Source organism: Ovis canadensis, chromosome X (genome assembly GCF_042477335.2).
Source record: "Ovis canadensis isolate MfBH-ARS-UI-01 breed Bighorn chromosome X, ARS-UI_OviCan_v2, whole genome shotgun sequence".
Classification (NCBI taxonomy): domain Eukaryota; kingdom Metazoa; phylum Chordata; class Mammalia; order Artiodactyla; family Bovidae; genus Ovis; species Ovis canadensis.
This window is the reverse complement of record NC_091727.1, coordinates 30,673,158-30,745,246: the sequence shown is the minus strand read 5'-3', so window position 1 is coordinate 30,745,246 and position 72,089 is coordinate 30,673,158. Positions and strand designations below refer to the sequence as shown.

Sequence of the window (72,089 nt, the reverse complement as noted above, 5' to 3'; positions counted from 1 at the left end):
GCTGCTATCCAAAAATCTACAAATCTCCAGCATTTAGCTGGAGAGGGTGTGGGGAAAAGGGAACCTTCTTACACTGTTGGTGGGAATGCAAGCTAGTACAGCTACTATGGAGAAAAGTGTAGAGATTCCTTAAAAATCTGGAAATAAAACTGCCATATGACCCAGTAATCCTATTGCTGGGCATACACACTAGGAAACCAGAATTGAAAGAGACATGTGTACCCCAATGTTCATCACAGCACTGTTTATAATAGCCAGGACATGGAGGCAACCTAGATGTCCATCAGCAGACGAATGGATAAGAAAGCTGTGGTACATATACCCAATGGAGTATTACTCAGCCATTAAAAAGGATACATTTGAATCAGTTCTAATGAGGTGGATGAAACTGGAGCCTATTATACTGAGTGAAGCAGGCCAGAAAGAAAAACACCAATACAGTATACTAATGCATATATATGGAATTTAGAAAGATGATAATGATAACCCTATATGCAAGATAGCAAATAAGACACAGATGTATCGAATAGTCTTTTGGACTCTGGGAGAGGGAGAGGGTGGGATGGTTTGGGAGAATGGCATTAAAATATGTATATTATCATATGTGAAATGAATCGCCAGTCCAGGTTTGATTCATGATACACGGTGCTCAGGGCTGGTGCACTGGGATGACCCAGAGGGATGGTATGGGGAGGGAGGTGGGAGGGGAGTTCAGGATGGGGAACACGTGTACAGTCGTGGCAGATTTATGCCCATGCATGGCAAAACCAATACAATATTGTAAAGTAATTAACCTCTAATTAAAATAAATAAATTAAAAAATAAATAAATAAAAGTATTACTAGAATCCATATAAAATATCTTTGACATCTTAGAAATAGCAGAGATAAAACATTAATGGATTTGTCCTTAATCCTAACCAATGTAAAAATTGTCTTTACAGTATCGTTCACAAATGGCCAGACACTTTCTTCTTGGACAGGTGTTGTATCTCACTGTTTCCCTTAGAAGTCTATTTTGTACAGCTGTAATTCATGGGAAGCTTTGCCTTCTGTTTTAACTAAAATTTACCTCCCTGTGACTTTCATTTTTAATCCAAGTTTTATTCTCTGAAGCTTCAAAGGCACAGTTTAATGCAAATCAGTTTAATTAATAAATATCATAGGATAGCTCTGCCAGGAACTGAGGTAGGTGTTGGCATACAACAATGAATAAAACGCATTTTTTTTTTACCTCTCTCTTCTGACTTGACAGCTATTCAAATTCCAGAAGATAAATTTTACTCTTCTTTGATTCTGCTCTATAAATCAAAGATCTCCAGGTCCCTGAACCATATTAAGATTCTTTACAACACCAATCACTTAGTTTCTAAATTTGCAAAATTAAATTGCTAGTCTAATTAAAAATTTAATGTAAAACTTTTAAGTGGCAAGTTTCCTGCTGTAATACTTTGCATGTGAGAGAAGACTATCTATATTAGACTTGCAACAGAAGTGGGAGCAAAATATGGTTGAATGGTCCTATAGCTGATAGCTCACCTCAAGGACGTCTGAGAAGTGGGAGGGACAAGAGAGAAAAATGATCAGTGGTGATTTCTTTGGAGAGGGTTGATAGGGTACTAGGCATTTCTCTACTGCCACTGGCATTTCTGCTATTTTCATCTCCACAACTGAAGCCAGGGAAGGGGGAGAGTTGTTAGGGACCACACAGAGAAGCTTGAAATGTTTTCCTTGGGGTCAGAACAAAAACTTTTATCTGAGAAAATACAGAAATAAGAGACTGAACGTATCTGTTTCTGGTTGGGGAGAGAGGACTCCAGGGAGTAAAACTATATTTCCACTGATGGTGACGCAAAAAGGCAAAGTGTCCCATGGACCAGAAGAGACGCACAACACTGAGCTGAACTTGAGATATTCTGACAGTGTGTGCCTCAGGGGTCTGGCTGCTATGGCTAAGTACAAGATACTACTAGAAGCAAGAGTTGAGGAGACAGCGGTAAACTGCCAGCTGGAAGGGACGTCTCCCATACTAAGAAATACGGCAGTGGATTGGGGAGAGTTGTCTACAAAGAAGGAGCAAAAGCAATAGTAGTAGATTGATTGCAATCATGTCCCCAGTTCCTTATCCTCCAAGTATCCAAGCCATTTGCAAATGGTATTGCTGCAATAGAGAAGCATTGACTTCCTCAACCCTTGAATACAGCTGGCTTAATTATTCGCCAAGAGAATGCAGTGTAAGTGACAGTGTGTCAGTGTCAAGCCTAGGCATCAAGACCCCTGGCGTGCTGCTACTGGGGGTTCTGATACTGTTACTTTGCCTCCCTCCCCCTCCCCACTCCCCCCTCCTTCCCCCCTATCTCCCCCTGCTTCTCTCTTCAGCCCAACCTGGAGAACAAAAGAACCTATAAACTGAGAGTCTCAGGTTTTTATTTTAGATTGGAGCAGACTTTTAACACCTGAACTTGAGACTGTTCATAACTACGAGTAACTGAAAAAATACTTTCAGATGTGCTCAAGTGGGAAAACCCCTGAAATTCAAGCAAGAATGATCTAATACAGGGCATGTGAACGACTCATACACAGGAAAAATGAAGTTATTTCATAATTTCACCCCATTAAATCCAACTCATTCAAGAAACTGCCTGATTTATTTTTTAGTTATAAACATCTGTCTTAATAGAGTATTTTCTCAACATGTTCTAGCTAATCCATTTCTTATTAGCAATATAATATTATTTCAAAAAATATCAGTTTTTGTAGGGCTAAAATTCGATTATATTATCACATTTTTATTAATAATTTTTTCGTGATAATCAGTCTATTCAACCACATTCCACATGAAATAACTAAATAGGTATCTTCAATCAAAAACCACAGTACCATACTTCCACATCTTCTATTTTTTTTTCCTTGAAATCACACAAGACAATAACAGAAACATTTGTGGTAAAACCAGGAAACAAATGGAATTCGTCAACTCCAAAATTAAAGGCTCACAAAAGTGGCTGAGATTAGGCAGAAGGTATGGGGGAAGAGCCATGAGGGGGGATGAAGGGGCCATGTGACAGGAGACCTCAGAAAGTGGGAGAAGAACATTCTGAAGGTGCGAGGCTCATGTCAAAAGGCAAAAGCTAAATTTCTGTGTATAGCAATCCAAGCAGAAGCCAGGTTGAAACTGGCTAGAAGCCATGAGAGGTGATGAACAGAGAGGAATGTGTTGATGGGGCATAGGGGCCATATATCTCACAGAAATTCCAAAGAATGTATACCCTAAAGTTCAAGGATGAGACACTAGATTTTTGTAGTTTTTACCTAACCTACTTTGGTGACAGAAGCTGGATTTTTAAAGCTAACATTTCTTTTGTGTGTGTGTGTGTGTGTGTAATAAAGTTTTATTAAAGTATAAAGGAGATAGAGAAAGCTTCTGACATAGGCATCAGAAGGGGGTTGAAAGAGTACCCGCTTGTTAGTGTTAGCATTGAAGTTATATACTCTCCAGTAAATCCAAAGAATGTCTGGATGTTGTAAAGACCTCACCAGACCTACTCCCATAATTTACATTTTAAGATAACAGAATTAGCCAGAAAGTTTAATCCAGAGACTGTCCTCAGACAGAATACATTGTTGTTATATAATCCTTGTAAAGAGCAGGTCTACTCCCATAATTTACAGAATTAGCCAGAAGGTTTAATCCAGAGACTGTCCTCAGGCAGAATACATTGTTGTTATATAATCCTAAGGAATGTAGAGAAGAAAAAACTTTGTCCTTTAAAGCTAACATTTCTAAGAGAAATTTAAACTTCTAAATAAAAAGCCAGAGCCTGACCTCAAAAATAAAGTACATTTTTAATTGTAACCATCTTCAGCATAAATGGCTAAAATTAATTCCATCACTTCAATATTTCTATGTGAACTAAATGTAACTGACAAAAAGGAATTCAGCTACTGAAGCACATTATTTCATTGCCACATTGGATTCCATAATACTGCTTATCATAAGGACATAGATTTATTTTTTTGCAAATTGCTCCAGTGTGTAGTTATTTTTTCCCTCTTTTAGTATCAGATATATTAACGGTGGAGAAGGCAATGGCACCCCACTCCAGTACTCTTGCCTGGGAAATCCCATGGACGGAGGAGCCTGGTGGGCTGCAGTCCATGGGGTCGCCGGGAGTCGGACACGACTGAGCAACTTCACTTTCACTTTTCACTTTCATGCATTGGAGAAGGAAATGGCAACCCAATCCAGTGTTCTTCCCTGGAGAATCCAAGGGACCGGGAAGCCTGGTGGGCCACCGTCTATGGGGTCGCACAGAGTCGGACACGACTGACATGACTTAGCAGTAGCATACTTAAAGATAGAATAGAATGACTTCAAATCATCAATTACTTTACATTATCATCTCTCCACAAGTGGTCAGTAGAGAGAAAAATTTTTTAATGTATATTAACATGTCATTAATAATTAATTAATATGTCATAATCCAAAGTATGGCCTACTTTTAAATATCTAACTTCCTTAAGCTAATGTCACTATAGGGAAAAATAATTTAAGCCTCATTATGATTATCACATTTATTTGAAACTTCTTCATATCTTACCGTACCATTGTGAAATTAAACAGCATCCTTTTAGAAAAGTTTTTTCTCTCTTTGAAATGGAATCAAAGTTCCTTTTCCAGGAAGACAAATGTTTGAATTAATATTTGAACTGAATTACATTCCTTTTTTCTTTGTCATGTTTTATAACTATCATAGCCCCTAAATATGGCCAACTTCTTGATTCTGTGGGTTATCACTAACACTCAGGAAAAGACACACTGGTCTCTTGATCAAAGATAGAGAATCATAAAATTATATCCTAAATATTCTATAATTTTTTAAACTAGGAAAATCATCTCTTCTTTGGTTTTAGATAGAGAAGTTCAGAGAACTGGGGAGAGCACAGTAGTGTACTATCCATTGCAAATGGTAGGCAGTGGCTGGTAGTGACCCTGCCAGAGGCTCATGTGGGGGGCAGTTTTAAGATATTGATCCTAAACTCCAATTCATGTTGCCACCAATTGCCACAGGACTGTGCTTGGCTCAAGAAATTTAAAAACTGCTAAATTGTTATTATTTTAGAAGTAAATATGTTGAGGAATGCCTATGATTTAAGCAAGCATAATAGGAAAATGCAGATATTAGATGAGAGAATAAATGTGGACATTTATATAGAAACAAGGGCATTTCCTGAAATGAACAGAGTTCATATCCTATCCCTGCGTCATATTATCTGTATAAGCTTTAGCAGTTCCCTTAAACTCTACAATCCTTCTCTTTTTCAACATAAAAATTGAGGTAATAGTTGTACTGCTGTGTAGACTTGTAAGGAGCATGAAAAGTGAGGATGTATGTTAAGGGTTTAGCTTAGTACTTGGTATACAGTAAGCACTCAACAAATATTTGCTATTATCATTGCTATTCTTACAAAGAATCCTTAGATGTATGCAAATTCTACATCAAGATACACATGGAGTCAAAACTTTGATGTTTAATTCCCCATAAAATGGTCCTCTGCCAACTGGGTTTCCTGTTATTTTACATCTTTTTGTCTAGTGTGACTGGTTAATAATTTCCTCTATACATTGTCAGTCTTACACCTATTCTGATGGGAATAATTCATTTTCTGCCTATAAATACTACCCAATCTGCAGGGAAGTGAAAACTTTCCTTATAGACAGAATACATTATGCAAAATGCCAGGATGGGGGAATTACAAGCTGGAATCAAGGTTTCTGGGAGAAATATCAATAACTTCAGATATGCAGATGATACCATTCTTATGGCAGAAAGTGAAGAGGAACTGAAGAACCACTTGATGAGGGTTAAAGAGGAGAGTAAAAAAGTTGACTTATAATGCAATATTAAAAAAAACAAAGATCACGGCATCTTGTCCCATCACTTCATGGCAAATAGATGGGGAAATGTGGAAACAGTGACAGATTTTATTTTCTTGGGCTCCAAAATCACTGTGCATAGTGACTGCAGCCATGAAATTAAAGATGTTTGCTCTTTGGAAGGAAAGCTATGACAAACCTAGACAGTATATTAAAAAGCAGAGACATTACTTTGCTGACAAAGGTCCAAATAGCCAAAGCTATGGCTTTTCCAGTAGTCATGTATGGATGCGAGTGTTGGACCATGAAGGCTGAACACGGAAAAACTAACGCATTTGAACTGTGGTGCTTGAGAGTCCCTTGGACAGAAAGGAGATCCAACCAGTCAATCATAAAGGAAATCAACCCTGAATATTCATTGGGAAGACTGATGCTGAAGGTGAAGCTCCAATACTTTGGACACCTGATGCAAACAGCCAATTCACTGGAAAAGACCCTGATGCTGGGGAAGATTGAGGGCAGGGAGAGAAGGGAATGACAGATGAGATAGTTGGATGGCATCACTGACTCAATGGACATGAATTTTAGCAAACTCTAGGAGATAGTAAAGGACAGGGAAGCCTGATGTGCTGCAGTCCATGGGATCGCAAAGAGTCAGACAGGACTTAGCAACTGAGAAACAACCACAACAGTGGTAAAGATTTCACCTGCCAATGCAGGAGATGCAGGTTTGATCCTTGGGTCGAGAAGATCCTCTGGAGAAGGGAATGGCTACCTACTCCAGTATTTTTGCCCAGAGAATTCCATGAACAGAAGGGTCTGGCAGGCTAAAATCCTTGGGGTCACCAAGAGTTGGACATGACTGAGCAACTAACGCTTTCACTACTTTTCTTTCACTTTAAATAGAGGCATAGGTGCATAAGAAAATACAAAGACTTGAAAGTGAAAATGTCTTAGTTCAAATCCAAGCCCTGAAATTTACAAGTATGTAAACATGAGCAACTGATTAAAAATCTTCAAACCTCAGTTTTCCCTATCTGCAAAATGGGATAATCCCAACTTCAAAAGTTCTTGTAGCAATTAATCAAAATTTTATATATTTTAATAAGTTTATACATAATATATATGTACAATACAAATATATAATATTTTATTATGATTAGCACTTCATTTAGCACTTCTCTTCATACTTCTTCATTCTTTTTTCCCTTTTAATACCATAGATTGATGCAAAACTTCATGGACAGAGAAGCTTGGTGGGCTACAGTCCATGGGGTTACAAAGAGCTGGATATGACTGAGTGACTAATACATTATTGTTTTGAAAGCCTATCCATATATGAGTAACTCCTTGAAGCAAGCTACTGTCCAGTTTTATGAATGAAAATAAAGGATCCCAGGACATCCAGTAACTTCTCTCAGATCAAGCCAAAATGTTCTGATTCATAGTCTAGTGCCTTTTAATTTTATTATCTCTCTGTAGCTTTTTTTCTCCTCACATGTATGACATTGTCTTCACTCCTATGAGGCCAAGGCCTTTGATGGCAGAACAATCCATTGAGCATCAGTGTGGTTAAATTGATGTTTGAGTTTGGCAGTATGCTTAATAGTCTCTGCTATAAATTGCCAGAGTAATTTCTGGTCCACTTATCTTGTGGATAAATTATGAGGATGCATAGAGAATATAAACATGCATGTGTTTTTTTGTAACCTCTTAAATGCTACACAAATACAGAGCGTCTCCCACATGACTGGCATTCAATCATTTCTCCCTGACTGTATTATATGGTTTATAGTTAGGATTGGAGCGATGAGAGTGGAGTCACATTATCTTTATATCTTTGTTTTAGTGTTAAGAAATAGATAACAATTTTCAACTTTTATCCGTCCTCTTTTGAAATATTAAATTCTAACCTCAGAACAATGCCCATGTGACCCAAATCACAAAATAAACATTAAGGAAAAAAAGGCAAAGAACAGTCTCTTGTATTGCTGGGCTCAAGCACATCTCTGTTCTTTCATCAGACATTTCACACCTGCAGTGTGTCACTTCAGACAGTTAGGTGTGGTTTTATACAAACACATGTGTTATCCTTCAAGGTAAATTCTAAACTTCTTGAGGATACAACAGCGTTTTTTTTTTTCCCCCATTTCTATTGCTCGAGTCACCCAGTATAATGCCTTGCAATTCCTAAGGAATACATTTTATTATTATTGCTATTGCTTTTGATTTTTTTCTACTTGGTAATTCCTCATGGGGAAGTTGAACTTAACTTTGTTTGTCTCAAAGCCTAGAAATTTGCTTTCTGTCTCTGTTATTTCTTTTGCCCAATGTCTCAGCCATTCATTTGGTCTAGCATCCTCATGCTGCCCTATAAGGACTATATTATCTACTGGGGCTTTCCTGGTGCTTCAGTGGCTATGACTTCACACTCCCAATGAAGGGGGCCTGGGTTCGATTCTTGGTCATGCCAGAACTGAGATCTGGTGCAGTCAAATAAATGGGTAAAAATTTTTGACTTCCCTGGTGGCTCAGACAATAAAGCGTCTGTCTACAATGCGGGAGACCCGGGTTCGATCCCTGGGTTGGGAAGATCCCCTGGAGAAGGAAATGGCAATCCACTCCAGGACTGTTGCCTGGAAAAATACCATGGACAGAGGAGCCTGGTAGGCTACAGCCCACGGGGTCACAAAGAGTCGGACACAACTGAGTGATTTCACTTTCACTTAAAAAAAAAAAAAGGACTATACCATCTACCTTTAGTTCTGTCGATGCAGTCCCTCTTGGGAAAATTACAATGGTAGGGACAGAGATCTATTTGAATCAGAGAAGGACAAAAAGCCATCTGACTGCTTCCTGAATCTTGCCACATAGGTAGACACCGACTTCCCTCATGCTTAAGGCTCTCTTCTCGTCACAGTTCTGAGAACTTCACCCAGACAAAAATGTGCTCATATCATTCACGAAGCTGATGATCTGCCCAATAATATGGGCATGGAATGTCCCACTCCCCCCACGCAAAACTAGAGAGAGGATTTCGCAGCTGCAGCTTGGGTATAGGTAACTGATGACTCCCAGAGCATCACTAATGAAAGAATTCTTGTCTTTCCTGTGGGTAACTACATTCCAATCCCACATTTCACATTTTGGAGCTTCAAGTTCATCACCTATGAAAAATTGAGAGTGAGAACTATTCTTCCTGCTTAAGACAGGATTTATTTTTTATGAGGGTCAGATAAGATGATGTGTGATGAAGCCCTAGAGTAACACAGAGCAACTCCTCCACCTCTGATGATGGATATCAGATTGGACCTGGAGTTTCCTAAAATATTCCCTTCTCTAATGCTGCCTTTCAATCTTTAGTCCACGGGGGGCATGAAACGGAATCAGTTAGGAAAGATACAATATATTTACAGTTGTAAAGATCTCTTGTCCATAAGATGCAGCATCTGTCTAGATTATGGGTTTTTCTACAATCCCAGGAGCAGTCTTCCACATTATAGTCGGATCCACTTCATTACCCAGTTATTTTGTACCTTCCCAGGCTGTTAGTCAAATCACACTGTTGCCTAGCAAGTTTCTGATTAATCTGGATTTCATTAATTGCCCTGCAGTCATGTGGAATGGACTGAAATGTTTTAAGTATCTTGTGCTGTAGTTTTCGCAGAATCTTCTGTAATGACACTGCAATTGTTTCCCTGAAAATGAGCCTTTCCATAGGAAGAACAGCCAGGAACTATATTTTAATTCTTCCTCCTACAATCTTTCTTTCAGAGAAATATTTTTCATTGAGGCTATCAGAGGTGTTAAACAAAATAAAGCTATTTGAAAAGTTAAGGAATCAGGCTCGTGTTGCTGCTCCAGTGACATGACTGGGAAGGAATAAGGAGCCAGTAGATCGGATTCAACAGAAAAAGAAAATAAATGCTAAGGCTCAAGCCCTAAATCTACAGACCTATAAACCTCTGATGACTATCTTCCAAGAAGCAACACTGCCACCTGGCTGTGTAAGACTGAGAAATGATGCTGCTGTTTTCCTTCTCTACCCAAATCCTCCAGACATTGAATCTACTTTAGGATTCTCTAAGTAGGACTGTGGAAGATTCTTACACTAACCCCAAGAATCCAAAGTGCTAGAACAAAAATCAGAATGGGATCATTGGAAAATGTCTCAAGGACTATGTAATTTTCAGTTTTTCAGTTCAGTCGCTCAGTTGTGTCACACTTTGCAACCTCATGGACTGTAGCACGTCAGGCTTCCCTGTCCATCACGAACTCCTGAAACTTGCTCAAATTCATGTCCATCAAGTTGATGATGCCATCTAACCATCTCATCCTCTGTCCCATTTAAAATTCATGAAATCAAAACTCAAAATTGAATCAAAATGTCAGTGCTGTAATACAAGCCTCAAGAGTTGAGAAAGGGGCTTCCCTGGTGTTCTAGTGGTTGAGAATCCGCCTGACAATGTAGAGGACAGGGGTTCAATCCCTGGTCTGGGAGGATCCCATATGCCACAGGACAACTAAGCCTGTGCGCCACTACTGACCTGAACTCTAGAAACCACATACCACAACTACTGAAGCTGCACACCTGGAACCTGTGCCCTGCAACAAGAGAAGCCACTGCAATAAGAAGCTTGTGCACTGCCACAAAGAGTAGCCCTCGTTCACCACAACTAGAGAAAAGCCCATGCTCAGCAGTGAAGACCAAGTGTAGTCATAAATAAATCAATACATAAATATTTTTTAAAACTGAGGAAGAAAAGATTGGAAAGGGTGCATAAAAGCAAATACAGGGAAATCATCAACCATAAGACTAATGAAGAAATCAAAGAGATGATGGTGAGGACAGTTTAGTGAAATTTAAGAGAACTGGGAAGATTTTAAATAATATTTAACAAAAGAATCAACAGATCAGAGACAGCAAAAGAGACACAGATGTATAGAACGGACTTTTGGACCCTGAGGGAGAGGGAGAGGGTGGGATGATTTGGGAGAATGGCACTGAAACATGTATACTATCATGTAAGAAACGAATCGCCAGTTTATGTTCAATACAGGATACAGGATGCTTGGGGCTGGTGCATGGGGATGATCCAGAGAGATGATATGGGGTGGGAGGTGGGAGAGGGGGTTCATGATTGGGAACTCATGTACACCCGTGGTGGATTCATGTCAATGTATGATTTAATAAAGAAAAAAAAAGAATAAACAGATCTTGATTCTTGGTTATAGTTTGGGGAATAATGAGGAAGAGGAATGATGAGGGGAATAATGAGGAAGAGGAATGATGATTATGTTAGTGACATTAGCAATAGGATAGACAGTAGGGCTACTTACTGAAATGAACCTGAAGGACACTCTGGTTTGGGGGGGAGCCCATAAGTTGTTTTGACATATTGGGTTTCAAGAGCCTGCAGTGATTCAAGGAGACTATTCTTTGAAAGTCTGTCTAAAAGATCTTGAAAATGATCAGTTTAAAATTAGTTAAGGTCAGTTTTCAGCAATGGGTAGAAGTGAATTATTTTCCTGTAGCTCACTGAAAAGACAATGCATCATCTTCTGACCCAAGGCTAAGGGTGGCCCCTGTAAGAGATTGAGAAGGATGGACAGACATCTAGGAACTGTCTGGGAAATGCCAAAGAAATAGTTAGTTTGTCAGAAACCAATTAGGAGATTACGAGAAAAAGAAACTAGTATTTATTAAGTTGTTTCTATCACCAACTCTATGGACATGAGTTTGAGTAAGCTCTGGGAGTTGGTGATGGATAGGGAAGCCTGGTGTGTTGCAGTCCATGGGGTCACAAAGAGCTGGACACGACTGAGTGACTGAACTGACTGACTTTCTGTATCTGTCAGGTTAGTATTTGCTAGTGTTGTAACAAACATTCCCCAAATAGTAGAGGTTTTAAACTGATTTTTTTCCCTTTCACTATATGTATTCAAAGCAGAGTAGCAAGAAGGTACTGCTCATGGGAATTACTGATGGATTCCTGCTGACAGCAGTTCCAATACTGTTGCTTTCTCAATCAATATGTATTTCTAGGATTGCTACACTGAGGGAAGTTATGGCTTGAGACTTGAGCACTGACAACTAAATGCCTCTCCATGTAGGTGACACATAGCCATATTTCATCTGAACAAAGCAAGTCACAGGGCAAAATCTAACTTTAAAAGGAGAAGGAAAGTGAACTTTTTCTATTTGCATAAGGTAGAGAAAATGAACAGGAAACATAAGAGATGCCAATTTGATCCTGGTTGGGAAGATCCCCTGGAGGAGGGGATCACAACCCACTCCAGTATTCTTGCCTTGAGAATCCCCATGGACAGAGGAGCCTGGTGGGCTACAGTCCATGGGATCACAAAGAGTCAGACACGACTGAAGCAACTGAGCACACAGCACAGAGAAAATGAATACTGGCAAATCTATCATATTCAATTTTCCCATTGGATTATAAGAGTATGTATGTTTTGTTCACCTTGGTATCCACTAGTATATTGACTGGCATTTAGGAGGTACCTCCACACTATTTATTAGATGAATGAAAGTGCCAAAGCTGGTACACAGATTCCAGACTGTCTCCAGAGATGATGTGCTTTCCATTCTACCATGTAGAGCCACAGATAAACACTGTAGTGTTTTATTTCCATAAATTCCCTAATGGATAGTTGGGTCCCAATGTTACTTTGGGGTTTTTAAACACTTATTCCTCCAAAGTATGTATGCTCATTACTATGTGATGATGGAAACATCCATTTTCATTCCCTTTGAATTTGTTCTAATTTAACAGGTCATGTGAGATGAGATTTTCAGGATAATAAGCTGAATATAAATATGCAAGATATTAGAATTGAGATAACTAAATGAGAAGAGATGTGACATACAGACAGCAAAGGCTGCAAAAGAAAAAATGCTATTTTGTTAGGGTTTCAGAAAGAGCTCAGAGGCCAAGTTAGTCAGTTTGTTACTTAATTAATTAGGCTATCAAAGTCTAGTAAGTGAGAAAATGACGTTGTCAGGACGTTGCCTTTTACAATTATTATTTTATCAAACATTTATTTTTAGCATCAATTTTATGTCAGACATTTTGGGCCACTGGCAGTATGGTCTTCCAAGTGCAGAATTCTCTCTCAAATTTTTTTTAGTGAATGGTAAGTAGTTCATTATAACCAGATGGTGTGTGGGTTCAGAGTTGTGGAAAGGAGCCTAGCTTAGGGTCAGGAGAACAATGGTCTTACATGACATGCAAAGTAACATACACATTGTCCTGATTCACAGTGATTTTAAGCATTAGAGTCACAATCTAACTTGTGCTGTATAAAGATGATTCTGATGTGTGTCTGAAATATGCATTGAATGGAGGCAAAGATGGAATCACAGATAATAGTTAAAGGTATTCACTAATGTGGGGGAGAAATAAAGAGATACAAATTAAGGCATTAGCAGTGGAATGTGGAGGATGGGATGAATTTGGCCAATATTATCAGGTTGTGGTAGGTTGACTAATTGATCTCAAATCTTCTGTTGTTGTTTCGTCACTAAGTTGTGTCCAACTCTTTGGCAACCCCATGGACTGTAGCCCGCCAGGCTCCTCTGTCCATGGAATTCTCCAAGCAAGAATACTGAAGTAGATTGCTATTTCCATCTCCAGGGGATCTTCCCGACCCAGGGATCAAACTTGCATCTTCTGCTTGGCAGGCATATTGTTTACCACTGAGCCATCTGGGAAGCCCTTAATTCTCTACTTCCCCCCAATAACTACATATATACATCCATCCTATGGCTTTGTGTTGGGCACTGTGTACTTAGGTGCCACTTTGACATTAGGGTTGGCATGCGACTTGCTTTGGTCAATATAATATTAGTGGATATTATGTGAGCAGAGCCTTCATATAGATTGGACTGGCCAAAAAGTTTGTTCAGGTTTTCTGTAAGATGTTATGAAAAACCCAAATGAACTTTTTTGCCAATGCAATACTTGCTGTTTTTGGCTTGGAGCCTCCCGGGCTCCAGTGATCTGCCATGAGAAAAACTACCTGTGGGGTGTTGTTGTCCCTTCATCCTGGACCTCAGAATGAACACACTGGGGAAGACCTCAATCAAATCTGCAGACCCCAGACTGAAGCAGAGTTGTCCCCAAACCCCACAGACCTGTGCTTCCGAGAATATGTTTATTGTTGGATGCCAATACATTTTGGGGTGGTTTACTGTGTAGCATTAGTTTGTTGGTAGATTACTAAGACATCTATATTTACAGATATGTTAGATCTCAGTGAAAGACTAAAAGTCTGAAGGAGATGGACTTACTGGTGATTGCCAGCTTTCTGGAATGGGTAACATAGTGTGGTAGTGGGATTCTCATAGGTAAAAGAAAAGAGAAGAGGAAGAACTGGTTGGTGAAGATAAGACTGTGAGTCTAGACTTGGGGACAGATTCCATTTTAAGTATCTGACAGACACCTAAGTCAATATGTCTTATAGGATTCTACCTAGAACATCTCAGTCGAGGAGGTAATTATGCGAGGCATTTAAGCAGCCAAGGTCCCAGTATTACAGGGATAGTTGACAGGACATGAAGTCTAGAAAGTCTGGAAATTTTGAGTTAAGAGATATTAGCATCCAGACAGTGGCTGAAGCCATAGGAAAAGAATGAGATCTTCCAGGAGTGTTTATATGATGAAAACAGAGGAGAGATAAAGACATTAATGCTTAAGGATGAGACTCCAAAATGGAAGACCACAAGAATAATGAGAAGAAAGATCCAAAAAGATGAGGATAAAACTGATGATGAATAGAATTCCAAAAGGAACCTGGAAGAATATTTCAGGCACAGACGAGTAGCCAACCATGTCAAATGCTCTAAAGTAGGATAAATCTCAAAATGTGCTTGGAGTTAAAAACACTTTTAAATAGCATAAAGAAGCTATTTTTTAAGTATGTAGGATTAACTTAAACCCACTCTAAATCCAACTGAATTTTCACTTGGAATTTGACAAAGCAATTTTAAAAGCCACCTGAAAGAATAAATTTAGCAAATAGCTGAAAAACATTGAAAAGAATGGCATTTAGAAGGAACTTTACCTACTACATTTTGAAATGTATTTTAAATATTTAATCATTAAAACAGCACTTTATTAGTGTAATAATAGACACATAAATAAAATGGTTCTCATAGATGTAAAAGTTTTGAGTAAGGTAGAGAAATAGCTGCACTCATAAAGTTATCTATAAAATGCATAATTCAATGTACAGAGTATTCATTGATATTAGAAAAATAATACATGGTAATATATGTATTATTATGATTTTAAAGTATTACTTTTAAAAAAGAAAGATACCTATCTGCTTTATGGCACTTTATTGGAATTCTGTAATATATATTATTATCATAAATATATGTATTTCTGAAAGAAAATGCATCATATTATTAACAATGATTCAATTGAACTGTTCATTGTTATCTTTAGGGGATGGAATTATAGGTGATAGTTCAGTATCTGTACCAAACTTTTAAAAAATGTCGACTGTACTGTAGTGGACACATAACACTTGTGTTAAAAATAGGAAATGGTAACTATGTGAGGTGATAGATATGTTAATTAGATTTATTGTGATTATTATTTTAGTCTATACTATATCAAAACATCATTGTACATCTTAAATATATACAATTCCTATGTGTCAATTATACCTTAATAAAGCTGAAAAAATAAACACTATATTTTAAAGTGTCTGATGAATTTATTACCCAGGAGATACCTAGTGATGATAGTGAAAGGTGTTTTCAGTAGAGAAGTAAGAAAGATCGACAGATGTGTTGAGAAGTAAAAATGAAGGAGTTGTAGACTACTGATTTAAGGTAACTCAGCTTGCCGGTCAAAGACAAACTTTAAAAATTTGGTGGTGTGATCAAGAGTAAACATAACAGCATCCCGAACATTCCAGCTGGAATGTCTCAGTAGAGCAGGAAATTAGGCATGGCTTTTGAGCAGCCAGTGACCCTGTACTGAAACACATGCACTCAACTCACAGGACAACCATTCAGATCATTCACAAGAAAACTCTTGATTTTAACTCAATATGCTTCTTAAAAAAACTAGATATTTAAAAAATATTTGCTGATCACTTAGAAGCAGCAAACAGGAAGGAATGGATATAACTGTGAGAAACATAAAGCTAAACAATCAATGAGGGGACAAAGAAACTATGACTACCATGAAAATAATGAATAATTTCAAGATACTGTTGCTGGTTAATATCAGAGTTGTTAGCTCAGGTAATTAGGATGGAAATAGCAAGAGCTCCAAATAAAAGCATTGGCAATAGGGATGGACAGGATGAAGAAATATTTAGGAAGTATATTTGGTGGGACTTTTCCATTTGTGTATGGTGGTACATTGGAAAAGACCCTGATGCTGGGAAAGACTGAAGGCGGGAGGAGAAGGGGATGACAGAGGATGAGATGGTTGGGTGGCATCACTAACGTGATGGACATGAGTTTGAGTAGGCTCCAGGAGTTGGTGATGGACAGGGAAGCCTGGCGTGCTGCAGTCCATGGGGTCGCAAAAAGTCAGAAATGATTGAGTGACTGAACTGAACTGAACTGATGGTGGTACATTAGTTAGGGTTCTCCAAAGAAATAGACCAATAGACTATACACACACACACACGTGTGTGTGCATAGTCAATTATACATACATACATATATATATACATTCAGAAAACGAAGATCATGGCATCTGGTCCCATCGCTTCATGGGAAATAGATGGGGAAACAGTGGAAACAGTGGCAGAATTTATTTTTTTCGGCTCCAAAATCACTGCAGATGGTGACTGCAGCCATGAAATTAAGAGACGCTTACTCCTTGGAAGAAAAGTTATGACCAACCTAGATAGTATATTCAAAAGCAGAGACATTACTTTGCCAACTAAGGTCCGTCTAGTCAAGGCTATGGTTTTTCCTGTGGTCATGTATGGATGTGAGAGTTGGACTGTGAAGAAGGCTGAGTGCCGAAGAATTGATGCTTTTGAACTGTGGTGTTGGAGAAGACTCTTGAGAGTCCCTTGGACTGCAAGGAGATCCAACCAGTCCATTCTGAAGGAGATCGACCCTGGGATTTCTTTGGAAGGAATGATGCTAAAGCTGAAACTCCAGTACTTTGGCCACCTCATGCGAAAAGTTGACTCATTGGAAAAGACTCTGATGCTGGGAGGGATTGGGGGCAGGAGGAGAAGGGGACGACAGAGGATGAGATGGCTGGATGGCATCACGGACTCGATGGACGTGAGTCTGAGTGAACTCCGGGAGATGGTGATGGACAGGGAGGCCTGGCGTGCTGCAATTCATGGGGTCGCAAAGAGTCGGACACGACTGAGCGAATGAAATGAACTGATATATATACTCACAATTATATATAAACACAATTATACATGTATATATATATATATATATATATATACATGTATAATTTTTATAAATTCCTTCAGGAAACTCAGTTCTTGTTCTTGGAGCCAACTGATTGCATGGGGCTGAGTCACTATGGATGGTAATCTGCCTACAGATTTAACTACTAATAAGTCACATCTATGAAAGATCTTCACAGTGGATATCTAGACTGATACTTGACTAACAACTGAGCACCCTAGCCTAGCTAAATGGCATACATACAAAATTAAAAGGTGGGAATGATAGGGAGGAATCTAGACTTGGAAATATGATGCTGCCACTAACTGGGACAAAGGAAACAGGAAGAGGAATGAGGTTTGGAAAACAATCATATGTTTATACTTTTGCACACTGAGTTGGAAATACCCTTGAATCAATCAGAGTTGCATTTCTGTTTCAGGCTTTGTGGGTAGGTCAGAACTTGGGATAATAGATCTGGAAGTTAGCAGCAGATAGTTCATAGAACTGGAGGAATGGAGGAAGTTACCTGGGGATAGTTGTAGGGAGAAAATAAAATAGTGGACTAGATATGGTAACTTGGAGAACACTAGTTTCCCAAGAGGTGACATGGAAAAGGATAAGTCCATTGAGGAGTTGGAGAAAACAATAGATTGAGAGGTAGAAGAACCAGGATAGGTCAGTGTCTTAAAAACTGTACAGAGACAGTGCTATGCTCACCAAACCCAATCCTATACTCTTTCTTCTTAGGTACATGGAAAGCCACAATTTTCAGACCCCTTGCTAACCAAGGATATATGGCTAGCTTTAGCCAGTGAAATGGGAGAAGTGATGGATTTTGCTGAGTCAGAGAAAAGCCCTTTAAAGACTCCCTGGCCACTCTCCTCTGCCTTAATGAACAGGGAAATCTCAGGGAAAATCTCCAAATGCCCCTCCCTACCCCATGCCCATTGAACATGTAGTGTTGTTGGGAAAGAAAGCTTTGTTGTAAAAAACTGAGATTTCAGGACTAATTTGACACTCCAACATAACCTTTTAATACTGTCCATGGGGTTCTTGAGGCAAGAATACTGAAGTGGTTTGCCTTTCGCTTCTCCAATAAAAGCTGAAGCTCCAATACTTTGGATAACTAATGCAAAGAGCCGACTCATTGGAAAAGATCCTGATTCTGGGAAAGATCGAGAGGAGGAGGAGCAGCGGGTAACAGATGGCAAAATGACTAGACAGGCTCACTGACTCAATGGACACAAGTGTGAGCAAACTCCAGGAGATAGTGAAGGACAGGGAAGCCTGGCATGCTGCAGTCCATGGGGTTATAAAGAGTCAGACATCACTTATGACTGAACAACAACATAATCTAGCTTATCTTGACTAATGCAGAAGCCAAGGCTGTAGAATATTTTACAAAGGAGAGAATAGTCACAACAGTTTCATATGCATCAGTGTTCTAAAAAGAGATCTTCCCACAGTTTCCCAAATGTGCAATTATTAAACCAGTAAATACAAACAATTTAGGGGGTATCTCAATCATAACTGTCGAACAGAAAATCTGCATTTTCTTTGGCTTAAGCTAACAAATGCACTCATCAGATCAATAAAATGTACAATTAACTTAAATTGGAATTGGCATCACAACACATATATACATTACAGTGTACTATTCTTGTAGTCTGGCTTGATATCTTGAGGTGATGTTATAAATTCTGATTGAATTATCCTTGCCTTAGTTCTCTATATTTTTCAAAAAGGGTGATCTTAATATCTCCCCTTAGTACAAGAGACCACAATTTACAAACAATTTTTATTTTGTTTTTATGTATATAGTTATGGAGTTGATTTTAGAGTTCTGGGTGCCCTTTCTCAAGTGAAAAGAAATGATAGAGGATATTTACCTTTCTAGGCTAGTTCTCATTGTCTATTTAACCTACAATATGGGCAGACTAGAAATACATATGATTCCAGGGCATAATTATGACTTATGTCATTGATTCTAATCAATGGGAAGCAAACTAAATGTCATTTTACATAATATACAACAATAGAGTCAAGCACTGGGTTGGCCAAAAATATTCATTCGGGTTTTTCCACACAGTTACAATATAATTATACAATTATGGAAAAACCCGAATGAAATTTTTGGCCAGCCCAATACTTGAAAAAAGATACTGCATATCCAAAAGTACCAAATTCCAAAACTATTTATTGATGTCAAATAGAGTAAGTCCATCTGGTTCAAGTGCACACATCTAATCATAAATTCTAAATATTTCTATAAATAAACATTTAATTTGTTATGAAGCTAGTTATTATGACATAAAATGTTCCAGCTAGAAAAAAAATGAGTTAAAAAACCACTTAAAGGAATGTCTCTCGTGGTCCAGTGGCTAAGACTCAGTGCTCCCAATGCAGAGGGCCCAGGTTCAATTCCTGATCAGGAAACTAGATCCTGCATGCTACAACTAAGAAGTGCAGTTAAATAAATAAATAAAGTATATAAATAATTATTTTTAAAAATCATTTAAAAACTATAAAGTATACATGAAAACAATGCTATGATTATGCAGCATTTCCAATGTATTCCAGTCCTTCTTCCACATGTTACTCTCAAAAGGTCATCACAATCTCTTTTCTTCTCAAATTTATAAAAATTATATTAAGAGGTATCTTTTGATACCAAAGGCTACCCTGATAGCTCAGTTGGCAAAGAATCTGTCCGCAGCGCAGGAGACCCCAGTTCGATTCCCGGGTTGGGAAGATCTGCTGGAGAAGGGATAGGCTACCCACTGCAGTGTTCTTGGGCTTCCCTTGTAGCTCAGCTGGTAAAGAATTCACCTGCAATGCAGGAGACCTGGGTTCAATCCCTGGGTTAGGAAGATCCACTGGAGAAGGGAAAGGCTACCCATTCCAGTATTCTGGCCTGGAGAATTTCATGGACTGTACAGTCCATGGGGTCACAAAGAGTGGGACACAACTGAGTGACTTTCACTTTTAAATACCAAACAATCCTTAAATTTCACTTAGTCCAAGATGTAGTCAAAGCTGAGTTCCTCAGTCCATCAGAGCTTAGTTATTTACTAATGACACAAAATAAAATCTGTTTAATTACCTCATATATCCTATACAAGGTGCTTCTCAGGTGGCACCAGTGGTAAAGAATCCACCTGTCGGTGCAGGAGACATAAGAGACATGGATCTGTTTGATCCCTGGGTCAGGAAGATTTCCTGGAGGAGGAAACGGCACTCCACTCCAGTATTCTTGTCTGGGGAATCCCATAGACAGAGGAGCCTGGAGGGCTACAATTCATGGGGTTGCAAAGAGTTGGATACGACTGAGCATTTGAGCACATCCTATACAAATGGGGAATGAAGTGTTAAGGCTAATAAAGTTGTCTGATAACCATGGCTAATATTTAAACATTAACACTTTTTATTGACTTAATTAATATTAATCATCCTATAGTGCTTTAGGGACTACCAATGTGACATAGTCCCTCTCAGAAGGTTATTATTTCTACATTTTAATTTTTAAGTGTTAAGGTTATCTATAGGGCCCACATTATTGCTGTATTAAATGCCAATTAATTCTTCAACATGCAAAATGAAATCTCAACAGAATGCTTTGATAATAAAATAATACTTAACACATACATAAAATGTTTATGAATTCACGGGCACTACACTGAATACCTTACATGCAATTCTCAAAATATCTTATAGTTAGGTATTATTCATGGACATTTTACAGGTAAGAGGCACAAAGGGGTTAAGGAAGTTACCCAGGATCACACCACTAGTAAATGTTAGAGTTAGTCACTCACTTATGTCTGACTCTTTGCGACCCCATGGACTGGATCACGCCAGGCTCCTCTGTCCATGGAATTTTCCAGGCAGGGATACTGCAGTGGGTTGCCATTTCCTTCTCCAGGGAATCTTCCCAACCCAGGGATCAAACCAGGCTCTCCTGCATTGCAGGTGGATTCTTTACTATCTGAGCCACCCGGGTCTAAAAAAAAAATAGTGATGTAATAATAGATGCACTTTCAGCTGGGCCACTGGGGAAGCACAACGACCAGTAGTTTCTGTGCTAAATCAGACCCTAGTCACCAGCAGATTGGAAAATACCGAGAACGTGGTGGGGGCAGCCAGTGGGGATGAGGTGTCCGAACCTCCCTGCCGGAAGTGACCCCTCATGGGGAAAGGGCAGCTGTGGTCCCAGTGTCTTGGATGAGGAACCTTCAGAGAGGAACCTGCAGGGATGCTCTGAGTCAGGCAGGGCAGGGTATCTGACTGGTCCATTCCTCTGCAAGCAGAGCCCACCATCCAGAGGAGGATGCAGAGAACAGCTGGCCGGAAGTCAGGTTTCAGTCTGGAGACAAGGGCACAGGACTCACAGGGGAAGACCCAGGGAAGGGTGCTGTCACTGGGAACAGGCTGGGACTGGACACCCGTGCTGGGACCCAGGTGGTCAGCTCTCCAATATCCCTGGGGTGAGGGGCGGGAGGATCCCAGGGAAACAAGCCCCCAGACAACCCCTAAATGGGGTTTCATTCTCAGTTTCATCTTCAGGCTGCTTTTAGTACTCTGGCTACAAGTTCCTCTTTCCTTTGCCTGAGACACAATGGAGCAGTGTGAAGAGAAATGAATAGACACAAAGTCAGCCTCAGACTGGGAGCACTGAAACAGTATGGACTCTAGAGCAATTCAGACCAGACTCTACACTCAGTTCTGTCACTTTATCAGCCTTGAGAATACTGCAAGTTCTTTGTGTCCTAAGTGAGTTTGATAAGCCTTGTCTTACAAAAGTATCGGAACATATGTAACATATAAAGCACGCGGCACTGCAGCTGGAAATGTTTAGGTATTTCATGCCTGGTAGTTATGATGATGATGCTTTTCATTGCATAAGAAACTACCCTCATCTATGGAAATTTTTCTTTATCCAGCAGAAGCTAGAGACTATGCAGTCTTCTAAAAAAAGAAAGCTGAGTCAATCAAACTGCTGCTTAGCAATTAATCACTGGGCTTCCCCGGGTGGGGAATCTGGCTGCCAAGCAGGAGATGCGGGTTCAATCCCTGTGTTGCAAAGATCCCCTGGAGAAGGAAATGGCAACCCACTCTAGGATTCTTGCCTGGAAAGTTCCATGGACACAGGAGCTTGGTGGACTACAGAACATGGGGTGGCAGAGTCAGACACAACTTAGCAACTAAACAAGTAACCCTAAGTAAATTTTCTCTATCAGAGAATATGTTATTGAATTTAGAGGCAAGTGTTTTACCAGGATGCAATGCAAAACCTTATAGAATTTGTGTTAAGGACCACTAATTCCCCTGCCTCCCAAAGCCCTCCCGACAAAACAGCCCGATTTTCATGTATTTCACCACCACTAAAATCTAGCCCCGCTCAGCAGGTCTACTAGATTACACTCTAGATATCCTCATGTTTGGAGTGTGCTGGGGCTCCTTCTGTTCAGGGCCCAGAGTGCCAGCACAGTGACGTCTCAACATCCTATCACAAAGGTGACAATAATACACATCAAACACCTGGTTTGTGGACTGTGTCCACCTGCACTGGGGCAGGAGCACTGGACACCTTCTGTTCTTTCCCACAGGCGGAGATTCCCTCTGGTTGACTCACAATCTCAGGGTAACTGTTCAGGGCAGCTTCTCATTTCAGTCTCAGCCTCCCAAATCTGAGGCCCACCATCTAGGGGTCTGGGCCCAGCTCACCATTATCACAGATTCATCCAGCCCACCACGCAGCCAACTTAAAATGACCTCCCAAGAAGGAACAAGAACGCAAAGATGGGATATTATGATTAGCTTTCCAGCCCCACCTTAGCCTCTCACAACTTAAAAGGTTTGGAGGTGGAACACAGTGAAAGTTGCCTCAGACCTCACTAGGGGCTGGAGGGACTGCTAGACGTGACTTTGGAGCACACACTGGCCTTGGCAGGACTACAAACCCTGACTGCAGCTCGGGCTTTCTCGTCATCATCTCTCAGAGCCTCTTCATAACGGGGTGGGAAGGCACTGGGGATGTTACCACTGACCTTGGCCAAAATACCAAACCTCAAAGTTTTGGTTTAAGAGAATAAAGGCTGAGAGAACTTATACCTCACTGCTCTCATCCCAACTCCCTCCCCAGCATCCTCCCTGCTTTTCGTCACCTTCCTTATAGAATCACTGCTCATATACTCAAGACATCTACAGGCAGGTGCAGGGTCTCCTTTATCTTTGCATCACCCTCACCAGCACAGAACCTTCTGAAGAGCAGATGCTCAAGTAAAGATGGGCATAAAGGAGCCACCAAGCAAGGAATGTAGTTTCTTATTGTTTATTTTTATTGGCATTCTTGAATAAGCTAACATCTAAGTGTATCGCTAAAGGTACTACTGAATGTTATAAAGAGAAAGACAAAGGTGAATAACATAAATCAAAACTTGACTACAGCTTACTTGATTTTCATCTGTTTTAAAATAACAACATTCTTTCACATTTCCAAGAAAATTCCTATTCCAAAGCTATGTTATCTTGTTCTGGATCCAAAAAAGATGAAGAATTTTCTGAATTCTACTACACAGTGCCAAAACTCTTACTCTTAGATCTGACAGATAACAACAAAACTGTCATTTGTAAACTTGGATTCTGAATCTAAACAAACATTCTAGGAAACGAAACAACATTTGAAAGGTAACAGGGTAAAACAGGAGCACAAAAAAGAGGTATATTATGACCTTTCCAGCCACACTTTATCCTCTCACTACTAAAAAGGTTGGCAGTATTGGTCAAAGTGAAGAAGCTGCCTGAGATCTCATTTGGGGCTGGATGGATCGCTGGGTGGGACCTTGGGGTGGGCAGTGGCCTTGGCAGCAGCATGAGCCTTGCCTGCAGATCTGGCTTTGGCTCTCTCTTCTTCATCTCTCAAAGCCTCCTCATAATGGAATGGGAAAGCACTGGGGTCGGTACTATTGATCTTGGCCACAAACTCCAGCACCTCCATCTTGCTGGTTTCAGCGTGGGCTCTTGGGCCCCACACAAACTCATAGCTCAGGGGATTGCTGTCAGGAATCTGACGATACACCAGGTACTTCTCCTGCACCAACTCTTCAGTGATGAACTTCCTGGGCTCCCCAAAGATTATGTGTGTCTTTCCATCATAGATGCCCAGAACATTCAGGAACTCCCAGATCTCTGCCTCAGAGGCGCAATTGCCATTCAGGAAGATCACACCCAGCAGAGGCATCAGAAGCCCATTCTTCGGCACCTCCAAGGTACTGCCCAGCACCCCATCTTTGGCAAGGCCCTCTTTGCTGACCAGGGTATAGGAGTAACCATTCGGCTTGACTTCCTTCAATTCAAGGCCAAACACCAGCTCTATGCGATCAGTGGCTTTCTTGAGGATTTCAGGGAACTGTGCCTTGAACATTTTGCGGACAATCTTCAGCATATCTATCTTCCTAATGGGCTCTTTCATCTTAAACTTCTCTAGCATGAAGTGCATCAACACTCCTGCCTTCTTGGCCAGAAGATCTGGAGGAGTGGTCTTAGCAGAGGTTGAGGCCTGGGAAGAATTTTTATGTTCCTTAACTTGGCGCCTGCCACGTGCTTTAGATCTTGGGCGTGAAGCCCCTGCAACAGGAGAGCTAGTGGCTTCAGCTCCCTGAGGCTTCTGGCCTGCATCAGCAGTCGGGGGGCCCGGGGGCACACTCCCAGAAGTAGGGGCGGGGGAGGCAGCAGCCTGAGCATCCCCGAGATCCTTGGTCTCCATGCGTGCCTGGTGGCGTTTCTCACGCGCACGGCGCTTGCTCTTCTGCCCCCGAGGCATGACTATCAGCAGGCACAGCAGGCAGGGGAGCAGGCAGGCAAGTAGGTGATGCTGGCACCTGGAGAAGGGAAGATGAGTGGATGAGCTCCTTCAGCACGGAGGGAAGGCTGCTCTGCCCGTTTCCTGGAGAGCCCTGCTCCAGGAACTGCTGGCCTCTTGTTCTTGGTCAGCCTATCCCCTGAGAACCCGGTGTAAGAAGTGAGCGTGCGCCAGCCTCAGCCTGCCTGTGGCTGCCTCCAGTGACAGCAGATCCTGGGAGTGGGGCCCTCTCTGGGTCCCTTCATTCACACACACAACTGTCACATCAGCTCTTAGTGGGGCCGGGACCCCTGCCATGTGCCACTTGAAAGGTGATGCCTCAAAGCTCCCTGGGACCCATGAGAAGGAACTGAGTCATGGACACTAGGGGTGGATGGCACTGGCAGTTCTGGGGCCTGCTCTGTCCTGAACTCGGTTCTCCACCATTCAGGGTCCTCATCTTGTCAACACCAAGGGTGTGGGCCCCTCCCTCCTGCCTCTGGTGCAGCCCCTTCAGGTGAAGAACCTCAGCTCCCTTAGAAATGACACAAAGAAATGAGGAGGATCAGGCAAGACTCTAGCGTTCGTTTGATTAGCTGGACGGGGGAGCGTGCTACCTTCAGTCCTCATTCGCAGTCCCCACTTTGACTCCTGGGAGGATCTGGGGGCTCCTTTTTCTCCTGGCTTGAGGACCTTTCCTCACAGCAAGGCCAACAGCTCCCTGAGATCATTGGGGGAAGCCAGGGTGGCCCTACCTGGCCCTCCCGCCCATGGTCTCTGGGGCCTGAAGAGCTGCAGCAGGAGGTTGAGGCCCTGTAATGCGTCCCCAGATTTTACTCAAAGAGTCTAAGATTCCTTCCTCTGCTGACCCATTAGACTAAGGCGCTCACTCCCCTGTTAGCTGTGAGTGAGGCACACTTCTGCCTGCCATGTATGCCTGGGGGCACCAAGGAGTGACAGTGAGAGGAATTCTGGGAGTTTCCCACAGTCCTCAGCATCTTCTCCATGAGTCCTGGCAAATGTTAGAAATTCTCCCTCTGCTAGCCTGAGCACACTGAGGTTCCCAAGGTGAAAGAAAGTGTGAGCCACCTCCTGTCACCCCTGTCCCTGACCTCCCTGGGATGGCAGCAGGGGCTGGACTCTCTGGGACTCCACTGTTCCATCATTGCTGGCCCCTTTCGTCCTCACCTGGATGGGATCTATGCTCCTCTCTTAGTCCACCCTGAGTCTTCTGGCCTCAGATCAAGGCCCACATCTCCCTGAGTTCCTGGGGCTGGAAGTGAGGGGTGACATCTGGCGACCTCTGCCTGGGGTGCCCCAGGGCTGACAGGGGCTGGGACTTTGCGGGCCCCCACTGCTCTGGGTAGGTGCTCATCTAAGTCATCTCTCTGGGTCCTTACTGTGACTCTGTGACTCCTGGCAAGACCAGGAAATCTCTATCTCGACTTGAGATCTCTCCCCTCCTACTAAGGCCCCCATCTCCCTGAGACCCACTAGAAAGCAGCAACATTTTCCCAATCTCTAGCTACAGCTGTGTGTGGACTCCTGATGTGGACAGTCAGGAAGAGATTCTGCACTGCCCTCTGTTGTCACAGGGTAGCTGGATGGTCCCCTCAATTCTTAGGTCCTCTTCTGGGCTCCTGGTACTAGCTGCAAATGCTCCAGTGGTGGACCTGAACCCATACCCCCATCAACGAGGTTCCTCACCTCCCTGCAAGGCTCTGGGCAGAAGCAAGTGGGGGTCATCTGGTCCCCATGCCTGGGTCTCCCAGGTCTGAGAGGAGTCATGTGACTATGTGGTTCACTTCCTTCTGGGTGGGGTTCTCGCATGTTCATTCAGTGTTACCAGTGTGACTCCTTTTAGGAACCGGGCTTCCTCCCTATGTTGAATGAGGCCTCACCCATCACATTGAAACCCCAATGTCCCTGAGACCATCCTTGGAGGAAATGAGAGGGTATCTCAGCCTGAGAGCTCTAACCCGGCTTCCCAGGGTGACGGCAGAGGTGGCACTCTGTGTGGGCTCCTCTGTTCTGGGGGAGTCAGTTGTCTCCTTCCTCACATAGAATTGGTGCCTCAACATCTGTCATGGCCTGGGACTCCTTGTTTTCTGCTGACTTGGGCAGCCAGGTCTGAAACCAAGGCCCTCATCTCCCTTGGACCCCACAGGCAGAAGTCAGGGGCACCAGAACTGGCCAGCTCTGCCCTGGGACCCCCAGGGGCTGACAGCAGAGGCGGCATCAGTTGTAGCTCTCTCTACCGTGTATGGATCTTCCCCTCGACTCCGCATCCTTCCTGGGACTCTGCCCTCTGTCAATCTGAGCCCAAAACCCTGCAAAAAGGTCTTCACCTTTCTGGGACCAGAGGTGACAGAGTGAGTCACATCCTGCCAAAACTGATTTGGGGCTATGCTGCTAACCACAAGGGCAGGACTCTTGACCTCTGCCCCCTGCCCCAGTTCTGGAGTCAGGGGCTCCCTCAGTCCTCACTCAGGATTCTGGCCTCCAGTTTGGGAGTCTTCCCTCTGCTGACCCGAGTCTACATGCCCCAGAGCAAAGCTCTCACCTCCCTGAGTGGCTAGAGGAGATGCTGGGGGCTCCATATTCAGCTACCTTGTTTGGGGATGCCCAGATCTGAGAGCGGGGCTGCTCCTTAGTGCAGCAATCCGCTTGGATGCCAGGCCTGCTGACTAGCACTGAAGGTCCTGGCTTGACTCCTTCTAAGGCTGAGACTCCTTCCTATGCCTAATGGGGTTACCTTACCTATTTTCTCTTTATTTACCTTTCACACCCATTGATTTTAGTACGTAACTGGCAGTCTGCACATCTTAACCTTCCTCATCTATCTCTTCTCCCCCCCCCAATCCCCATCAACCACCTGTTTTCTCTCTCTTGCTTCTACAATTGTTTCTGTGTTTCAGATTCCTCACAGAAGTGAAATCCCATAGCATTTTGTTTTCTCTGACTCATTTCATTTATACATAATACTCTCTAGGTCCATATCCTTTTACATAAAGGCCTTCCTCTACCTGAACGTCCCTTATCCCCAATGCCCACCCCCCCCCACCCCGCACACCATGCAAAAATGACGGGTTCTCTCAGCCTGAATTACTCTATGGTAATTTGGACCCCTATGGTAGGGGTCCAAACCTTCCCATTCTAATGCGTAATGATCTGAGCTGGAGGGAATGTAATAATAACAGAAATAAAGAAACAATATAATGCACTTGAAGCATCCTGAAACCATCCCCTCAGCCTACCCCACCCTACCCTCACGCCACCCCACCCTCCTTTGTCCACCGCATCACACCCCTTCCCACACTGCACCCCACCCCATGTCAAAATTGTCTTCCAAGAAACCGGTCCCGCGGTTCCAAAAAGATTGGAGGCCACTACTCCAGGGCACTGCAGCACTGGCGGCAGGAACGGCTTCTGTGCAGCCACCACTTTGGAAGGAGATAGCCCTGTGAGCACTGAAAGCCCCATCATTTCAGCTGTTGAGGGCAAATACAACTTCCAACGCATAGAGTCCGTCCTCTTTAAACAAAGCCGCCCGAGCCGCCACCGACCCTCCACGTGGCAACTACAAGATGGTTCCTTGGCCCGCAACTCGGGACAGGGCGTGTTACACTGCAGATTGCAGGGGTGGGATGCAGTTGGGTCACTTTTCTTACAGGGAGGGGTTGGGAAATTCACTTCAGCTACATTCAGGGCCTCACCTTGGCTCCGGACAAGTCCGGTACACAACCTCCGCTGAACAGACGCTGCTGCTACCAACCGCGCTCCTTGCCTTGGAAGCGGAAAAGGAGGAGCACTGCATACGTTCATACGTGGGGTCTCTTAGGGGTGGGGCAGGGGCAGGGGGCAGGGACAGCATGTTACGGGAAGCCGGTAGCTCAATATTCATCCGTCCCTGGTTCCTCCTTGTGCAGTGTATCAAAGCCCAGGAGGCCTCCTTCTGTGAATCCGAGTCCCCCAGCTCCCAAACGAAGACCTCGCCTTTCCAAGTCCCTAGTGTCGGGAGTCAGGGCGCTGCTCTGAGCATCTCTGCTTGTCAGGAGGGGACGCCACTCTGTGAGCCTCCCTCGTAGGGGAAGAGACCCTCTCACTAGTTTTGATGGTCCTCACCTGAAGTCTGGTTATGGTCAAGATGCCCCCCTCTGCAGATCTGGGGTCTGATTCTGCTAGAGGAGGCCCTGTCCTCCTTAAGATCACACAGGTTGAATGAGGGGACCACTAAGAAGTAGCTCTTCTGGGTCTCTCAGGGCTAAGAATTTACAGAATTCTGGCTCCCTCTCCAGGGGTCCCGTCTAACACTCAGCATCGCATGTGAGGTCCTCCTTGGGTTTAGGTCCGTCCCTCTGGGAAATAGGCTGATCCTATTAGACAAAGACCTCACCTGGCTGAAACTTTCCAGCCTGAAATCAACCTGACATCTCTGCTCAGAGCTTCCTGGGGACCACAGCATCAGTGATTTTCCAGGGCCTCCTTTTATAGTGTGTGTATAGTGTGTATAGTGTGTATAGTGTATAGTGTGAGCTACTGTGAGCCCACTTTCAGGTCCTCACATTGACACATGATGAATCCTGTATCTCCACTCTCTGCTTTATGAAGCTGCTTGTCTTATGTTAAGGTCCTAGTCTCCTGAGAATTCCAAGTGGGAAGTCAGGGTGATCCTCATGTGATCGTAGTCCATCAGGGCCTCTGAGAATAGACAGTGGGGATGCAACTCTAGTCCTTTCGGATTCCTTTTGCTCAACATACTCACTGCATCTACTACAACCTGGGTCTCTGCCTTCTACTGATGTAACATTCCTCTTCTTAGTCTTTGGATGACCAGTATATTCAGCGGTGATTGTCTCCTCAGCCCTCCTTCATGGAGGTTCCCATATCAGCATCTGTCACTTGATTATAGGCTTCCTGGGAAATGCATATTCCTACAGACATTGAACAGTTAACCTCTAGTAAATGTTGGAGAAAACAGGTCTTGGTCTCAAAAGTAATCTAAGATTAGGAACACACAGCAGAAATCAAAGAACTCAGGAAAGATATTATGCTGTAAGAGAAAAAGAGCTGATATATTCCTTCTCTTCAGCCAGATTTAGTGTGCTTATTTGCTCAGTCATATCTGACACTTTACAACACCATGGACTGTAGCCTGCCAGGCTCCTGTGTCTATGGGGATTCTCCAAGCAAGAATACTGGAGTGGGTTGCCCTCCTCCAGGGGATCTCCCCAACCCAGTGATTGAACTCAGGTCTCCTGCATTGCAGGCAGATTCTTTACCATCTGAGCCACCAGATTTAGGGTAGTTTAAAAATCTTTACTGTCAGTACCCTCCTGTTGTTGGTCGAGTGGTTAAGACTCTGTGCTCCCAATGCAGGGGGCCTGGGTTCGATCCCTGGTCAGGTAACTGGATCCCACATGTTACAACTAAGAGTTCATGTGCCACAACTAAAAATCTCACATGCCACAGCCAAAGAGCCTGCAGACATGGCAACAAAGATACTGAGTGTCACAACTAAGACCCAGCACAGCCAAAAAATAAATTGAAAAAAATACTTTTAGTACAAATAATAAAATATTTACTTTCTACATAGAAGGATAGCACCAGATAATCTTGTAAGCCTTTGATCACTTGAGGGTGTCTGATTTTGCACATGCAGATGATCATATGGTTACTGAGCAGTATCCATTTGTCTCCTTTATTTATCACTCTTAATTATTTTGGTTATGTGTTATGTGGCAGTATTGATGGGAGGGGAGTTTGGGGGAGAGTGGATATGTGTATATGTACGGCTGAGTCCCTTCACTGTCCACCTGAAACTGTCACGATATTGTTAATTTGCTATTCCTCAACACACACACACACACACACACACACACACACAAACTGTGCTTCCAGTGCAAGGGGTGTCAGTTCAAACCCTGGTTGGGTAATTAAGATCCCATGTGCCGCATGGCAAATCAATCTATCAATAAAAGATCATCAAAGAAAAAAGTGATGGGGATCCATGAAAGAAATAATTGATAAGCTAGATTTCATTCCCTTTAAACTTCTGCTCTGTAAAAACACACCATCAAGAGAACAAGATGGGCCATAGTCAGGGAGAAAATATTTGCAAAAGATATATCTGATGAAAGCTGTAATTTGAAATATACAAAGAATTCTTAAAATTCATAAGAAGAAAACTAACATCTAATAAAAAATGTACAAAAGATATGAATAGATACCTCACCAAGGAAGAAACACAGATATCAAACAAGCATATGAAAAGATGCTCCACATCATATACCATTATGGAACTGCAAATTAAAAAAACAAGCAGATACCACAACATGCCTTTCAGAATGGCCAACATCCAAAGGACTGAAAACACCAAATGCTGGTAAGGATGTGAATCAACAAGAACTCTCATTCCTTGGTGGTGGTGATGCAAAATGGTAGAGCCACTTTGGAAGACAGTCTGCAAGTTTCTTAGTAAACTATACATATTCAACACTGCTGGTAGGAATGTAAATTGGTACAGCCAGTATGGAAAACAGTATAGAGGTTCCTCAAAAAATCAAAAATAACACATAATACTTTCCGCAATTCCACTACTATCCAAAGGAATTGAAATCAGGACTTCGAAGACAGCGCTGCACTCCCATGTTCATTGCAGCACTACTCACAATAATCATGACAGGGAAGTTGCCTACCTGTCCAGTAACAGATGAATGGATAAATAAGTAAAATATACATACAATGGAATATCATTCAGCCTTAAAAAGAAGCTAACCTCTGTAGTCATGACAGTGTGATTAAATCTAGAGGACATTATGCTACAGTGAAATAAGCCAGACACAAAAGGACAAATACTGCATGTCCTTTACATGAGGAATCTAAAATGGTCTAAGTCAAAGAAGCAGAGAGTAGAGTGGTGGTTGCCAGGGGCTATGGGAGGGTGAATGAGAAGGAATTGTAGACTTAAAAAACATTCACAACCTAAAAGCTGACAGTTATGCCCAGCGAGGACAGACTGCGCCATTCTATTGGCTGCTGAGCATCATCCCACCTCAGGGGAATGTCACCCTGATTTCCTTTTTTTTTTTTTAATACATCAGGGTACGTATTATTCTGTTTTGCTTCAATTACATACATCTCAGTACATATATGAGGGTGGGGAACAAACTGTCGGTCGTGACCAAAAGTTTTGCAAAATTCTGTGTAAGGCATGAACATCAGCAGTGAATACATGTTGAAGGAAGCACCCTTCAGACTGAGGCCTTCCACCCAGAGTGAAGAGACAGCCGGGGTGTGTTTACCTGTGTCAGTCAGCCCTGCAGATCCACCCTATCCTCTTTCAGGAGTTTCAGCTCCCTCTCCCACCTCACATACAAGGACAGACTCTGGCTGGGCCTGGCTTTGTCCTCCAGAAAGCGAAAGTTGAGGTCCAGCATGGACTCGCCAAGTTGCACGGGCCACAGTGGCCCGCTCCCCTGTCCTGTAGTGGGGTGGACAACACAGGCGTCTTCCTGGTGGACCCTCCCCACTCCCCCTCAGCCCAGGGTCCCATGCTGGCCCCTGTCTGTCTAGCCATTCCTGACCTTCTGAAGACCAGACTTCCCAAGTCCTAGCTCCATCCTGGGGGTGGTCAATTTGTCAGTTGTTTGTTTTTCCTCTTCCTCCAGGAAGTAGTTACATCTTAAAGGTTTTCCGCAGTTGTCATCAAGAAGTGGGTATTAGTTCTTAAAAGGTCCCTGCCAATCAATCTCCCTGGGCCCTCTGTTACAGACTAATTGAGTGCATGAGCGGCCTGTGCTTGGAAGGCCTCTTCTTTATTCGAGGCTTAGGCAATCGCCTCCTGAGGCAGAGACTCTCCTAATAGTTTGCTATTCCAGCATCCAAAGAATGCTCAGCTGTTGAGTGAGGCAGAGTTACCCCAAGGGTGGTGCTGGACACGATGCTGCACCCACCACAGGTGCGTGTGTGAGGGTGGGGAGCTCTGGGCTCTGCCTCCAGTGTGCCAAGGTATTCCTGACGAACAGCGTCCTGTCTCCCCAGCGGCAGAGCTGAAGGGGCCCTGGACCCTTGCTCTCTGAAGGAATACCTGTGAAGAACAGGTGGGATCTGAACCGGAGCTGAGTGTGCCCTCAAATGACATGGCCAAGCGTGGAGGATAAGCTGTCCAGTTAAGGTGGTCGTCCGCCTACCAGTCCAGGGACCCACCCTCTCCTTGCAGGTGAAAAGTAGCTCTTCAGGATCACAGAAAGGCATCCCCAGGGAAGAAAGGCACAGAAGGAATGGATTTTATGTATTTATTTTTAAAAAACAAAAAAGGTTTAAAAAGTCCTTCATTTCCAACCCTGCCTGGGGGGTGTGAGTGGGGAATAGAACGAACTGAGAAGGGCACCCACCTTCCCCTGGGGAGAGTCCAACTCTTCCCCGGGAGCCTGCAGTGTGCAGGGCAGGTCAGAGGCCGGCTCTCGCCCTTCCTGCCCCGGCTCCTCCATGGGCAGCTCACACTGCTGCCAGCAAGTTCCAGAGACAAAGAAGTGTGGGAGCCGAGGCCAAAGGCTGCCTTCTTCACCTCAGCGGTCACTCCAGCTCTTCTGCCCTTGGATGTTCTCTGGGCCCCACCACTGGGCTCTCAGGGTGGGTGGACAGGCAAGACCAGGAGGCACAGCTTGGCCCAGCCCACTGGGCAGCTTCCTTAATGCTGTCTGTGACACAGCAGGGCAGTCAAGGCGAGGGGCATCATAGTGCAGGATAGGGCTACAGAGACACCACAACAATCTGGAAAGGAAAATCTCCTGCTAAGCTGCATCGCTTTCTGATCCTGCCTCTGCACCGAGGCAGCCCTTTTTCCTATTCCCCATCCCGAGGCTGAGTGGAGTCCAGGACAAAGCACTAAGTGGCTGTTTGCTACAAAACACTTGGAGATGCCAGGGGGGGCTCTCCGCCCATCAGTCAGTCGAGGCTTACACATAGTCAGAGTCACACACACAGCGTTAAGGCATCTGTACCAGCAGGTGTGGCCAAACCAGGCCCAGCTTCTCTCCCTCCACCTGCAGGGGTGAGGGGGGAGAACCCTTCTGGCGGCTTCAGTAACAGGCTGAAGTGGGAGAATCTGGCAACGGAAGAGCGAGCTGGGCCCCGAGAAAGAAGAGGAGGAAGACAGGCGAGGGCCCGATGGCTGCCCTGGGAAGTGACTTACCCAACTCAGGCTGGGAGCCCTGACCACATACCCCCTGGAAAATGGGGGACAGAAAGGGGGGAAGAGAAGTGGGGCTAGAGTCATGGGACTTTGGAGGAAGCCAGTGCTATCAATATTTACAAGCATAAAGCCCCATCTTCTGTGCCACCTACCTCTCTGCCCCTCCCACAGAAAGAAAGGCCCCTGAGAGCCACCAAGGAGGTCCCGAGACCTCCTCCCCAGCCATGCCCCACAGCGGGGGCCCTTCCCTTGACCGGCCCTGCTCTGTGCCCCCAGGAGTGTCTGCCAGCTCTGCTCGGTCAGGAGGAGGAGCCCTGGCGCCCGGCCACCCCTAGGAGTCCTTGAGCATGCTGATACGTGCGTAGATCTTGAGGGCGGGCCCCAGCTTGATGTTCATGGCACTCATCAGGTGGTCCTCCTTGAGCAGCAGCAGAGCTTGCCCGTCAATCTCCTGGGCACGGAACTCTTCTGCGATTTCCTGGCAGCCTGGCAGAGAGCGGATGAATTCGTAGACATCGTCCACGTTCCACTTGGTGGGCTCACTTGGCAGGAAGTAGTGTCCCATGCCCACCAGGTCCTGCATGTGCGTGTCAGGGAGCTCCAGGTCCCGCGGGGCCTTGTCGCCGGCGGGAGGTGGACAAGCTGGCTGAGATGGGGGACAAGGGGTCCTCATAGCTTGAGTTATCTGAGCAACAGCTGGAGTCTTCCTGGCTGTGTGTTAGCTGCAGGGCAGCGGTAACTGAAAGGGGTATGGTGCCTGCTGGCTGCTTCTTGGTATCCTTGGTAAGTGTCGGCAGACTGGCTTTGCTGGCCGGACGGCGGTTGTGGATCGTGGCTTCCGCCTTCTGCAGCTTGCTCTGGTCTGAGTGGAAAAGCCCCACTCATTTGCTGCATCCCACGTTGTACCTTTTTGCACAAGCCATGGAACAGAAGCGCTTGTAATGCTTGAATTTGTAGGCGAAGTCCACAGGGCCACAGAGCTCACACTTGAGTTTGAGGGGAGTACCCTCCTCTTTGGATTCTTGCAGATAGGGCTCCTCCTTCCCTGAGTCAGTGGTGGTGGTATGGTCCTGAGGCGGAAGTTTCTCAGGCAAGAACCTCTGTGTGTACTTCTTGAGATTCCCCCACAGCAGGGACGAGCGTCCCACCATTCTGGGGGGGGGGGGGCAGTGCCGGTGATGCTGGAGGCAGAGTTTGCGTTCTCTGAGGTCATGCCGGGGCTGCTGAGGTTGGTCAGTGCATGAACAATGCCCTGGCCGGGCAGGGCCTACGCAACCTCTCAGCCGGCCGTCGCCTTGCGCGGGGTCTCGGCCCGGGCGTACCGCTTCCTCTCCGCCTGGAGCCTCCAAGCCCGGGCCCGGGGCTACCGCGGCGCATCCGACCGCACCGGCCGAGTCGGCGTCCACAAAGGGCGGCAGGGGTGCGAGGCCGGGGTGCGGGCAGCGGCAGGCACTTTAGGGCTGCCGCGGAGACCTCACCCTGATTTCTCAGAAACTCTGGATAGAAGGCAACGTGAATAAAACATCTAATCTGCACATTGCTTGCCTGCACCGGAACAAGAGCTACAGGATACATCCCATGCCAGGTTCACGCAATTTCTGTCTGATTTACTCACAATCCCAAAGGACAGGCAGACTCAGAACATACTGCAAGTTTGGTTCCCAACCCCTGAAGGACAGTCAATATCACAATTGAGTCACAAGAAATTTTTGGTTTCCCAATGCTTTCATAAAATTTATGTCTACACTATACTGTAGGCTATTAAGTGGGCGATAGCATTATGCCTCAGAACAATATAGATATCTTAAATAAAAACACCTCTTTGCTAAAAAAATTGCTAACCATTATCTGAGCCTTCACTGAGGCCATCATTTTTGCTGCCGAGGGTGTGAACATTGCAAGAGTTATCAAAATGGACACACAGACATGAAGTGAGCAAACGGTGTTGGAAAGATGGAGCCAAAACACTTGCTGGAAGCAAGGTTGACTAACACAAACCTTCAATTTGGTAAAGAAAAAGGAAAAAGAAAAAAGAAACGAAAAGCAGTACCTGTGAATGCAATAAAGCAAAGTGCAACAGAGTGAAATGTGCCTCTAACTGTTAAGGGCAGTTCCCCATCCCAGGCTTTGTCTTTAAACTATGCAGCCCACCACGTGAGAACCTGGTCCCTGGTCACGATTACTGCAGCCTCATCCAGCCTGCCATGCACGCAACTTATAATCCTTCCCACTGAAGGACTTCCATTTTCCCAAGGCCCGCCACTACCTTGCATCAGGGAATTCACATTTGACTGCTGTCATGTCACCATTTCCTCTACATGACAGATGGCTCTCGACTCTGTAACTTTATGGTCAGTGGCTAGATCTTTTTCTCAGCTCTCCAAGTACTAGCACGGAGCCTACTATGAGCAGAGGCTCAGTTCATGTATGGGGAATAAATGAGCCTGTGAGCATGAGGTTGAAATTATTAGAATTTAATTCTACATTTTGAATTAACCAAGTATATACTGTTGTTTATAATTTTGTAAAACACAGAGTACAAGGCATGAGGAATCCAAATACTGACCATCTTACTTTTCCTATGTTTCTTGATCCCACATATTTTACTGCTTAACTTTTTCATATTTTCAAGGAAATAACATATTACAATGCCATTTTGTCTTGAACTGGCTTACTAGATAAGATGGAAGCTTCCCCATTTGCTTTACACAACAGAAAAACTCTCATCCTTAAGACCAATAAAAGTGTGATTGATGTCATTCATACACTTACATTATAAGCTAGATAAGCTTTCGTTTAGGAGCAACATTAGAAAAGTAGAGAACTTAAAAACACAGGTTTATCTCTCTATTCCCCATACAGAACAGCAGCACCAAGGTATTTTACACTGTGAACCCTTGGTGACGTCCAGTCCTATACTACTTGGAACACTGACTACTCTCTTGAGCCACAAAGTGCAGAATTTGCCTCAGCTTCACTAGGTGTGGAAGGAACTGCTGGAGGAACACTGGGACATCCGTTGGCTTGGGCCCTCTCTTCCTCATCTGTCAAGGCCTCTTCATACCAAAAGTGGAAGGCACTGGGATCCAAACGGTTAATCCTGGCCAGGAACTCCAGGACTCTCATCTTGCTTGTTTCAGCGTGTGCTCTCGGACCCCACAGGAACTCATAGCATGCTGGATCGCTGCCCGGCATTTGCCGATATTCCAAATACTTCAGCTGCACCAAATCTTGGGTGATGAGCTTCTTGGGCTCCCCAAATATGAAGTGCCTCTTCCCAGCATAGATATTCATCTTACTCAGGAAATCCCAGATGTATTCCTCTGTGGCGCAGTTGCCCTTCATGAAGATCACACCCAGGAGATTCATCAGGAGACCGGTCTTGGGAAAACCCCTGCCACGGTGCACGATCCCATTGCGGGGGAGACTCATCTTGCTGACAAGGACATAAGAATGCTTGGCAGTGTGGTCTTCACGTCAATACCAAATACCACCTCCATGCTGTCAGAAGCTCTTTTGAGGATCCTGAGGAATCGATTGTGGTACTTTTTATCGATAATCTTCAGCATATTCGCATTCCTAATGGGCTTTCTCGTCTTATACATGTGTAACAGGAACTGCACCAACAGACTCGTCAGCCTGGTTAGTGAGTGTTTTCCAGACCACACATTGGAGACAGGGGCCTGAGAGGAATTGTGTGTTTTCCCAATTTCCCCAAGGGGTCTTTTGGATGATCTTGTGGGAGAAACACTTGCAGGCACAGGGGTGGTGGTGGTCAGGGCCCCCTGAGGACACTTAAGATGGTTATCAGACCTAGCACCAGACCTTCCCTTAGCATCAACCTTGGGACCAGGATTGGAGGAAGATGAGAGTGCTTCCATCGTGGTGGCAGTGACCTGAGCGCCCCTCAGATCCTGGGTGCCATGCTGAGCCTGGCGGTGTTTGTCACAGGTGTGGAGCTTACCCTTCTTACCCTGAGGCATGGTGACTGTCGTCAGGGACAACAGGCAGGAGTGCAGGTAGAACAGCACGTGATCTGGGCAGAAAGGAGAGAGGGTGAAAGGGTGTGAGCGGCTGTGGCAGGGAGGCACCAATTTACTTTTAAGAAGGCCCACTCTGCAGGTTTCCATGTGGGCACTGCTCAACAAACCCAGAGGACTCCTGATCTGATCACCCTGTCCTGTTAAGAACTCTGTCGAAATAATTGAGACTCAGGCTGCAGCCTGCCATCCATGCCACCTGCTTCCTGGCGCTGAATGGAGCAGTGGGCCAGTCCATTCCTTGAGGACAACCCCCTCCATTCTTGAGGGTGGGGGTCCTCTTGGTTCATATTCAGGACAATTGTATCAACTTTTGAAATGGCCTGGGCCCTATCCTCTTTGCAGTTCTAAGGTTCTACCCCAAAGCCTGGTCCTCATCTTCCTGTGATACCTGAAGAAGTGAAGAGGTACCTCAGCCCAGTGTCCCTGGCAGGGGGAACCACAGCAGTCAGCTCTAGGGAACTCTGTCCTGGGCTCACTGGGGTTTTCTGTCCCCTTTCAGGGTGTTTCCTTGGCTCTAGGTAGAGCCTGGGACACCCGTGTCTGCTGCCCTGGGTTCCCCTACACCTGACTTCCATGCCTGGGCTTCTCAGTGCTGTGCGGCAGGTGGGGAATGTGAGGTGGTGCTGTCTATTGTTTTCCCTGTTGGAGGGTGAGTACAATCAACATTGTTCTTTCAGGGTCCTCTTGCTGACTCCTCTGAAGCCCTGGGCCTCTTCCCTTGGCAGAATTGAGGCCATTGACATATTCCAACATCCTCACATCTCTGAACTCTCCAGACAAAAGTGAGAAGACTCACCAGCTTCACAGATACACTAGGTTTCCACTTGGACAAGAGCCAAAATTAATGACAACTTACATTTAGAGTTGGTGTTCACCTTAGACCTCGTTCCGGTCTGGGTAGAACTCAGGACTCCTCCGACCAATAACCTGGGTAATTCAGCCTCAGAGCAAAGTCCTGAATTCCCCAAGTCCCTGGAGGGGCAAAGTCAGGATACTACATACGTGACTACCCTTCACTTGAGCCCCCTAGATATGTAGGCGCTCTGCTTTGTGATACCACCCCTAAATGGGAAAGGCCTCCCAATCAGTACTTAGGGCACTCACTTCACTGCAGTTAGGACAGAGGTATCCTCCATCTGCAAGCAGGGGCTACTCCTGACCAAAGCTATACCATCCGTGAGACTTCCCCAGGCAGAACTCAGTTTGATGGCTCTGCCGGAGCTTTCCAGGGCTTACAGCAGCAGTGAAACTTAGTGCGGCCCTCTTTGTTATGGGCTGAGTGGCCCCTGCCTCAGTCCAAATTCAGTTTTCACCTCAACTCCAGACTGGCGCTGGGAATCCACCCTCCGCCAGCCAGAGGCCTGACTGCTGGATCGAAGTCCTTACTTACAGGAAACTGTAAAATGGAAGTCAGGATGACTCATTTCTGGCCATGATGCTCAGGGTGTCAGATAGCTTACGGGGGCACGTGGGGGGTGGGGCGAGGGAAAACCACGGGAGGGTGTCCTATGGTCCTCATTCAGAGTCTCCATCTTCATGTCTATTAGAGAGTCTGACACTCCTCCCTTACCTGAACTCTGTCCACAAGCCTCCAAACAGAGCTTCTCCTCCTAGAGTTCAGCAGGGGGGAAGTCAGGAAATTTAGCGCATGGGTGCCGCTTTGTGTTGCCATCTTTACTGCCAGTGCTGCGTTAGCACTCGGGCCTCTCCCTGTGGCTGGAGTTTGGGCCTAGGTTTCTTTCTATTATAGAATCAAGTAATCTCTTCGATCTTACACAATCTCTTAGATCAAGATTTACCGATAATTCAGCCTAACAGTGTTGTAGGAACCATCCCCTGCTGACCATAGAGGTGAGACTTTGTGGGTTTCACTTTGTTACAGGAGGGGCAATGGTCCCATGAGTCCACATTCAGGTCCTCACCTTGCCTTCAGGTCAGTCCTGGGAATCCACTCTCATTTAAACGAACACACTGAATGGCAGTCAGAGCTCATTGCCACCAGCACGGGAGTTGGGGGGAGCTAATTCCAGTGACGGCTACCCTGTGTGGGGTCTCTGAGGGATGATGGCAGGGGCAGGGCTCTGTGGGGACTCCATCGTTCAGTGTTCAGCAGTCCCTGGGTCATCCCATAGGGTCCTCCCTGCACCGTCTGTCAGAGCCTGAGTCCCTTTACTCTATGGACTTGAGTCCTCCTGCCCCCCTAAAAGCCCTAGCCTCCCCAAATCCCTAGTGGGGAGTCAGGGCGCTTCTCTGAGCATCTCTCCCTGACAGGAGGGGTGCCACTCTGTGAGCCTTCCTCCTTGGTGGGAGAGACCCTCTCATTAGCACCAATGGTCCTCATCTTCCCAGTGGTGATGGCCAAGATGCTCCCCTCCTCAGAACTAAGGTTTGATCCTGATAGAAAAAGCCCTTCCCTCACTGAGACCAGACCGAAATGAAGAGGCTTCTCATCCTTATAACTCTGCCTGGAGCCTCTGGGGTTAGGAATAGGGGCAGGGGTTTGTAAAGCCTCCTCATTTCTGGGTCTAGTGATACTTCTTTCTTCACTCAGGGACCTCACCATGGTCCTGGTCAGTCCTAGGACCTGACCCTCCAACCTGAGATTCTCCCTCTACTGAACTGAGGCCATTCTTTTTAGAGTAAGACTGACCTCACAGAGAACTCTAAGGCTTGTAATAGGGAATGCCCTGTCTGCGCGTTCTAGGTTTGAGAGCAAGTTTGGGCAGGTCTCTGAATGACCTATATTTTAGGGTGGTTGTCCCTCCAGTCCTCACTCATGTGGGCCCTCAGTTTGTCTATCTCTTGGAATAATAGGTTCCTGGGGGTACACCACATCCCTGCATAATCTTGACAAGTGTCCCTAAAGCAAACCTTACAGTTTCATGTCTCAGACTTCATGTGAGATGGGGAAAATGCCACATAAGGCAGGGGGCAGGATGGGGTATGCTCCCAGAGAAATATGTTGATCTCTCTGTTTCTGGAGGGGGAGGGGATTTAGGCTGGGGGGACTCATGTACACCCGTGGCTGATTCATGTCAATGTATGGCAAAAACCACAATATTGTAAAGTAATTAATCTCCAATTAAATTAATTTAAAAGAAAAAAAAAAACCTTAGCCAGAGTCAGTCTCTTATGTGAATTGTTTTAATTGATTTATAGACATACCTTTAAAAAATTGTACTTCACTTAACCATGCTTCACATATATTGTGTTTCATTACAAACTGAAAGTTTGCAGTAACGGTGCATTGAACATAACTATGGCATCATTTCACCCAAACCGTGTGTTCACTTGGGGTCCCTGTGCCACATTTTGTAAATTTGTGAAATATTTTAAACTCTTCCCATATTTTATTCCTTATGGTGCTCTGATCAGGTCTCTGTTACTATTGTAGCTGTATTCTAATTTTAAATTAAGCTATGTACGTTTTTTAGACATCTTCTAGTAAGTGTACAATAGGATTAACAACTTTTATAAGCGCTGGGAATCCCCCAAATTCCTGTGATTTACTTTATGGCAATATTCACTTTATTGCAGTGATCTAGAACCCAAGTCACCATATCTGAGATATGCATACATTTCTAAAGGAAAGGAGCAGTCCAATATGGTTTTCTGCTATTTTGATTGAAGTTCTCTGACACTGCATAGAGAGACGATCTTATTGTCACTATCATCTATTTCTCCTCCTTATCGCTGTCATTTCCTGAGGTAGGCTTTGTGCCTGAAGAAGTGTATTGGAATATATCCAGAGTCCTTACTTTTATCCCAAGATACATTTGAGTGTTAAAGAACACAAGCTCTGCTTAGGGTCAAGAGGAGTGTAACAGTGTGGGATCTAGAGGAATTCAGAGAGGAATCTAATTCCAGGCCTATCAGTCACTAGTGTTCCCCAGCAAGGGCTCGCTGCCTGATGCACATAGAAGCCAATACTATGGAACAGGCTTTTGAGAGAAAAACTTTAATCCAGGGTGGAGTGGCAAGAAGACACGAGGCAGGGCTCTTAAATCTGTCTCCTCAATCCAGAATTTGGGGTAAAATTAAAGGGTTTAGGGGAACTGCAGACTTGGAAGCTAATTGGCTAGTCTTGAGTTAGTTCATGTAAGCTATTCATGCTGCTAGAAGGCAGATTTTCCATATTGAAGGACTTCATACAGTTCTCCCATGGCAACATTCCTACTCTGAGAGTTCCACAGATGGAACCCTCTTGGTTCTGCAGTCATTCCGGAAACATAGGCTCCTTTTTGCACATGCACAGTGCTGCCTCTAAAAATAACTCAAGGTTTGATTAATCAACAACTGGTTTTAAGGAGGCAAAACCACTTTAAACTACTCAGTGTTTTATGTTTCAATCCCCCCATTTCTCTTTGTACATTCTTCAAGCTTGTGGGAAATCATCCTCAATTTGGTTAATGATTCTCAAATTGTGTAAAAAATTATAATCCCAGGTCCCAGATTTTTGTACCAACAGGACTGGAGTGTTATATAAGCATTGACAAGGTTGGATTAATTGGTATTTAAGAAAGGCGATTATCAGAGGCTTTGCTTCCTTCACATGTCTCTTTACAGACTATTGCTTTAAATTTGGAGTTTTGGTGCCTGGATGGAATTTATTACTATTGGGTCAGCTGTCTTGGCTCTTCCTGGCCACTCATCAGTCCTAACTGAGCTCTGCAGTTGACTGACCAATTTCTTCCACTCTAGTGCTCAAAATAGTTTACATCTTGACCAGCAGAGAGCCTGGACCAACTGTCTTGAACCGATGCTTGATGCCTCTTCCCAGCCTTCATGGATTGCAGCCAACATCAACCAGCACTCTTATTAGGAACCTGAGGTCTCTGGATGAGGCAGAAATGTTGGCTTCCCCTGGAAAACCCTTGCATTTATGGGAGCTGTAGGAAAGCCATCAGGACTTATCTATCTTGGCTCAGAGCACTTTGTTACTTTAAGAAGAAAAAGGGGCAAACTAGAGGAATCTCTCCTTAATTTAGGACCCAATTCTATCTCCTAGTTTGGTTTCTGGGAAGAGTTGGCTGTATGAATTCCCTGGAAAGCCACTGAGAAGAATGGACAGTCTCAAGGTGACCAATTTGGATTTGAGGGTTCACTTAAAGGACCCTGAAAAGTTTTCCATTAGAGGTGGCTGTCATACCATAGCTTGAGAGTCACACATGCTACCCGACTTCTAAGGAATTTGTCCAGTTCCATGACTGGAGCCCATTTGGTCAGAGGCTCCTAATATTTCCACCCTGCCATGTGCTGAGGACGAGCTTGTCTACTGAAGAGAAGCCCATGGAATTTCAGGCTCTGTCTCACTCTCCACCTTGAAAATCTCACCTAGTGAGGAGGAGGGTGAAAGAGTGATTGCATCACATTGAGGAAAGTGAAACAGGAAGCTGTCTTAGACTCAGGCAGAGCTGACTTTCAGAGAGCAACTCAGGAGAACACATGTTTAAACACTGATTTTCTCACTTCCTTTCTGAGCATGCTGAGGTTTAATCTTTCTGGTAGATGACCAAATCATTTTACCCCTCTAGCAGAAACTACAGACATGCGAATCTAGATGTCTGGGTAATTTCCAGGGGGAATACATTCACTGCAAGTCCTCTATGTAGCCCATGGCCTTTAGCTATTCTGGCTGATACAAAAGAGGACTAGACTTTTCAGTGAGAAAACACCAGAATATGTCCAATTGTATAAAATTCCTTTAACATGGTCTCATGGTATGTTCTTCTGCGGGGGGAGAATTTTCTTGCATTACAGCCCCTCATTTTACATTTATGCTCGCACCACAACAAGGTAATCAGGGCTGGTTTCATTAAGAATACACTTGTGTGAAATTCAAAGGATCATAGGAGACTACTACAAACAACTATATGCAAATAAAATGGACAACCTGGAGGAAATGAACAGATTCTTAGAGGTACAACCTTCCAAGATTGAACAAGAAAGAAACAGAGAATGTGAAGAGACCAATGACAAGTACTGTAAAACAGTGACTTAAAATTTTCCAATAAAAAGCCCAGGACCAGATGGTTTCACAGGTGAATCTATCAAACAGTTAGAGCAGAGTTAATGCCTGTCCATCTCAAACTCTTCCAAAAAATTGCAGAGGAAAGAACACTCCAAAGGTCATTCCATTAGGCCACCATCACCCTGATAGCAAAACCAGGCAGAGAAACACACAAAAAGAAAATGACAGGCCAATAACACTGAAGAACATAAATTCAAAAACAGTGAATAAAATACTAGCAAACCAAAGAAGAAAGTCTCTTCAATAAATGACACTCTGGAAATTGGATAGCCACATGGAAAAGAATAAAATTAGAACAGTCTCTAACACCATACACAAAAATAAACTCCAAATGGATCAAAGATCAAAACTGTAATGTCAGACACTATAAAACTCTCAGAGGAGAACCTAGGCAGAACATTCTTTGACAAAAGTTACAGAAGCACGTTTTTTAATTTTTTTTCTTATTGAAGGATAAATATGTTACAGAATTTTGTTGTTTTCTGTCAAACATCAACATGAATCAGCCATAGGTATACATATATCCCCTCCTTTTTGAACCTCCCTCCCATCTCTTCTCCCATTCCACCCCTCTAGGTTGATACAGAGCCCCTGTTTGATTTCCTGAGCCATACAGCAAATTCTCATTGGCTGTCTATTTTACATATGGTAATATAAATTTCCATGTTGCACTTTGCATACATCTCACCCTCCTCTCCCCTCGCCCCATGTCCATAAGTCTATTCTCTATGTCTGTTTCTCCATTGCTGCCCTGTAAATAAATTCTTCGGTGCCATTTTTCTAGATTCCATATATGTGCATTAGAATATGATATTTATCTTTCTCTTTCTGACTCATTTCATTCTGTATAATAGGTTCTGGGTTCACCCTCCTCATCAGAACTGACTCAAATACGTTCCTTTTTATGGCTGAGTAATATTCCATTGTGTATATGTACCACAACATTTTTATCCATTCATCTGTTGATGGACATCTAGGTTGCTTCCATGTTCTAGCTATTGTAAATAGTGGTACAATGAACAATGGGATACATTGTGTCTTTTTCAATTTTCGTTTCCTCAGGGTATATGCCAAGGAGTGGGATTTCTGGATCATATGGTGGTTTTATTCCTAGTTTTTTAAGGAATCTTCATATCATCTTCCATAGTGGCTGTATCAATTTATATTCCCACCAACAGTACAGGAGCATTCCCTTTTCTCCACACCCTCTCCAGCATTTATTGTCTGTAGACTTTGATGATCACCATTCTGACTGGTGTGAGATGATATCTCATTGTGGTTTTGATTTGCATTTTTCTAATAATAAGTGATGTTGGGCATCTTTTCATGTGTTTGTTAGCCTTCTGTATGTCTTCTTTGGAGAAATGTCTGTTTTACTCTTTTTGCCACTTTTTGATTGGGTTGCTTGTTTTCCTGGCATTGAGTTGTATGAGCTTTCAGTTCAGTTCAGTTCAGTCCAGTCACTCAGTTGTATCTGACTCTTTGTGACCCATGGACTGCAGCACGCCAGGCCCCCCTATTCATCGCCAACTCCTGGAACTTACTCAAACTCATGTCCATTGAGTCGGTGATGCTATCCAACCAACTCATCCTCTGTCATCCCCTTCTCCTCCTGCCCTCAAGCTTTCTCAGCATCAGGGTCTTTTCAAGTGAGTCAGCTCTTTGCATCAGGTGGCCAAAGTATTGGAGTTTCAGCTTCAGCATCAGTCCTTCCAGTGAATATTCAGGACTGATTTCCTTGAGGATGGGCTGGTTGGATCTCCTTGCAGTCCAAGGGACTCTCAAGAGTCTTCTCCAACACCACAGTTCAAAAGCATCAATTCTTCAGTGCTCAGCTTTCTTTATAGTCCAACTCTCACATCCATACATGACTACTGGAAAAACCATAGCTTTGACTAGATGGGCCTTTGTTGGCAAAGTAATATCTCTGCTTTTTAATATGCTGTCTAGGTTGGTCATAACTTTTCTTCCAAGGATCAAGCCTCTTTTAATTTCATGGCTGCAGTCACCATCCTCAGTGATTTTGGAGCCCCCCAAAAATAGTCTGTAACTGTTTCCACTGTTTCCCCATCTATCTGCCATAAAGTGATGGGACCATATGCCATGATCTTAGTTTTCTGAATGTTGAGCTTTAAGCCAACTTTTTCACTCTCCTCTTTCATCAAGGGGCTCTTTACTTCTTCACTTTCTGTCATAAGGGTGGTGTCAACTACATATGAGATTATTGATATTACTCTCAGCAGTCTTGATTCCAGCTTGTGCTTCATCTAGCCCAGCGTTTCTCGTGATGTACTCTGCATATAAATTAAATAAGCAGGGTGACAATATACAGCCTTGATGTACTCCTTTCCCTATTTGGAGCTGCTTGTATATTTTTGAAATTAGTCCTTTGTCAGTTGTTACATTTCATACTTTTATACATAGCTGTCCAATTTTCCCAGCACCATTTATTGAAGAGACTCTGTTTGCTCCATTGTATGTTCTTGCCTTCTTTGTCAAAAATAAGGTACCCATAGGTGCATGGGTTTATTTCTGGGCTTTCTATTTTGTTCCATTAGTCTATATTTCTGTTTTTTTTTTTTTTTTTTTTGCCAGTACCATACTGTCTTGATGATTGTAGCTTTGTACTATAATTTGAAGTCAGGAAGGTTGATTCCTTCAGCTCCATTCTTCTTTCTCAAGACTGCTTTGGCTAGTCAGGGTCTTTTGTGTTTCCATATGAATTGTGAAATGTTTTGTTCTAGTTCTGTGAAAAATGCCATTGGCGAATTGATTGGGATCACATTGAATCTGTAGATTGCGTTTGGTAGTATAGTCATTTTAATATTATTGATTCTTCCTACCCAGGAACATGGAATATCTCTCCATCTATTTATGTCATCTTTGATTTCTTTCATCAGTCTCACAATTTTCTGTGTACAGTTCTTTTGTCTCATTACATAAGTTTATTCCTAGATATTTAACTTTTTTTATTGCAGTGGTGAATGGGATTGATTACTTCTTTTCTCTCTCTGACTTTTCATTGCTAGTATATAGAAATGAAAGTGATTTCTGTGTATTGATTTTGTATCCTGAAACTTTGCTAAATTCACTGATTAGTACTAGTAGTTTTCTGATACTATCTTAAGGTTTTTCTATGTACAGTATCATGTCATCTGCAAACAGTGAGAGCTTCTTATTTTCTGATCTGGATTCCTTTTATTTCTTTTTCTTTTCTGATTGCTGCAGCTAGGACTTCCAGAACTAAGTTGAATAACAGTGGTAAAAATAGACACCCTCGTCTTGTTCCCGATCTTACGGGGAATGCTTTTAGTTTTTCACCAGTCAGAATAATGTTTGCTGTAGGCTTATCATATATGGCCTTTACTATGTTGAGGTAGGTTCCTTCTATGCCCATTTTTTGAAGAATTTTAATTATAAATGGGTGCTGAATTTTGTCAGAGGCTTTTCTGCATCTATTGAGATTATCATATGGTTTTTATCTTTCAATTTGTTAATATGGTATATCACATTGATTGATTTCCGTATATCGAAGAATCTTGCATTCCTGGAATAAACCCAACTTGATCATGCTGTATGAGTTTTTTGATGTGTGGCTGAATCCTATTTGCTAAAATTTTGTTCTGGATTTTTGCATCTATGTTCATCAGTGATATTGGCCTGCAGTTTTCTTTTTGTGTGTTGTCTTTGTCTGGTTTTGGTATCAGGGTGATGGTGGCCTAGTAGAATGAGTTTTAAAGCATTCCTCCAAAAAAAAAAAAATTCCTCCCTCTGCAAGTTTTTGAAAGAGTTTTGGAAGGATAGGCTCTTCTCTAAATGTTTGATAGAATTCTCCTGTGAATCCATCCGCTCCTGGGCTTTTGTTTTTTGGGAGATTTTTGATGACAGCTTCAATTTCACTGCTTGTAGTTGGGTTATTCATAATTTCTATTTCTTCCTGGTTCAGTCTTGGAATATTGAACTTATCTATAATCTGCCTATTTCTTCCAGGTTATTCATTTTATTGCCATATAGTTGTTCATAATAGTCTCTTATAATCCTTTGTATTTCTGCATTGTCTGTTGTAACAGTGCCTTTTTCATTACGAATTTTGTTGATTTGGTTCTTCTCTCTTTTTTTCTTCATGAGTCTGACTAAAGGTTTGTCAATTTTGTTAATATTCTCAAATAACCAGCTTTTAGTTTTATTAATCTTTACTATTGTTTCTTTCTTTTTATTTCTGCTTTATCTTTGTGATTTCTGTCAGTCTACTAATTTGGTTTTTTTTTTTTTTTTGTTCTTCTTTTTCGAGTTGTTTTAGATGTAAAGTTTGGATGTCTATTTGATGTTTTTCTTGTTTCTTGAGGTAGGATTATATTCCTATAAACTTCCCTCTTAGAACTGCTTTTGCTGCATTCCATAGGTTTTGAGTTGTCATGTTTTCATTGTCATTTGTTTCTAGAAATTTTTTGATTTCTCTTTTGCTTTCTTCAGTAACCTGTTGGATATTTAGAAACATGTTGTTTAATCTCCATGTGTTTGTGTTTCTTACAGTTTTTTTTCTTGTAATTGATATCTAGTCTCATAGCATTGTGGTCAGAGAAAATGCTTGATATGATTTAAGTTTTCTTAAATTTAGTGAGGTTTGATTTGTGACCCAAGATGTGGTCTATCTTCAGAATGTTCCATGTGCACTTGAGAAGAAGGTGTATTCTTCTGCATTTGGATGGAATGTGCTGAAGATACCAATGAGATCCATCTCATCTAATGTATCATTTAAGACTTGTGTTTCCTTATTAATTTTCTGTTTTGATGATCTGTCCATTGGTGTGAGTGGGATTTAAAGTCCCCTACTATTATTGTGTTACTGTCGATATCTCCTTTTATGTCTGTTAGTGTTTGTGTTATGCATTGAGGTGCTCCTATGTTTGGTGCATAGATATTTACAATTGTTATGTCTTCCTCTTGGACTGATCCCTTGATCATTATATAGTGTCCTTTCTTATCTCTTGGTAATCTTCTTTATTTTAAGGTCGATTTTGTCTGATATGAGGATTGCTACTCCAGCTTTCTTTTGCTTCCAGTTTGCATGGAATATACTTTTCCATTTTCTCACTTTCAGTCTATATGTGTCTTTAGGTCTGAAGTGGGTTTCTTGTAGACAGCATACATATGGATCTTGTTTTTGTATCCATTCAGCCAATCTGTGTCTTTTGGTTGGAGCCTTTAATCCATTTATATTTAAAATAATTACTGACATATATGTTCCTATTGCCATTTTCTTAATTGTTTGGATGTGATTTTGTAGATCTTTTTCTTCTGTTGTATTTCTTGACTATATAAGTCCTTTTAACATTTGATCTAAAGCTGGTTTGGTGGTACTGAATTCTCTTAACTTTTGCTTGTCTGAAAAGCTTTTTATTTCTCCATCAATTTTGAATGAGATCCTTGCCAGGTACAGTAATCTTGGTTGTAGATCTTTCCCTTTCAGCACTTTAAATATATCTTGCCATTCCCTTCTGGCCTGCAGAGTTTCTCCTGAAAGATCAGCTGTTAAGAAAATGAGGTTTCCCTTGTATGCTACTTGTTGCTTCTCCTTTGGTGCTTTTAATATTCTTTGTGTTTAGTCTTTATTAGCTTGATTAGTATGTGTCTTGTCATGTTTCTCCTTGAGTTTATCCTGTATGGGACTCTCTGTGCCTCTTGGACTTCATTGATTATTTCCTTTTCCATGCTGGGGAAATTTTCAAATATAATCTCTTGAAAAATTTTCTCATACTCTTTCTTTCTCTCTTCTTCTTCTGAGATCCCTATAATTAGTGTGTTTGATATTGTCCCAGAGGTCTCTGAGACTATCCTCAGTTCCTTTCATTCTTTTATTTTATTCTGCTCTTCAGAAGTTATTTCCACCATTTTATCCTCCAGCTCACTGATTCGTTCTTCTGCTTCAGATATTCTGCTCTTGTTTCCTTTTAGAGTATTTTTTAACTTAGTAATTGTGCTCTTTGTCTCTGTATTTTTATTCTTTAATTCTTCTAGGTCTTTGTTAATTGATTGTTGCATTTTCTCCATTTCGTTTTCAAGGTTTTTGATCATCTTTACTCTCATTATTTTGAATTCTTTTTCACGTAGTTTGACTATTTCCTCTTCATTTATTTGGACTTCTCTGTTTCTAATTTGTTCCTTCATTTGTGTATTATTTCTCTACCTTTTTTTTTTAACTTATTGTGTTTGAGTTCTCCTTTTCCCAGGCTTCAAGGTTGAATTCTTTCTTCCTTTTGGTTTCTTCCCTCTTAAGTTTGGTTCAGTGGTTTGTGTAAGCTTTGTATAGGGTGAGATTTGTGCTGAGTTTTTGTTTGTTCATTTGTTTTTCCTCTGATGGGCAAGGCTGAGTGTGGTGGTAATCCTGTCTGCTGATGATTGGGTTTGTATTTTTGTTTTGTTTGTTCTTTAGATGAGGCACCCTGCTCAGGGTGCTACTGGTGGTTGGGTGATGCTGGGTCTACAAGCATTTTTCTTTGTGTGAGTTCTCAGTATTTAATACTCCCTAGGGTTAGTTCTCTGGTAGTCTAGGGTCTTGGAGTCAATGCTCCCACGCCAAAGGCTCAGGGCTTGATCTTTGGTCAGGAACGAAGATTCCACAAGTGGTTTGTTATAGCATTAAGTGAGATTAAAAGAAATACCCCAAAACAAGAAACCAAAGATGAATCCCAGACAAATGGTTGTTAGAAAATCAGGAAAAGAATAATTAAAATAATTGAATATACACCCATGAGCAAAGTCAAAACATTCCAACAAAAATAAAGTAGAATTTATTTGACCTGATGAACATAGGAAATCAAAAATTATATTTACCAGTTAAGAACAAAACTAACTAAAGCACAAAGTGGAAAACAAAACTAAAGCAAGGTGCCAAGTGGGGAATAAAGCAATGAAAACAAAACTAACAAATATTTTGAGAGGAAATAAAGAAAAGAAAGAAAGAATAGATATGCAAAGTTAAACAGAGGTAGATGAAGAAGGTTTATATAAAGATTAACTGCAAGGGGAAAAGAACAGTAGGAAAAGCAAACAATGCAATAAATGTAAAAAAATAGGTTTTAAAAATTAAAAATCAAAAGTATAAAAAAAGAGAAAAGAAAAAAAATGGAAGAAGACAGAAAAAAGGGAAAAAAAGGAAAACTTCACAGAACTACAAAAGCCCAATGTAAATGCAGAGGTTTATAACAATAAAAAGTCTGACTGAATATATATATATATATATACCCATAAGCAAAATCAAAACAGTCCAACAAAAATAAAGTATAGTAGATTGACCTGGCAAACAAAGGAAACCAAAAATTATGTCTAGCAGAACAAAACTAACTAAAGCACAAACTGGAAAACAAAACTAAAGCAAGGTGCCAACTGGGGAATAAAGCAATGAAAATAAAACTAACATATGCTGAGAGGAAAGGAAAGAAAGAAAGAATAGATATGCAAAGTTAAATAGAGGTAGATAAAGAAGATTTATATACATTAAAGATTAACTGCAAGGGGGAAAGAACATTAGGAAAACAAAGAAATAAATTTAGAAAAGATAATAATAGGTTTAAAAAAAGTAAAAAGTAAAAGTAAAAAAAGAGAAGAGAAAAAAAATAAGGAAAACTCCCCATAACTGCAAAAGCCCAATGTAGAGGCAGGGGTTTATAACAACAATAAAAAATGTGACTGTGAAAAGAAAAAAAAAAAAAAGCTCAACATCTTAATTAGATTTCATTGTGTCACCAAAATCGACAACTACAACGGGGGTGGAGGAGGAGGTGGAAAAAGAAGTAAAAAATCCAAAAGAATCTACAGAACAAGTCAAAAAATAAGAATAATGAATGTTTTCTTGAGTCACTGCTGTCAGAGTTCTTTCCCTCACTGGGAGTCACAGTCCACCCCACCTCCCTAGGATGCCCTCCAACACTGTGCTGATCTCTGGACCTGCTGTGGGGGCAGCTCAGATTCTAATCTGGTCCTACTACTCTGTGTTCTTGCCTCCAATGTCCACAGCTATCAGAACTAGTACGTTTTCTTTTGTGGGAGCTCTCAATGACCTTTCATATATTCCATAGACACAGAGTCTGCCTAGTTGATTGTGTGGATTTAATCTGCAGCTTGTACAGCTGGTCGGAAGGTTTTGGGTCTTCTTCCTTAGCCACACTGTCCCTGGATTTCAACTGTGATTTTATTTCCACCTCTGCATGTGGGGAGTCCCCTGGGGTTTGCTCCTGAGGCTTCCCTGGAGGACTTGGGTTTGCCCCTGTGAGGGCCAGGTGTAGAGGTGGTGCAGCTGCTTGGATCACAGGGGTTCTGGCAGCACCTGGTACTCAGGAGAGTTGGTGGCTAGGGCAGCAGGAAATATAGTGCTCTAGAAGGATATGGCAACCAGTATTGGCCAATATGCTCCAGGCCATTCTTGCCTGGAAAACCCCCTGACAGAGAAGCCTGGAAGGGCAAAGTCTACAGGGTTGCAAAGAGTCTGACATCACCGAAGCCATCCTGCACGCAGACGCAAGATTTTTTTGCTTGTGGCCGCTCTGCCCCAGTGAGAGTTGAGCGTGAAGGTGGCACAGCCGCTTGGCTTGCAGGGACCCTGGTGGTGCCAGGTGTGCTGGGACATGGACTGCCCCCGCTGCAGGAGTTATGGCCCTATCAGTCTTTTTTCGAGCCTCTTGTAGCTGGCTATCAGAAGGTCTCTTTGGCCAGTCTTTCTCCATAACTCTGCCCATTCAAGCACTTAAGAGGGTACCATTGCCTGGGGTCCTTCTCTGTTGTTCAGGGCATCAGTCACTTCAAGGAGCACCCTGGGTGGGGTCCTACTCTGTAGTTCAGAGCATCAAGTGTTTTATGTGCCAGCCTCTCTATTGTTCAGGTGCCAATGCTGGCATGTGAGGGGAGAGAGGCTATGGTGATGGGTCCACCTCCTACACATGACTCAGCAGTATCACCTTGCTTCCATGGCTACCTGGCTTACCTCCAAAGGCACTTCCCACCACAGTTTCCTCCCTCACATCCTCTTGATCCATCTCTCTACGGTCAACAGCAGCCCTCACCCTGAGATTGCTCCACAATCCCTAAGCTCCCAGCTGCTGCACCTTCCAGGGCATCTATGTCCCTGTCCAAGGTATATATGGCTGCTACAAGGGCTGTGTAATTCTCATTCATTTAGGCTGCCACAGATCAGCTGTTTCACTCTCAGCCTTAAATGTTTCTCCTCTGACTCAGACAATTGTCCTGATTTGGGTATCAGACCCCTGCTTCAGTTCCCCTACCCACCAAAAGGAGGTCCTGTCCTATTAACACTCCTGTTTTTCCTCCTAGTTCCTTTGTCCTACCGAGTTTTGCATGGGTCTATATATTCTTTCCACTGGTCAGGTACTCATATCTGCTCTCAGCTGGTGTTTTGCATGCATTTCTGTGTCTGAAGGTGTATTCCTGATGTATCCATGGAGAGAGATGTACTCCAAATCCACCTACTCCTCTGCCATCTTGCTCTCTCCAGTAGTACTTTTTTTTTCTTTTTAGCAATATGGTTTCTGATTCACCTCCTAGAGTAATGAAAATAAAAACAAAAATAAATGGGTGACATCTAATTAAAGTTAAAAGCTTCAATAGAGCAAAAGAAACCATAAAGAAAAAGACAATTCACAGAATGACAGGAAATATTTGCAATTAAAGCAAACAACAAGGGATTAATCTCCAAAATATATAAAAGGCTCATACACTCTATGTCAAATAAACAATCCGAACAAAAATTGGCAAAGGATATAAATAAACACACCTTCAAAGAAGACATACTGATATCCAAAGAGCACATGAAAAGATGCTCAGCATCACTAATTATCAGATAAATGCAAATCAAAATTGCAATGAGGTATCACCTCACACAAGCCAGAATCGTCATCATCCCTAAATCTACAAACAGTAAATGATGGAGAGAGTGTGGAAAAAAGGGAACGCTCTTGCACTGTTGGTGGGAATGAAAATTGATACAGTCACTATGGAGAACATTATGGAAGTTTCTTGAAAAACTAAAAACAGAGTTACCATATGATCCAGCAATTCCACTACTGGCACATATCCAGAGAAAACCATGATTCATAAATGTACATGCACTTCAGTATTCATTGCAGCACTATTTATATTAGCCAAGATATGGAAGTAACCCAAATGTCCATCAACAGAGGAAAGAATAAAGCAGATGTGGTACATATATAAAGTGAAATACTATTCACTCATAAAAATGAATTAAATAATGCCATGTGCACCAACATGGCAGAGAAGGCAATGGCACCCCACTCCAGTACTCTTGTCTGGAAAATCCCATGGATGGAGGAGCCTGGTGGGCTGCAGTCCATGGGGTCGCTAAGAGTTGGACACGACTGAGCGACTTCACTTTGACTTTTCACTTTCCTGCATTGGAGAAGGAAATGGCAACCCACTCCAGTGATCTTGCCTGGAGAATCCCAGGGATGGGGGAGCCTGGTGGGCTGCCGTCTATGGGGTCGCACAGAGTTGGATATTACTGAAGCGACTTAGCAGCAGCAGCAGCAACATGAATGGACCTAGGGAATGTCATACTAAGTAAAGTAAGAGAGAGAAAGACAAATATCATATGATATCACTTATGCGTGGAATCTAATTGTTTTAAAACGACACAAATAAACTTATTTACAAAACAGAAACAAATTTCTGGATATTGAAAACAAGCATATGGTTACCATTGGAGAAATGTTGGGGGAGGGATACATTAGGAGCTTGAGATAAACATACACAACTGTCATGTCTGACTCTTTTTGATTCCATGGACTCTAGTCCAACAGGATCTTCTGTCCATGGAATTTTCCAGGCCAGAATACTGGAGTGAGTTGCCATTTCCTGCTCTAGGGGATCTTCCCAACCCAGGGATTGAATCCACTTCTCTTGTGTCTCTACCACTGGTAGGTGGATTCTTTACCTCTGAACTACCTGGGAAGCCCACATACACATTTACTATGTATAACAGTGATAACCAAAAACAACCTACTATATAGCACAGGGAACACTACTCAATATTCTGTAGTAACCTGAATGAGAAAAGAATCTAAAAATGAATTAATACATATGTACATATAACTGAATCACTTTATTATACACCTGAAACCAACACAACATTGTAAATCAATTATACTCCAATAAAATAAAACAGAAAAATAATATTACCATAATATCTAGCAATTCCCTTCCTGGGAATATATCCAGAGAAAAACCATAATTTGAAAAATGTACAAACACCCCAATGTTCATTGCAGCATTATTTACAATACCCAAGACATGAAAGCAACCTAAATGTCCATCAACAGAGGAATAGATAAATATGTGGTCCAGAAATACAAAGGAATATTACTCAGCCATAAAAAAGAATGAAAGAATGTCATTTTCAGCAAAATAGATGGACATAGGGATTGTCATACTAAGTGAAGTAAGTCAGACAAAGACAAGTATATCTCTCATGTGTAATCTAATTTTAAAAAGTGATAAAATGTACTTATTTACAAAACAGAAAGAGTTACAGATATTGAAAACAATCTTGTAGTTACTAAAGGGGAAGTGTAGTGAGGGAGGGATAAAACAGGACCTTGAGATGAACTTACACACACCATTATATATAAAATAAATAACCAATAAGGATGTCCTGCATAGCACAGGGAACTCTAATCAATATTCTGTGATAACCTATATGAGAAAAGAAATTGAAAATTAATGAATGTACATATATGTATAACTGAATCACTTTGCTATACACCTGAAATTAACACAACTGTACTCCAATAAATTTTCAAAAATAGACTATCTGGGCATGCATTTAACGAAAACCAGAATAGGAACAAGCACCCCCATGTTCCTTGCAGCACTGTTTCCAATAGCCAAGACATGGAAAACACCTACAGGTCTATCAACGGATGAAAAAAGATGTGAAACATAAATACAATGGAAGAATACTCAGCCATAAAAAAGAATGAAAGAATGCCATTTTCAGCAACATGGATGGACCTAGAGATTGTCTACTGAGTAAGTCAGACAAAGACAAATACCATAGTATATTGCTCATAGGTACAATCTAATTTTTTTAATGACACAAATGGACTTATCGACAAAGCAGAAACAGACTCGCACAGTTTGAAAACAGACTTATGGTTACCAAAGGGGAAAATCTGGGGGGAGGGAAATATTTGAAGCTTGAGATGAACATACACGCACCAACAATATATAAAATAGGTAACCGAACAGGACCTCCTATATAGTATAGGGAACTCTACTCAATATTCTGTAATAACATATATGGGAAAAGAATCTGAAAAAGATTGAATATAAGTATAAATGAATCACTTTGCTGTACACCTGAAACTAACAAAAGACTGTAAATCAACAATCTCCAATAATTTTTCTTTTTTTAAAAGGAATATACATCTGTAAAAATACCTCTGGGCAATCACCTAAGGCATGGGTGAAAAACTGTCACCTCCATAATGCAAGGTTTCTAGTCCAAGAGCAAGGTGTTTTATCTCCTGATTCAGAGGACCCTCACTAATATAAGGTTTAATAAAGTTTTGCCACAGTGATCCAATAGCCAACTGCTATTAGGCAATCCCAACACATATATATTGCCAGACATAGACAACATAGGCAAGCAAATCAAAAGGCCTGAGACCTTAACCCAGTGTTCAGAACTCTAAACCAATCCTTTGAGTACCTCAGCAGATTTAACCTCTTGCATTGTCCTCTTAGGGTGGGTCTCTAGCCCACAGTTGTAGCCTTGGATTCTAAACATACAGAAGAACATCCCCTAGGTGGGACTCTAACCCATAGTGTTGTTGTCGTTCCTGTTGCTCTCTCATGTCTGACTCTGTGCCACCCCATGGACTGCAGCATGCCAAGCTTCCCTGTCCTTCACTATCTTCTGGTATTTGCTCAAATTCATGTCCACTGAGTCGGTGATGCCATCCAACCATCTCACCCTGTCTAACCCACAGTCCTGATTAGATTATTAGACCAAAGACACATTTAAACTACATTTAGCACATTTAGCTACAGGGACATTATAATGAGTTTACTCACCCCAAAGATGTCTGCTCTAGGAGATGTTTCTTTTCTTAAAAGTGAAAGGATCCTGAGGATCCCAGAGTGCCATGTTGAGGAAGCAGGAACCCAAAAGATGACTCTCTAGACAAAACTCAAAAGAGGTGGCTACTCAGGGTGGGTGCTGAGAACTCACACTCTGCCAGGGGCTACAGTGCCTCAGGCAGATGGTCACAAGTCCTAAATCTCAACTGGGCTGCTCTAACTCACTGAACATGGGCTCACTGCACAATGCTCAGAGAAGTCAATACTTATGGCAAGAGCTTTAGAGAAAAGAGCTTTACTGCAAGGACAACCAATGCAGGAGGTAAGCTATCAAATCTCTCTTCAATCCAGGAGCCTGGGTGCAATCTAAGGGGTCCCCGGAATTTTAATTGGAAACAAATTGGCTAGGCTTCAATTAGTCCATTTCAGCTACTCAGGTTACTGGAAGCCAGGTTTTCCTTATTGAAGGACTTCTCACTTTGTAAATGGCCCTTGGGGCAACATTTCTCTGAGTTTTGCAGACAGAAGATCTTGGCTCTGGAGTCATCCTGAGGTCATGTGTTCCCTCTTGGACACATGCAGTTCTTTCTTTGTAAAATGACTCAAGGTGTGATTAATCAACAATCTATTTGAGAAGGTCAAACCAGTTTAAGCTGGTCAATTGTTTCACATGCTGTTTCACTAGCCCCCTGAACTCCATCCAGCACATTACCAAACTCCAAGACAAAGAAAATCACAGTGAACTAAATGTTGCCTAGCAAGGACAATCATGTAACATTCACACCAGAGGACGTAACATAGAATGTGCTTGAGGTAGAATCTTTCCCAGTTGGAAACAACTCAAAGTTCTTAGAATTTTTGTCATTGACCAGTATCTTCCCTCCCAGATAGCCGTTCATCTAAATAACAAATATTTCCATGTATTTAAGTACCAACAAAAAAATCTATAACTTGGCTAGATTTGCCCAGTTACAACAAGATAAAATAATCTAGTAGCTCCTTAAGGAGAGATCTCTGGCTCCTTCAACCCAGGGTAAAGGTCACCATTCCAGGAGACTGTGGATTCTCTGAGGCCCTCCATCTGAGGATCTGGCCATGTTCACCACTCCCACTGTCTCTCTAGCCCACCCGGCTAGTTCACTTGAAATGATCTCTCACTGAAACCTCTGTGTTTTCCTAAGGCTCCAAACTGAGACAGTGTATTAAAAAACAGAGACATCAGTTTGCTGACAAAGGTCCCTGTAGTCAAAGCTATGGTTTTCCCAGTCGTCATGTAGGGTGTCAGAGTTGGACCATAAAGAAGACTGAGTGCTGAAGAAGTGATGGTTTCGAACTGTGGTCTTGGAGGAGACTCTTGAGAGTCCCTTGGACAAAAGGAGATCAAGCAAGTCCAGCCTAAAGGAAATCAACCCTGAATATTTGTTGGAAGGACTGATGCTGAATCTGACTCCAATACTTGGGCCACCTGATGTGAAGAGCTGACTCCTTGGAAAAGACCCTGAAGCTAGGAATGACAGATTGAGGGCAGGAGGAGAAGGGGGCAGCAGAGGGCAAGATGGTTGGATGGCATCACTGACTCAATGGACATGTGTTTGAGAAAACTCTTGGAGAGAGTTCAGGAGGCCTAGTGAGCTGCAGTCTGTGGGGTCTCAAAGAATCAGACACAACTGAGTGACTGAGGACACACACACACACACCACTTCATGATATGTATATATTACATATTTATCCATTGATACATCAAAGGACTTTTAGGCTGCTTCCCTGTATTGGTTATTGTGAATAATGCTGCAACAAATATCGGAAGGAAAATATCTCTTGGAGAGTCTAATTTTAATCCTTTGGATTAAAACCCAGAAGTGGGCTTGCTGAATCATATGGTAATTCAATTTTTAATTTTTGAGGAACCTCAATACTGTTTTCCACAATGGTTGCACCCATTGACATTCTCACTAACATTATAAAAGAGTTCTCTAAATGCTTGCTCTTAATCATCTTACTCTGTCCTGGAGAGGGAGCCAGACAATCAACTTTTCAAATTATTGTTCTGGTAAAAACACTGGACATGAGATCTACTCACTTAAATCTTTAGGCCCACAATACGGTAATGTTAAATATAGGCACAATGTTGCACAGCTCATCTCTGGAATTTATTCCTCTTGCCTAACTGAAACATTAAACCACGGGAGAAGCAGCTGCACATGCAGTCACCATGTGCCGTGATTTTGGAGCCCCCAAATAAAGTCTCTCACGGTTTCCATTGTTTTCCATCTATTTGCCGTGAAGTGATGGGACCGGACGCCATGATCTTTGTTTTTTGAATGTTGAGTTTTAAGCCAACTTTTTCATCTTTTCTTTCACTTTCATCCAGAGGCTCTTTAATTCTTCTTTGCTTTTTGACATAAGGATGGTATCATCAGCGAATCTGAGGTCATTGATATTTCTCCCTGCAATCTTGATTCCAGCTTGTGCTTCATCCAGCCATGCATTTTGCAAGATGTACTCTGCATATGAGTTAAATAAGCAAGGTGACAATATACAACCTTGATGTACTCCTTTCTTTCTAGTTGATGTAGCTATAAGTTTTAGCTATTGTATTCTTTTTTTTTATATTCGCTCTTTTTTTTATTTTTATTTTTAACTTTTTAAAATTTTTTAATTTTTTTAATTTTTATTTTTACTTTATTTTACTTTACAGTACTGTATTGGTTTTGCCATACATTGACATGAATACACCACGGGTGTACATGCGATCCTAAACTTGAACCCCCCTCCCACCTCCCTCCCCACAACATGGTCATCAAAGCACTGTTTATAATAGCCGGGACATGGAAACAACCTAGACGTCCATCAGCAGATGAATGAATAAGAAAGCTGTGGTACATATACACAATGGAGTATTACTCAGCTGTATTCTTTTTTTTTTAATTTAATTTTTTGACTTTACAATACTGTATTGGTTTTGCCATACATTGTCATGAACCCACAACAGGTGTACATGAGTTCCCAACCCTGAACCCCTCCTCCCACCACCCTCCCCATATCATCCCTCTGGGTAATCCCAGTGCAGCAGCCCCAAGCATCCTGTATCCTGCATGAAACCTAGACTAGCGACTCGTTTCTTACATGATAGTGTACATGTTTCAATGCCATTCTCCCAAATCATCCGACCCTCTCCCTCTCCCACAGTCCAAAAGTCTGTTCTTTACAACTGTGTCTCTGCATATAGGTTAAATAAGCAGGGTGACAATATACAACCTTGATGTATTCCTTTCTTTCTAGTTAACGTAGCTATAAGTTTTAGCTATTGTATTCTTACAATAATGTAAGCTAGAGAAAACACAATGTTATTAAGAAAATCTTAAGAGAAAATATATTCACAGTACTGTACTTATCAATATTGTAGTTTACAGCATGCATTTGCAAGAATTGTCTATCAGTACATACATCTATGTTGCCTTATATGACACAAAAGACTATAGATACAAAACACTAAATATCAACAATGAAAAAATAATGTGAAAAGCAATCCATAGTTAGTTATAGGTATAATGATTCAAGCATCGATAACGAAGAAGCAGCAATATGATTGCTATATAGTAGCCTAGTGTAACTGATAGGATTGCTTTGTGCTAGCCAAGCATATTGTCATGAATGGATCACTAAAAATTTTTCTATCCTACACTATTTCAGTCATATTTATAATAAAGTACTGGAAACATGCTTATTTTAAGAGAAAACACTTACCTGTGAGGATAGGCTGACATGCAGTTTATCCATTCACAAGACAGAGATGGGACAGTGTATCGTAATATAATTCTTTGAAAGCAAAATTATAAAACAGAGAATATAAATATTTTTAATTTTATATTAAATGCCACTCACCTTCTGCCTATGCAATGGTAGGCTATCCACTTCAATACAAGTCTTGCACGCAATGTTCTACATGATGAATACTTAGCTGGTGGTGATGAGGAAGATGGTGACACAGAAACATCTCATACAGTCCTTGCCTGCAGTTATTAGCTCTTAGCACTAAGACACTCCCACACATACCCAACAGATAAGATTACCACCGGTATGGCACAGTGAGTATTTACTGCTCATTGAGTGGAAGTGGATCGTCATGAAGGTCTTCATTCCTGACACCTTCTTGCTGAGGAGGCTGAGGAGGAGGAAGAGGAGGGCTTGACCTTGCTGAGTGGCAGAGATGGAAGAGCAGAGGAGGTGGAAGGGGAGGCAGGGGAAGCAGGCACACTCAGGGTTCCTTTATGGAAATGCATTGTAATTTCTGTCTGAAGGTTCTGCTTTTTCATTTCTCTAAAAATGTTTCTCTGTGTTATCAGTCCTCCTTCCACCATTAGCTTTTGTTTCCGTGCCCATATCACAGAAGGGTCCATGCCATACAAGAGTCAAAGCAGTCTTGAGAACTCAGAACGCTTCTGCCAGACTGTGCAATGTCAGTTGGTTTTCTGGCACTGCTGCTTCTAGGTCTTCTCCCTCATCATCCAGCTCTGGTTCGGAACCACTCATCTCCACCAAGTCGTAGTCTGTTAATTCCTCTGCTGTAGGGTCTGCTAGCTCTTGGATATTTCCAAGATCCATATTTTGGGGCTCTTCACCCCTCCCACCTTTTCATGCTATATCCACCGTCTCTTTCATGATTTCCTTAGCTGACTCTGTCCCAAATCCTGAGAAGGCATGCACAACACCTGAACAGTTTTTTAAGCAGGAATTGATTGTTTGGGACTTTCATGGTGTTTTTTTTTTTTTTTTTTTTGTAACAACAATCGCATCTTCAGTCGTGTAATCCTTCCAGACTTCATGATGTTCTATCAGGGTTCTCTTCCATAGCACTGACCATCATTTCCATAGAGTACCAGGTGTAATGAGCTTTAAAGGTCCCTTTGACCCTCTGATCCATAGGCTGACTAAGAGATGTTGTGTTTAGGGGAAAGGAGACACTTTGACGCCTTCAGTGTTGAACTCACAGGGTTCTGGGTGGCCAAAGATTGTCCAGTATCAAAAGAATTGTAAAAGGCCGTCCCTAACTGGCAAGGTACTTTCTGCATCCAGGGACGAAGCACGGATGAAACCAATCCCCCCAAGGGGTTCCTGCTGTCCAGCCTTCTTGCTGTACAACTGAAACACTGGCAGATGATGTTTATCATTTCCCTTTAAAGCTCAGGGCTAGCAGCTCTATAGGTTAGGGGAGTCCTGATCATTTGCACAAAAACCTGACGGCATTGCACAAAAGCATAAAATAGCCTCTCTCTTTCTGTCTCAAATCCTGGAGCTCATTTCCCTTCCTTACCAGTGAATATACTTTGTGGCATTTCGTCCAGAATAGGGCACTTTCATCTACCTTAAAACCTGTCCAGACAGATGTCCTTTCTCCTCAGTGATTTTCTCTTTTTAAATTTTATTGGAGTGTATTTGATTTACAATGTTGTGTTAGTTTCAGGTGTACTGCAATGTGATTTGTTATTCATATACATGTATGCATCCTTTTAGAGAATCTTTCCTCATATAAGTTATCACAGATCGTTGACTTTCCTGTTCTATACAATAGATCCTTGTTGGCTATCTATCTTAAATGCACTTCTGTTTATACATTCATCCCAAGCTTCTGATTTATTCCTCCCTGCCACGTTTCCTCCTTGGTAATGCTTTTGAACTGTGGTGTTGGAGAAGACTGTTGAGAGTCCCTTGGACTGCAAGGAGATCCAACCAGTCCATTCTGAAGGAGATCAGCCCTGGGATTTCTTTGGAAGGAATGATGCTAAAGCTGAAACTCCAGTACTTTGGCCACCTCATGAGAAGAGTTGACTCATTGGTAAAAACCCTGATGCTGGGAGGGATTGGGGGCAGGAGGAGAAGGGGACGACCGAGGATGAGATGCCTGGATTGCATCACGGACTCGATGGACGTGAGTCTGAGTGAACTCCGGGAGTTGGTGATGAACAGGGAGGCCTGGCGTGCTGTGATTCATGGGGTCACAAAGAGTCAGACACGACTGAGCGAATGAAATGAACTGAACTGAACTGAAGCATAGGTTCATTTTTGATATCTGTACACTCTTTTTCTATTTTGTAAATAAGTTTATTTCTATCATTTTTTAAAATTATATTTCCACATCTGAGTGATGTGACATTTGTCTTTGTCTGACTTCACTTAATATGAAAAGTTCAAAGATGCCCATTTTCTCCACTTTTACTCAACAAGATTTCAGAAGTCCTAGCCGTGATAATCAGAGAAGAGAAGAAAGAAAAGGAATGCAAGTTGGAAAACAAGTGAACCTGCACCGATTGCAGATGACATGATACTAGACATACAAAAGCCTAAGGTTGCTGCAAGAAAACTACTAGAGCTCATCAAAGAATTGGTAAAGTTGCAGGATACAAAATTAATACCCAGTGATTTTCTTAATGACACATGGGAAACAACCTGTTGCCTCTTGTTTGCAAAAGCTGCTTCCCCTATCATTTAGATATTTTGAAGTCAAACCTCTTTCTGAAATTATCAGATCATTCTTAGCTGGCATTAACTTTTCCAGCTTTAGATCCCTCACCCAATTTGGCTTTAGGTTGTTATAATGCCTTTGCTTTTTCTTCAATCATGTTAGAGCCTATAGATATGCCTTGCTTATAGTAATCCTGTACCCACATACAAGCTGTATCTTCAATACAAGATAAAAACATATTTCACTAAAAGCACAAGATTTTCACACCTGCTGGTGTAGCTACAGTGATGGCTTCATAAATTTCATTTTCTTTTTCTTACAGTAGTCCTAATGCTGGATTCATTCATCTTGAAATGGTGGCAACCATGACTGCAGATCCAAACCAGTATACAACGAGCAATCCAACCTTTTTGTATAATGTCATGACTTCTCTCTGCTTCTTGAGAGCACTTCCAGCACCACTAGCGGCACTTCACATGAGTCCCATTGTGTTACTCAAAGTTTACAGTATCGTACCTAACGGAGTAAGAAATAGCTGTGAACCACTGGTGATCACAGTTTTTGAGATAACAGTTTAGTATAGAAACTGTTCATCATAGTTGGATAGTGCTATTCATGATCCATGTCTGTGTGTGTGTGTTGTTCTTACCAATACAAGTGCAGCTGATCTAAGTTTTATGCTTCCCTGTGGTACTTGAATTTCTTAATTGGATTCTGGACCTTCTATAAAGGTTATTTTGCTACTTATATACTGTTAAAATCTGGGCTGCGGAGGGGAAACAGGGGCTAGGAATTCCTGTTCCGCTCTATTCCAGATGCCACACAGACAAGACTTTTTTTTTTTTAATTTCCTGATATGAACAATTTCACTCACTGTCCATTATCATTGGCAAGAATCTCCCAATTCCCTTGTTATGTCATCTTGTTCTGAACCACAAAAGGAGATTCAAGAATTTCTGATTCAATATAAACACCTTTGTGCTTATACTGAAATACAGCAATAAATGGGATATACTTTGTTCATAAACACAAAAATGGAAGTCAAATAAACCTTCAATTACAAGAAGCCTATTCCAATAGTGCCAGAAAGAAACCCCTAAACAGAAAAAGATGCATCTCCCAGTTACCCAGGTCAAGCAAGAACAAAAAAAGACATAAAATGTGCTCCCTTCAGATCCACCTTGGCACTCAATTACTTGGAAAACTTACTTCTCTTTTCAACCTCAAGATGAAGGATCTGCCCTGGATGTCACTATGTGGGAGGAGCAGGCAGACTTGGTTCTGGAACATGCCCAGCCCATGGCAGTAGCGCTCTGTCTCTTTCAGCTCTCGAGGCCTCCCTCTACCTCATCCTATGATGGAATTCAGGACCTCCCAGGGCTGACAGCACGAAGTGGACGCTACAGAACCCCAGTGGTTGTGGGTGGCTATCTCTTTCACTTCTTTTTAAGGGGCCTCACATATAGGTTTGACAGTTGCTACTCTGACCTGAGATTGCCCTCCTTAGACCAAAGGTCTCAAGTCCCTGACGACTGTACTGAGACAACAGAGAAAAGAGATGCTCAGCTTGAGAGCTCTGCCTGAAGCTTTCTTACACCTCATATTCTGGGCTGTTGCATTCCTCAGTCCAGTTGCATGGGTGTCTTCCTAAAGGCCCTTGCCCCTTTGATTAAAGCCTTCTTGGGAAATGCCACATCCCTGGAAGGCTCTGAGTACTTTCTCTCCTGCAGACCTTTCAGAGAAGGAATCCCTGTCCTAGGAGTGATAAGAGATAGGAAATCCATGGCATAAGTAAGGGGGCCCAGGTAGAGACCTGTGAGAGAAACAAAACGTGGTAACCTGTCCCTTCTCTCCTTCAGCCAGACTTCTCAGGCAACCTCTGTTCTAATCAATAACCTTTATATTTTAGATCTAATAGATTTCTTTTATACAAAGGAATGGCTGTGAGATGAGGTTTTTGAGTCCCTTCCTGATTTTATAAGCTTATCTGAAACTGAAAATGTCAGAGCTTTTAAGATGTTTGAACCCTCATATGTGTGGGCAGATGATCCTATTGCCAGCAATACTCTCTCTTTTTTCCTCTCTTCATATGTCATATTTATTTTGGCGTTATTATTATTATTGCTCTGGCTATGGATTACAATATAATAGTTTGACCTGAGAGTCCCTCTTCTTAATGCTTCATACATTTCACAGTAATGAGAATAAAAAGGGAAGTAAGGGCACAAGGTCAGATCAGGCTTGCAGGAGTGAGAGGGTGAGCTTTGGACTAACTCAGATCAAGGGCCTATGACCATCCCTGTCACTTAAACAGCCATGGAAAAGTTTGTCATATCGGTAAACTCTCTGAGAGTGCCTTGGGTTCTTTAACTGTGAAGGGAGTTTGACAAGCCCTGTCTGGAAGGACTGCTGGCATGTGGTGGTAACTGTAGAGCATCTGCCACAGAGCCTGGCAGGCACCATGACCCTCCCTTCTCATGACTGGTGGCACCCATTCCTGGGAAGATCTCATCTCCCTTAGGCCTAATATGGGGTTTCCCTGGTGGCTCAGCAGTAAAGGATCCACCCGTGATACAGGAGCTGCAGGAGATGCAGACTCAGTCTCTGGGTCAGGAAGATCCCCCGGAGGAGGAAATGGCAACCCACCCTAGAACTCTTCCTTGCCATATCCTATGGACAAAGGAGCCTGGCGGGCTACAGTCCATGAAGTCACAAAAGAGTCAGATGTGACTTAGCAATTCAAGAAGGCGGCGGCGGCCTGGTATAAAGAAGTGAGGGAGAGCCCTGCCTGACAGTCTTCCCCTGAGCTTTCTAGAAGTGACATCAAAGGGTAGGGCATGACTCTCCTTTGTCCCCTCTATTCAGGGATGAGTAGACCCACAGTCTCTGCTCGGGCTTCACAATTTGACTTCTGGTGGGGCCTGGGGAATCCCCTCCTTCTTGACCTGAGGCCTATCTCCTCATAGTAAGACCGATACCTCCCTGTGAGCCTGGAAGAGGAAATAAGGCAGCCTTATCTAGCCACCCCTACCCATAGTCTCACAAGAATGAACACTATGGCAACATCCTTGAGAATGACAGACGGTTCCTCTCAAGGTCCCAAACCAGGGTCCAAAATTGACTCTCAGCCAAGCCCAAGACTCCCCCTTCTGTTGACATGGGAACACCACCATCAGACTAAAACCCTAACTTTCCTGCTACTCCTCGGTCAGAGCTGAAGGGCCCCTTGGCCTGGTAAATCTGCCTGAGGCCTTCTGGGCTGAGAGTAGGGAACATACTGTGTGGCCATCCTGGTATATGTGTTCCCACGTTCTTTGCTGTCCTCACCGTCTTGGAAATATTCCCCAACTGGAAACATTCCCTGACTTGCCTTAAAGCTTCTCCACCCAGGCCACTAATTCCCTGATCCCTGAGGAAGAAGAGGAGTTTGCCTCATAGGGCCACCACAGGCCATGGTCTTCTGAGGCTAACAGTAGTGGAAAGACGACGTTCTGCCCCCACTGTTTTGAGGCAGGTGGTCTTTTCAAGTCTTCAGAGTCCTTACTTTGACTTCTGGCACAATGTGGAAATCATCCTTCTGCTGAGCTTCGGCTGCTCCCTTTGATCAGGATGAGGTTCCTTACCTCCATGTGATCCTCTGGGAGGAAGTGAGGAGGGCTCACCACGTCACCCGGCCTAAGTGGCACAGTCTCAGGCCCAACAACAGGGACAGTGCCATCTGTAGCCCCCTTCTTTCTGGGAGGGATCCTTCGCTGTCAGTCTGTATCATCAGTTGACTCCTGTTAGGAACTGGGTACCCTTCCTCAGCTGATACAGGATCCCTAATTAGCCCAAGGACTTTAAAGCCCTGAAGCCATTCGCCTTCAGAAAATAAGGGATAAACCTAGTCTGAAAGCCCTGCCTGCTCCCTCCCAGGGCCCATCACATTTGCAGGACTTTCTGAGAATTTATCTGTAATGGGGTAGTTGGCTGCCACACACTTCATACAGGACTGTACAAATGTCATGCCTGGGATTTCCACTCTCTGATGAAGAGCCAGCCTATAAACCAAGGTCATCTCCTTGACAACCTCCAGGCAGAAGTCAGGTGGCCCTTGACTTGGGCAGTACTTAACTATGCCTCCCAGGGCTAGCTGGAGAGGAGGGACTAAGTGCAGCCCTGTCGGCTGTGGATTGAGGGGCTTCGTGTCCACACCCTGGGTCCTCACTTTGACTCTGCACCCTTCTTGGGGCTCTATTCTCTGCAGATTCCCAATGTCCCCACCTTTCCAGGACCTGAGTTGAAAGTGTTAAGCACAGCAACCCAGATAGTTCTGGACTTCATGGGCTTGCCCATGAGGACACGTCTTAAGGATCCTACTTTTCTGGATGGGTCTTTCCATCACGCTCATTCAGGTTAATCACCATCATTTCTGAGAGATTGATTCTCCCTACCAACCTTAGAACTCTGCGCCGAGACCAAGTTTCTTAGGTCTCCGAGAAGCCTGAAGAATAACTGAGGCTATGCTAATAGGCTAAGCCTAACAGTTCTGAATTCCTTTGTGTCTGAGATCAGAAGGGAGTCTTGTCCCAGTCACCACCATCCCCCATATTCTTGCGTCTTGCTCTCCTCAACCCTCCTACATGGGGGTCTTGCTTTCTGTGTCTTGGATTAAAGGCCTTTGGGGAAATTCCACGTCTCTACAAACTCTTCAGCTATGTTTGCTCTGCAGTGCTACAGAGAATGGGTCCCTGTCCCAGGAGTGATGGGAGATGGAGAAGCTATAGTCCAAGGCAGGAGTCCCAGGACAGGTGGTAGTCCTTTAGATAGAAAAAAGTAGATCAATCTATCTCCTCAGCCACGTGAAGATTCTCATATCCTTTCTGTTCTGATAGGTTTACTTTCTACAGGGAAGAGACTGTAAGGATGACATGGAGACTCCTTGGTCTTCAGAGGTTATCTAACATGGCTAATGGACACGCTTATACAGTCCCTGAATATTGTTTCTTTCACTTATCTATGAGTAGTGAGTAAGGGATACATATCTTTGGTTAGGGATACCTGGCATTCTTACTGCTCTGGCTACACATTTTGATCCAGTAGCTTGAGCACAAGGGCAATCTTTTCTATCACCTGGGACAAATTATGGAGTCCTGAGAAAAGCACTGAAATAAAAGATACAGGGTGGGGACTTTCCTGGTGGTCCAATGGCTAGGACTCCAGGCTCCCAATGCAGGGGGCCCAGGTTTGATCCCTGGTCAGGGAACTAGACCACACGTGCAGCAACTAAGATCCAGCACAGATAAATAAATAAATAAATAAAAATAAACAAAGAAATGTCAAATGCTAAAAGTACTTGTTTAAAAAAAAAAAAAAAGACCAGGGCATGTCTCACGTTGGGGGGGAGAACAACAGTATGAGTGCCAAAGTAGTTCAGAGCAGGAGTCTATTGCCTGCTGTCATTTACCAGCCTTACCTATTTCAGCACAAAACCAAACTCTATGAGCCTTGGGCTCTCCATTGTGAAGTAAGTTTGATAAGCCCTTTCTTGTCAGATTGGTGGAATATAGGTATTTATGGAAAGCTTCTGTCACGGCGCCTGTCTCTATTGAGACATTAGGAGCAACAGCAGTTATTACTATGATTATCTTGACCTCAGATGTTACATCAGCTGGATTTTTTTTTCAATCTATCAGATGTCAGAAACTATGAAGAGTTCCAAGTGGGAAAAGAAAAGACCCAACCTCCCAAATCAGCCAAAATTCAGCTAAGCAATGAAACCAAAGTAATATGTTCTCTCCGACCCCTCTTTACCCTGCTTCTTTCTTGTTCTTCGTGAAGTAGAGACTATCTCAGCCTCTTCCATAGAATGACAGCATCTCTGAGAAACTATCATGAATGCACAGAGGCTAGGACTTCTTTTGACTAAACATCACCAGTACAAGCATGAAGACTTCTGAAGAGCAAATTCTCAATGGTTGTGTAAAAGAAGAGCCACGAATAAATCATTTGCTGTAATTTATATTCTCAAACATTCTTGAAAACCATAAAGCATAAGCAGAGGCAAGTATGTCTCTTTTACATTTACAAAGAGGGAGATTAACCAGAGAGTAAAGCAAGCCAAAAACTGTAGAAATTTCAGCTATCTCCCTAACAATGTATTAATGTTCTGAGCCTCTATTAGTGTGGTGTTTTTTGCATTTCTAAGGACACTCTTATCCTTAAGTGATGTTGTTCTCACCCTGGATCACAAAGGTGATGTGAGGATTTCCAATATTTATTTGAGAAAACAAAATTTTTGCTCCTAAATTTGACAAACAGCAAACTGTGTGTGACCCATGTTATTCACATACTTACATCATGAATCTAAATGGCCTTTCTGTTGAAAAATTTTAAGAACTGAAAATTGGGGGAAATAAAGTATACAAGTTATTAATGCATAGCAGGAACACAGATTGACAGGCTTCTCCACCGACAAAGTGAACAATGGGCTTCAGACCTAACTAAGGGCGAGATGAGCGGCTGGACTTGGCCCGGGGGCGCGCAGTGGCCGAAGCAGAAGGGCCAGCAGCGGCTGAGGGTGCAGTGCCAGGCCGGGCTGAAGCAGAAGGGCGAGCAGTGGCTGAGGCAGCAGTGCCAGGCTTGGTTGAAGCAGAAGGGCCAGCAGCGGCTGAGGCGGCACTGCCAGGCTTGGTCGAAGTGGAAGGGCCAGCAGTGGCTGAGGCAGCAATGCTAGGCTTGGTCGAAGCAGAAGGGCCAGCAGTGGCTGAGGCAGCAGTGCCAGGCCAGGCTGAAGCAGAAGGGCCAGCAGCGGCTGAGGCAGCAGTGCCAGGCCTGAGTGAGGCAGAAGGGCCAGCCCTGGCCGCACCTCTGTCTCCGGTGCTCTCTACCTCCTCTCTCCAAGCATCTTCATATTGTGACAGGAAGGCAGTATGACCCGAATCCTTGACCTTGGCCAAAAACTGCAAGACCTTCATCTTGCTGGTTTCTGTCAGCAATTTAGGACCCCACAGGAACTCATAGCGAGGGGGATCACTGCCGGGCACCTGGCGGTACTCCAGATACCCTTCTCGCACCAGATCTTCTGTGATGAGCTTCCTGGGCTCTCCAAAGATGAAGTGACTTCTTCCATCATAGATGCCCAGCATATTCAGGAACTTCCAGATCTTCTCCTCAGGGGCATGGTTGCCATTCAGGTAGATGACACCCAGCAGAGGCATCAGAAGACCATTCTTCGGCAGCCCCCAGTCACCTCTCATAGACTCACTGTCGCTGAGATCTAGGTTGCTCACCAGGGTATAGCAGTGACTGTTGGGCCTGACTTCCTTCAGCACCAGGCCAAACACCAGCTCCATGCGCTCAGAGGCCCGGCTAAGGATCTCAGGGAATTGCTCCCTGTACCTTCTAGTGACTGCCTTCAGCATTTCAGACCTCTTAATGAGCGCCCTCATCTTATACTTACACAGCATGTACTGTACCAACACCTCTGCCTTCCAGGTCAGAAGATCTATATGAGAGCTCCCAGCAGCAGCTGAGGCCTGGGAGGAATTTTCCCCTTCCTGAACTTGGCCCTCGGCACCTACACCAGATCTCGAGCGTGCTGCACGCCTGACACCAGATCTTTTGCGTACAGCACCTGCAGCAGCACTGGTGGTGCCTTGGGCTCCCTGAGGCCCCTTGGAGATGCCAGCAGCAGATGAGCTTGAGGGACCGCTCTCTGAATCAGGAGGGGAGGAGGAGGTGGTCTCTTCTCCCCCAGATGTGGTAGCCTGATCAGGAAGACCCTGGGTCTCAGCTCGGGCCTGGCGACGTTTCTCACGAGCACGGTGCTTACTCTTCTGCCCACGAGGCATGATGGCTGTGGTCAGGGACCGCAGGCAGGAGTCTGGGCCAATAGACAGGAGGTTGGGGCACCTGGAGGATGGAGAATGAGGTGACATGAGCACCTTAAAACAGGGAGATTCTGCATTGGCTTAATCAAAGGCCGCCTCAGACACTGCCCTAGGAACCCACAAGGCTCCTGTTTTCCTGCTCAGCTTTTCCCCACACAATCCCACAGAGGAAGAATAGATGCCTTTCTTTTCCTCTGCGACCTCTCAGCCCTGCTTTGGATTCACTCAGGTGACAGCAGGTGCCAGCAGTG

General features: G+C 43.1%; 3 protein-coding genes and 1 pseudogene across 3 annotated transcripts; all 4 read right to left on the bottom strand.

Annotated features, from left to right (window-relative positions):
• Window positions 1–24,092: 24,092 nt before the first annotated feature.
• On the bottom strand, window positions 24,093–25,106 carry LOC138929890 (melanoma-associated antigen B1-like). The gene has a single exon (XM_070289581.1). It carries the CDS (start codon window positions 25,104–25,106, stop codon window positions 24,093–24,095), a length of 1,014 nt encoding a protein of 337 aa, XP_070145682.1.
• A 9,538-nt stretch (window positions 25,107–34,644) lies between these two features.
• On the bottom strand, window positions 34,645–35,594 carry LOC138929889 (polyhomeotic-like protein 2 pseudogene; annotated as a pseudogene).
• Window positions 35,595–37,254: 1,660 nt separating this feature from the next.
• Window positions 37,255–62,109, bottom strand: LOC138930677 (melanoma-associated antigen B3-like). The gene is given in 4 exon segments (XM_070291169.1): window positions 37,255–37,790; window positions 37,793–38,356; window positions 61,578–61,701; window positions 61,984–62,109. Coding segments are annotated over 4 exon segments (1,350 nt in total).
• Window positions 62,110–70,449: 8,340 nt separating this feature from the next.
• LOC138929888 (melanoma-associated antigen B2-like) lies at window positions 70,450–71,799 on the bottom strand. Its single transcript, XM_070289580.1, has 2 exons — window positions 70,672–71,799; window positions 70,450–70,587 (listed from the first exon to the last, which is right to left on the bottom strand). Exons 1-2 carry the CDS (start codon window positions 71,797–71,799, stop codon window positions 70,450–70,452), a joined length of 1,266 nt encoding a protein of 421 aa, XP_070145681.1.
• Window positions 71,800–72,089: the final 290 nt, after the last annotated feature.

Bases quoted from the DNA above. Each gene is read 5' to 3' on its own strand.
- LOC138929888 (XM_070289580.1), bottom strand. From the start codon at position 71,799: ATGCCTCGTGGGCAGAAGAGTAAGCACCGTGCTCGTGAGAAACGTCGC. The intron at 70,588-70,671 runs GCCTCAGCCACT...GCTTCAACCAAG, and splicing joins CGACCAAGCCTAGCATTGCT to CCTGGCACTGCTGCCTCAGC.
- LOC138929890 (XM_070289581.1), bottom strand. From the start codon at position 25,106: ATGCCTCGGGGGCAGAAGAGCAAGCGCCGTGCGCGTGAGAAACGCCAC.